At 44.3% G+C, this 71246-nt stretch overlaps 5 protein-coding genes across 6 annotated transcripts; 2 read left to right on the top strand and 3 right to left on the bottom strand.

The window, feature by feature from the left end:
* Positions 1-13148: 13148 nt before the first annotated feature.
* Positions 13149-19324, bottom strand: LOC130198613 (gastrotropin-like). 2 transcript variants are annotated; one of them, XM_056421844.1, is made up of 5 exons: positions 14291-19324; positions 14006-14181; positions 13833-13922; positions 13382-13429; positions 13149-13251 (listed from the first exon to the last, which is right to left on the bottom strand). In XM_056421844.1, exons 1-5 carry the CDS (start codon positions 14355-14357, stop codon positions 13249-13251), a joined length of 384 nt encoding a protein of 127 aa, XP_056277819.1. In that variant the 5' UTR covers positions 14358-19324; the 3' UTR covers positions 13149-13248. The 2 variants fall into 2 exon arrangements, with proteins under 2 accessions (XP_056277819.1, XP_056277818.1); XM_056421843.1 differs by having other exon boundaries at positions 13149-13429.
* Positions 19325-34185: 14861 nt separating this feature from the next.
* On the bottom strand, positions 34186-38900 carry selenop2 (selenoprotein P2). Its single transcript, XM_056421112.1, is given in 7 exon segments — positions 34186-34890; positions 34892-34989; positions 34992-35148; positions 35535-35643; positions 36483-36695; positions 37647-37902; positions 38648-38900. Coding segments are annotated over 7 exon segments (966 nt in total). The 5' UTR covers positions 38679-38900; the 3' UTR covers positions 34186-34788.
* A 942-nt stretch (positions 38901-39842) lies between these two features.
* On the bottom strand, positions 39843-42869 carry si:ch73-382f3.1 (uncharacterized protein LOC100151273 homolog). The gene is made up of 4 exons (XM_056421422.1): positions 42244-42869; positions 41870-42029; positions 41581-41759; positions 39843-41363 (listed from the first exon to the last, which is right to left on the bottom strand). The coding sequence occupies exons 1-4, from the start codon at positions 42391-42393 to the stop codon at positions 40965-40967; spliced, it is 888 nt and encodes a 295-aa protein (XP_056277397.1). The 5' UTR covers positions 42394-42869; the 3' UTR covers positions 39843-40964.
* Positions 42870-43007: 138 nt separating this feature from the next.
* toe1 (target of EGR1, exonuclease) lies at positions 43008-49838 on the top strand. Its single transcript, XM_056421421.1, has 8 exons — positions 43008-43278; positions 45190-45230; positions 45323-45419; positions 45561-45719; positions 46491-46604; positions 47105-47253; positions 48255-48417; positions 48532-49838. The coding sequence occupies exons 1-8, from the start codon at positions 43165-43167 to the stop codon at positions 49384-49386; spliced, it is 1692 nt and encodes a 563-aa protein (XP_056277396.1). The 5' UTR covers positions 43008-43164; the 3' UTR covers positions 49387-49838.
* Positions 49839-51253: 1415 nt separating this feature from the next.
* Positions 51254-53569, top strand: tmem53 (transmembrane protein 53). Its single transcript, XM_056421134.1, has 3 exons — positions 51254-51409; positions 51538-51641; positions 52165-53569. The coding sequence occupies exons 1-3, from the start codon at positions 51337-51339 to the stop codon at positions 52864-52866; spliced, it is 879 nt and encodes a 292-aa protein (XP_056277109.1). The 5' UTR covers positions 51254-51336; the 3' UTR covers positions 52867-53569.
* Positions 53570-71246: the final 17677 nt, after the last annotated feature.

The raw sequence follows: 71246 nt of genomic DNA, 5'->3' as shown, positions 1-71246 counted from the left end.
AAAAAGTCTAATATTGCCCAAAAGAAATGTTTCCCCAATAACCAAAAAAGCCTTCACAGCCTTGCAAGTGAAGTTTCCATTTGAAATTTTTAGCATATTCAAATAATTTCAGCAACATAAATTGTGAATCTGTATATTTTTCCATCATTTACCATGTGAATATAATTCAAAAAGAAAAATGGGTCCCTTCTGATCCATTTGTACACTGTGAGGTGTTAACCACGACGGTAATGAAGAGGTTGGTGACATACAAGGGCCCCATGTTGCAGTTACATCAAAGACCTTAGTTAAAAGAAAACGGGTGAATGAGATGTAGATGTTAGAGTAATGATATCAAGATATTGTTGTCACCGAAATATTTAGTAATGGAGCCCTTTTTTGATGAGATGCTTGGATTGTTTATTTGTGTGCTTTTGCATATGAAGCAGCTGTAAACACACAGCTAACGATGAGCTTAGTACACAGCTAAGAATGAGCTAGAGTGTGCTGCACTCACACGCAGAAAAACAGAGACACTATAATATTGGTCAAAATGATCTGTTGAGTAGTAGTGGTACTCTTAAAAAACTATTTTTAGAAAGATAACTACCCGTAGAGCCACCATCTTTTCTTCTTGGACTGTTGAGCCAAAAAAGAGACAATGTGAACATAGCCATTCATTGCTTCTTCACATTTCCACCAACGTCTGCCTTTGAGCAAAGAGTTAATGCTTGGAGGTTCCACTCAAATGGTCAAGTATAAACGTACCTACAGACACCATTCCAATACTGTTCCATATAATTTAACCTTGGCTTAGCCCTGGCCCTCTGTCAGAGCTAGCATGGAGCCCACACTGTCAATAACTGCACCCACCCTTGAATCTAAATTATCTAGTTTTTTGGGAAAGCAATTTCAGAGAGAAGCTGATGAAGGATCTACGATATGCGTTTGAAGGATATATATCAAGGATATCAAACTGATTCAGTAGCAAACACAAATTAAAAAGATAAAGATAAAAGCTAATTCCTAGGCCTACACACAGTGTAAAAGTAAACCACCACATCATCTGTGGATCGAGACAGAAGACAATTAAATAAAGGAACAACAGGTAGGTCTTTATTCACTGTTGCTAAGGCAGCATGTTTATACAATTTGTATACCTTTGTTAGCTAGTGCAGCATAAAGGTGCTATTGCTAGTTAATGATGTGCTAACGTTTTCTGACAAAATGTTAGCTCTACAGGTAGTTATCTTTCTAAAAATAGTTTTTTAAGAGTACCACTACTACTCAACAGATCATTTTGACCAATATTATAGTGTCTCTGTTTTTCTGCGTGTGAGTGCAGCACACTCTAGCTCATCCTTAGCTGTGTACTAATCTCATCGTTAGCTGTGTGTTTACAGCTGCTTCATATGCAAAAGCACACAAATAAACAATATCCAATCAGGCCCAGCTGGGAACTTTAGTTTGAGTGTCCCTTTTTATTGTCAACAATAGATGAATGAATGAAATGTGACAGGCAGGGATGGATTTTGTGTGTGTGTGTGTGTATGTGTGTGTGTGGAGACAGGGGTTACAACAGTCGTAATGCTCTGCACTCTCACTAATGACTGATAACATGAAAAGTGCAAGGTGTCAGCTCCAATCGCTCAATGCAATTATCGGATTGGTTCACTAAACGCGCACGCACAGACGTGTGCGCACGTGCATCGACAAGAGAGTATTGACTGAGGATCACATCATTATAGTTTGTACACGTGTAGCATGTTATATATATGTGCACATACTGCTGGTGATACGAACAAGAGTGTGTGTGCGCGTCTTTGTATTTCGGTCACGTTTAGTGCTATTTTTTAAGCCTGAAAGACCCGTCACATCTGTGGAAACCTATGGGAGCAAGCATGTGAATGCACTACGATAAGAAGATTTCAATCTGGTATATCTGTTGTCAAAGCAGTGCCCCTTTCAAAGACCGGATCTGGTGTCTGCTGACCAGTTAGCATATATTTGTTGTTTGTGTTGTTTGTGTTGTTGGGTTTAATTCCTCACATCCCCCGCTCCCCTTCCACTGCACCTTGTTGTAATCTCGTTTTTTGTGTGCTGCTGATAATCTCGGTTTTTGCAATAATTTTATTACGCTACACAGCAGGATTTATTCGGGACCTGTGCAGTTATTTATTATTTGGACAAGTTAACAAGTCAACAAGTCAAGTTCAGACTGCTTTTGACCCATGGCCTTTATGGTAGTGTTCATGTGAGTGCTTTACTGTGACCACCCCAACATGTACAGTACCAGCTATACATCGCTGTAGTACTTTGAGTAGGCTAAACATGTTACGCCTTGCATTAAAACAATATACATTTCACAGAAAGTGTAATTTGAAACAATGAGCTTTGCTAACTAGCTTACACTACCTTTAGTAGCTAGCGTAGCAGTTACTGATGCTGCTAATGTCATTGTCTGGCCATTTTGCAATGAGGGCTTTCACCTTCTCATTGAACATGGCTTGTCCAAGAGATATTTTTGATTCACGTCTGCTACTATTTAACACAATGTTAAGCTCTGGTTCACGTTCAGTTAATTAGATTACATTAAGTTTAGCTGACGCTTTTATCCAAAGTGACTTACAATCATGTTACATTCATACACCATAAACACAGCTACAGGGAGCAATTCAGGGTTACGTCTCTTGCTCAAGGACACATCGACTACTGTAGGGCGGGGTTTGAACCGCCAACCCCCTGATTGAAAGATGGACTAACAACTGACTGACAGTCGCCCACAGTCGGTTAATCCGGACTACGTTGTGAAAGCACCCTTTGGAAAAGCTTTCAACTATTTTAGTTCACATTTCTATGATATCTTTGTGGCTCAGTGGTAGATCCGGGTCATCCTTCAATCAAGGCATTGGCTCCGTTAGTCCATGTCGGTGTGTTCTTGGGCAAGACACTTCACCCCAAATTGCTCCGGTAGCTGTACCTACGGTGTCTAAATGTTAGATAGTCCTGATGGGCAGGTGGCACCTTGCATGGTAGCCACTGCCTTCAGTGTAAGAATGGTTGAATGATGATCCGTAGTGTTGAAGCGCTTGAGTGGTCGGAAGACTAGAACATGCACAATGCAAGTACAGGTCCATTTGACTATTTTCCTATTAGCCCAATGGCAACACCCCAGAGGAATCCTTTACTGTAATACAATTAAAAAAGAATGCATTTACAGTTCATGAGCTGTGCTCTATTGATTATATTTGTCAGCCCACACAAACAACGCTTTTATTTAGAGAAATAACACACACGCACACGCACACGCAGAACATGATCCATGCTTCTGGGTTTTAACCTTGTTTTATTACTCTCTCTATACTTTATTATTCCCTCCTTCCCAACCCCTCTACATTATTAAGTGTGTGGGTGACGGACTAATGTGTGCATTGGACCTATGTTTATCGGCGGAATGCACAGTGTTTACAAGTTCATGTGCTTGTGTATGTGTGCTTACCCACATTTGGAATATATAAAATAGACTTCTGTTTGCATATGTGTGTGTGCGTGTGTATATATATAAGTGTGTGTTTCTGTGCTGTTGTTCTGGGTATTAGAGTGAAATGAAGTGTGAAATAAGCTTTTCTGTCTCTGGAGAGCAGCAGTGGGAAGTCCCCCCTCTCAACACATTGCAAGTGTTTACCACCTATCCCTCCATCCATATACCCTCCCACATTGCCCTTTAGGCCTGCGCTAAAGCTCACATTTGATAGAAACGAGGTGGGCATATCATGATGGATATACTGGTCGGCACTCTGAGGAGAACGTGGGGGTTTAATGGAGCGCATACACCCTCTTATTTGTTTGACGTCAATCTGCTTATAAGACAAAATACAGTAGATATCGAGAACTCGATATGTGAAATGACAAGACATATACTTAGGGTGTGTGTGTGGGTACTCAAAGAAATATTCTTGTGTAGAATACACTGTCAATAAAAAACAACAACTGTGTGCATGTGGGGAGCTGCAGTGCCGATGAGAGAATGAGATGCAGGTGAGGGGACGGACGGGGAAGGGCCAGGTTGGAGCAGTTGGGGAGGGTATTGTGAGAAAACTATGCTTAGTGATAGATATTGTGTATTATGATATGATTACATGCTGAAGGGTTGAGTCAAATGAAATATAGTGAATGTGTAATGCAAATGTGTGCCAATTTGAGAAAATATAGTCTTGTTTTTATTGTTTTGCCTTTAATGTGTGTGTAAGTGTGTGTGTGTGTGTGTTTGGGGATTTTTATGTAGAATCTACACGCAACTGAGAAAAACTGTATCACGGTATCATATCACGTAAAACCAACAATGTGATGCTCAACGGCGCCTGTGGACTTGCATATACGGGCCAAACTACCAGACCCCTGTGGCCGACCGCTTCAATCTAATGAACCAGTTCAGTCAAACACGTCCAACTCCCAATGAGGGGGGCCAGGGGGTTATTAACACTCCTCTCTTCAAACGTGAACTATGTACTCTAGAGACTCAGAAGACAAATGGACACTCGGCCCACTGCTCCTCAGTCCTATCTTGTGTCTTTAGTGTTGCTTCCTAGCTGATAGTATGTTTCCTGTACTTGATGGCAAACTTCTCTGCTCACATTTTGGATTCAATCTATTGTCATTACACAGAGTACAGGTACACATGCAACGAAATGTGTTCTCTGCATTTAACCCATCCTTAGTTATTAAGGAGCAGTGGGCTGCAGCGATGCGCCCGGGAAGCAACTGGGGGTTGAGTGCCTTGCTCAAGGACACTTCGACTTGCAACTAATGGGGAGAGCCGGGATCGAACCGACAACCTTGGGTTTGCTGGACGACCCCCTCACCCCACTGAGCTACAGCCGCCCCCATATAGACACATGATACACTTGTGAGTATCTGAAATGGCTTATGATACTGAGATGTTTAGGGACATAGAAATCTACTTGCCACTCACATGAAAATGATGAGATAAGCAGAGGATAAGACCCGACTCTGACATTATTAATACCAGGGTGATTTTTATTTGGCTTTACTTACTCAAGATATTTACGGATGGCTGCATTGTTAAAAAAAAAATGAAATGAAGAGCTCCATTAATCAGCGAAGTATGACCCCATCTTTTCTCCGGGGCAATGGAACATCATATCTGGGAGAATATTCCACTAACAACATTGAGGAGGATGCCAAAATGAAGAGGTCGTAAAAAAAAAAATCGTGGCCACTTGCACCCCAGATTGCAATTTCCAGCGTGTACGTGTTACTGTGTGCAGTGGATTACATTTTTAATCCCCAACTGTGGCCCCCGGCAGGGAGGGGGTGCAGGATGGGTTCCCCCAACCCAACAGTGGTTCTCCATTAGTTGAATTCTAGAGGAACATGCGGCCTCACCTTGCCCCAAGGCTGTGCTCCAGTTTTCATTTATCGGTAGAGGCCAGACAAAGACACTTGTCAGCATCCACACACATTAAACACTAAGCAATTCCAAACACACACACACACACACACACACACACACACACACACGCACAGGCACACACACATACGGCCTCACAAGTGGGTGGAAGGTATTGGATTTTTTAAATCTTGAAACTGAAAGAAAGAAAAGAAAACGCCACTGCCTCTCTCTTCTTAATCCCTGCAGTTTTTTAAAATGAAAAATATATAATACCCATAATGCTGCAGGGAAAATGGTGCCTGCCAACAACTCGGATCCTAAGGAACACAGGTGGGAGGTGACAGGTCTGCAAATCATTCACTTGCACTCTGATGCACAATATCGAGAAAGATCAGATCAGTCCGCCGCTAACATGTTTATCAACGTCAGACACAGCAAATTTCAAATCCCGGTGACTAACACTTTTTTCTCTTCCTGCCTTTGTTTCCTCTTCTCTATTGGACCCCCCCCCCCCCCACACACACACACACACCACCATCCACCTCCTCTCCAGCTGTTAAACCAATTAAATGTTCACAGAGGGTAGACTGCCCACTCTCCCGTTGAGAAAAATACATGCAATAAAAAGCCTTCTCTGTGCAGAGCCATTGTGTGGCGGCAGGGACGCCATCTTTAATTATGGCCTCCGCCCCCACCCTTCTCCTGGCTGAATAGAAGTGGGTTGTAGGTACAGACAGAGGCTGGCGCTGGATCAGTTTTGTTGTTGTTGTGCGTTTCGCGTTGAGCGAACGGCTCAAAGGCGAGTGAGGCGGCGGCTGGTGCTGAGGCTGCGTTACCGACCGGTTTGGACAGCTGACTACAGGTGGAATGTTTCCGGGCAAAAAGAAAACGTTGAAAAAGGGGGTCAGTGAGAGTAAGCAGTGGGAATATGTTACCGTATAGGCATCATGAAGACACTCTATACCAAACGGAAATTAATTATAGAAGAGAGGATTTCGAGAACAGCGATACAGTGTGGGAGTGGAGGAGAATGAATGCAAGAGATTGAGAGAGGAGAGACAAGGGGCATATAGGCTTCGGGCTGGGGAGAGAAAACCTTGAGTAAAAGAAAAAGAGAAATGGTGGTGGTGGGGGTCTAAAAGAGCGATAATATCCGAGAGAGAAAGGGAAACGGGGGCGAAGAGAGGCCCATGCCCCTCCCACTGCCCTGTGCCTTGAGGGGGGACCCAGGGTACGTCTGGGGAATGTGAGGGGGGGGGGGGAGTGACAATGCCAACTACTGTCCCCCAGAGAGAGGCCTTGTTCTGGGCCAGGGCGTACAAGAAGTCAGCCTCTCCGCTGTATGAATGGATGGATGGATGGCTGACCGGCTGGGCGCTGAATCCCCGGCTGGCAGGCTGGCTGGCTGGCTGCTACTGCTTGCCCACAGAGCAGGCATGTAAGGGAACCGGGGCAGGTCTGGGGAATGCGAGGCATGGTAGGGGAACAAAGCCGGCTACTGTCCCCCGGTGAGAGGCCCTGTCCCGGGCCACAGGGTACGAGGAGTCAGCCTCCCGAGATGGATGGATAAATGGATGAATGGAGGACTGCCAGTGAGCCGGCTGACAAGAAAGGAGACCGATGGTTTGAGTGAATACTATATCACACCCCAGGGTCTCTTCGACTCAAATCTTGCACAATCCTATCTGTAAATGAATCTGTCATGTCCACAGAAGGATAAATCAGATACATGGTTTGATCCCGAACAGTCTCAAACTCCAGGCACCCGAATGTCCCAATAACTTCATGGGAGTTTTAAATGTAATCTGTATCGTTCTGATATGAGAAGATATTGGTGATGTATTAGTTTATAGTTACTCTACCCCCCCCCCCCCCCCCACTGTTTGTGACGGACTGAATGCAGGACTGTCATGCGGTGCTGTGCTGTAGGACTGTAGTAGAGTGAATGCAGAGCTCTTTGCAGGACGGAGAGCCTCAGTGAATGTATAACTCAATGTATGGTTGAATAATGTAGTGAATGAAAGGCTGAATTGTGCCAGCAAAGAACAGCCATCTTGACAGTACACTCCTTTATTCTCGAGGTCTACTGCCAGCCCACTGACCGCTGCATTTAAGGACTGAAAAAGTATTTGGAATATTATTATTATCATGAAATTACAAAAATCTTATGGATGAAAAATAGGGTTAGAAAGTAAAATCGACACCCCTTTGTTTCACTATAGGTCTTATTCATTCCATTCATTCACTAAAATGCTTATCCTTCAGGTTTGCAGTGGGCCGGCTGGATCTCATCCAATGCACTGGGTTCAAGTCGGACCACAGTCTGCACAGGTCATCAATCCATCATTGGGCTCAAGCCATTTTATTTATAAAGCCAATTTAAAAGCAACAAGAGCTGACCAAAGTGAAAGGCTAGAATACCAGCGGAGCAAGAGCACCAACATAGAAGATGTGGAGAGCTCCAAAAGCTAAAATAAATAATATAAAGTTGCCTTTGAATGAACAATTGGGGGGGCTACTCTATTATTTAGGAAAAAGGTTTTTATTCACAGTCCAGGAGCCAAGATGATGAAGGTTCCACACTGCCAACATCTTGGGGTCAGACGTGGAGGAGGCCTTGGGGTTAAAAGCTTTGGTGCAGATGTCGGGTTGTTATGTTGGGCGACTTGTACTGACCTGAATTCAGAATTATGTGGGTAAACTTTTTTTTTTAAAGCACATTTGGCCTTAAGTCTACACCATCTTTTCACACAAAAAAACAGACATGTGTTTATGTGTTGAAAGAGCTTTCCAGAAAAAGACATACGGTACTATTCTCCTGTGGTAAACAGGCCCACAAACCAACATCGTGTTGTCAAGAGTTGTGTCGTCAGCGTATGGTCGGAGGCTCTCAGACAATCTGCACTTCAATGTGTGCGTTGCTCAGGTAAAGCCCCCTTTGAACATGGATATTCACATTTCGTGGTGGATTTCATTGTGATGGAACCGCCACAATGAAGTAATAGCAGCGCGGTGAGAGGAACGCGGGGGGTTCTTTGTCACAGGTTGCGGCTGTAGGCTGATAATGCACGCAATTAACAGTAAATCAAGCGGGCGCGCACACACAACTTCACCTTCTCCATCCAGTCGCACCAACCACCTGTCACCGAGACGGGTGAAGTTCGAGCAAATTGCCAGTGTTACCATGGTTATCACCGGTAATTCCAGGTTATTAATGCCTAATGTGCTGTTGCCCCCCCCCCCCCCCTCTTCATTATCCTACCCAGAGTATTTTCTCTCTCCAGCTCTTTCCAGTTTATATTATGGCCTCAATCTCTCGCTCATCCCTGCCGGATGACGAAGGGGAAGAGAAGCTCAGAGCACAGTTTACATGTTGTGAAAGAGTAAGAGTGGCCGAAGGGACTCAAAGACATTTTCAAGATGTTCTTGCTTAGCATTACAAGCTAATTATGCTGAATTCCCACTGCATGGCTTGACTCAACTCGCTCTTGGTATCAGATCCCCTATTTTTTAACTTTTGATCACCTTTTCCACTGCAGGTATTGCCATCGCCAAGGTGACGGCATGTGAAACCGCCGCGAGATCATCTTCAATGCCACACAATGCCGCTGGATCCTTACATTGCAACAAAACAAAGGGATGACAGTACTTTCTCCATTGACCTTGGCATGGCTTTTGTTGGCTGACATTTAGTTTTTTTCTTCTGGGGGAGTATACATGAAAATAATTGAGATCCATTAATAGTAACTTGGGGATTCCAAAAAATGACGGCTATGAGTACGATGTCCCGTGAAGCGCATGTGGATTTTAACAATGGTTCTTTTTAACCAATCAGTGGTCTGTGGTGTTATGAAGAGCATCTTGGAACCTCAATTCGAGGTGAGGCAGAAAAAAAATACTATGATGTACCTTTGCTAATGGACTACCAAAAAACAATCGTTCCAAGCGAGTCGAGGCCTCCCATGATGCATCAGTTAACCGCGCATTGGTGCCATGTACAGGCCGAAAACACCAAATATCAGAGACTTTCCCCTCCAAAATCGGAAAGCATTGCTCCTCTGTTGAAGCAGCTTGAAAGGACACATCAGGAAGTGACGGCAGTGAGAAGTTAAGGGGGACGGCTGTGCACACAACAATTACTTAACCACGGGCTGCAGATCAGAAAACGCTTGTATGAGTCATTTTGGAAGGCAATTACGGATTACCTATTTTGGCATTCCGCTACTTATGATTTGTTAGGGTGGGGGGTGGGAGGGGGGGTTTAATGTGCTGGTGAATCAAAGGGAAAAAACAGGACTCAATAGCACAACCAAGACACAGGATAAGGTGCAGGTAAAACAGTGTTTACTTGTCAGCAGAGGTTTTGGGAAAAGGTGGTGGAGGAAAAACAGTTAGAGATCAATGACACCAGGACCTAAACCAGGACATGACATTAGGATGATGGAGGACAAACACGACCTGGCACAGAGGTCGGAGGAAACACAGGGTTTAAATACACCGGGGAAGTGGAGGGGGATTAGACACAGGTGGGACGGGTGGGAAAACACAGAAAAGGGCAGGTAAGTGTGAGTGACACCGAGTAACAACAAGGAAATAATGATAACTGATCAAATAAGGAAAACAAAACGGAAGAGACCGGAAGAGAGATGACAAAGAGACCTTGAAGAGGGTAATGGGGAGTGCTGGGAAACACTGATGGGTCATTTAGTTTGACAGCTGGGAGAACTGCTTCATGCGCTCTTGCAGGAACAAGACACACTTACACTATACATGTCAAAAAGAAATATCATACTTTTGTTCTTCCTTTTTACTTTGCAGGTTGATGTTACATAAAACACACATATGATCTTCTTTTTTCATTGTCAAGTACACTTTTCTGATAACTTGTAGGTAGCCACTTGTAATTAAGTGTTTTAAATTCTCATCACTTGACCGTAAGACAGATATATTTGGTCTTTTCATCATTTCATCATTTCACCATGCACTGCAACACAAACTGTCACCACCAAAGTCTCCTGGTGTCGCGTTTGACTATGATTCTATCCAAACCTCCAATTAAACTGAGTTGTTGTTGCAGTTAACCAAGTAAAACATGAACCCATCCATTATCCTGTGCCCTCTGGAGGCTAGAGGCTATAGGCTGGGGGCTGGAGGATGAGGGTGGAGGCTGGAGACTGGAGACTGTATGCTGGAGGATGGAGGCTGGAGGCTAGAGGCTGGAGGGTGGAGACTGGAGGGTGGAGGCTAGAGGCTGGTGTCTAGAGGCTGGAGGTTAGAGGCTGAAGGCTAAAGGCTGGAGGCGAGAGGATGGAGGTTAGAGGCTGGAGGTTAGAGGCTAGAGGCTGGAGAGTGGAGGCTGGAGACTGGAAGCTGGTGTCTAGAGGCTAGAGGATGGAGCTTAGAGGCTGAAAGCTGGAGGCTGGAGGTTAGAGGCTGGAGGCTGGAGGCAAAAGGCTGGAGGTGAGAGGCTGGAGGCTAAAGGCTGGAGGCTAGAGGATGGAGGTTAGAGGCTGGAGGCTAAAGGCTAGAGGCTACAGACTGGAGGCCGGAGGCTATAGGTTAGAGGCTGGAGGATGGAGAGTGGAGGCTGGAGACTGGAGGCTGGCGTCTAGAGGCTGGAGGTTAGAGGCTGGAGACTAGAGGATGGAGCTTAGAGGCTGAAAGCTGGAGGGTTGAGGCTGGAGACTTTAGGCTAGAGCTCACACCTGTGGGCCATTCAGAGGATCAACCTGAGCTGCTGGACATCCTGAAGAAAGCCAGCATGCAGAGACACTAGTGCTGGTGAGCATATCGTGGCTCCAAGGAGAGAGAGAGAGAGAGAGAGAGAGCACCATGGAGATGCTAACAAGCCATTCTGCCTCCACTTGTGGTTGCCGAGAGGGAGACCAATCAGAAGGAGGCAGAATGGCCAATCAGAACCAGTAGCCTTGGAGGTAGCCAATTAGGCCTGTTTGTCTGTGAGGACAAAGGAAGTGATGTTGCAGAGTGATTGCGCCACGCCGGAGCTACACAAACATGCTCAAATGACACCTTGCTTGTTGCCTTCCAACCCTAATTTTCCAGGAGTGTAACATCGTGATTGCATCGGTGGCGGCAAGAGATGACGTCTCCTTATTACGCCAAAACAATCGGCACCTCAGAGGCAAAAAAAAATACAGACATTCTGTTTTCATTAGGGAGCTATTGAGTCACCATGGCTCTCAAGTCAAGGCCAGCCCCCCCCCCCCCCCCTCCACACACACACATGAACACACACACACGTAAGCGAGACTCTAGTCTGGCAATTTTCTTCAAAAGATTTGTACCTTGCTCCAGTCCACTTAATGAAGCTGTAAATTTAGAGGCGCGAGAGCCTCCACAGTGCTCCTCTGAGAGCTGCTACAATGATCCTGGGACTGAGCTGGTTAATTAACTGATTATTTGCTTGGCTGGAAGCCACATGAGAAATAGGGTAGATGTGGAGAGAGAGACAAGAAGGAAGGGGGGACACGAGGGGGGGAGGACGCGAGAGAATAAGGAGTCCAGAAGTGGGAGAGGAAGAGACGAGGAACATTTGGCAGGCAGAGAGGAAAGGTCAGAGGAAACCAGAGTGAAAGGAAATGAGCAGAGAGGGAGAGAGAAGGAAGCGGATTGTCAAGAGGAGGTTAGTTAACAAACACTGACTTCTCAGTAAAGCTAAACATCGGTAATAAAGAATCTGTTATCTGTGGTAAAGCTACAATGGAGCTTCATCCAGGAGAGGCAGCACTGATGTCCCTACAGCAGAGCAGCACTATGAAGAAGACATCCAGTGTCGTATTTTACTTTTTTACATAGTTTGTATTGACTTAAATTATAGGGTTTCACTTTGTGCCTTTCAAAAAAATAGACTTAATATGATCCCTTTAGTAAACATTGTAAGCAGGAATTTATGGTCTCAATCTCTAGTTTCAAATCTTCTTTAATGATGTTCATAAATGATGCTCTATTTGGACTGCCTGTAATGCTTCCTGCTAAGTTATCTGTCTCACAGCATGTCAGAGCTTTTCAATGGCAGGGGTACATTGAGGTGTCACGGTAAGTGTAAAGCCTTCTCAAATGCATATATACAAAAAAAACAAGGTCCAAACGGGGCAGGCAGAGAATCCAGGTTCGGGGCAGGCAGGGTCAACAGTCGGAACCAGGAACATGGACAGGACAACGGGAAAAGGACACGGAACTGGAGACGACAATCCAACAGGAGACAAGGGAAAGACTGACACAATATAATAGGGGGGGAAACAGGTGTACGACATCAGACAGTAACGAGACAAGAGTGGCTGAGGGCAGATGCAGGGAATTAATCAATTAAGACAGAGAAGACACAGAGGAGACACAGGAGACACGGAACACAGGAGAAAAAGAACTGGGAGTTACACCGACAGATGAGAGTAACTTGAATAAATGTTGAATTCTGATTGTTGTATATTTTGCTGATCGAAATAAACTAAACTCAAACTCAATGTGGAAATGAAATCTCAAAATATTAAATGAAAGTGGTTGTGACACCAAAAAAAAAGTGACACTAAAATGTTTTGACAACCTCCAAAATATGGTTGTGAAAATGGTGTTTGACAAATTCAACTCCAGGCGACAACTCTTGCTGGCTCATGATTATAAATGATGCGAGTATCCAATCATTCAGAGGTGGCCATTGCTCACTAATTTGTAATCCAAGGAACATATATCCTTAAAAGTATGTAACGTCAACAGGCTGCACACAGACGGAGACACCGGCTCATGTTTGTATCAAATTCTTGCATTTATTGTTTGTTCGTTGCAGTAGTAGCTGAGCTCTCCATTGTAACTGTTCAAGAGGTCAAAGGTCAGTTAGCCAGCTAACTGACCTTTTTGTGTTTTTTATTTTATTTTTATTTTTATTTTTTATTCTTGTGTTGCTGCTACTGGCTCGACAAATTTCCCCTTGGGGATTAATAAAGTATATTTCTATTCTATTCTATTCTTCTTCTAGATCTTCTTGCTTGTCCTCGTCAGCACTACGGAGCCGGCTTTGGATATCTAGAGAGAGAGAGAGACAGAAGAAGAAGTGGCACATTATTATAACAAGGAGTAGGTTATTGTCTTCTTGTGCTTCAAATTGATATAAAGAGACGGTTGTAAATGGCGTCTAACGTCTCCCGGAAGATTCTCACTGGTAATGTGTATGTTTTAGCTTCTGAGTTCCTTACTTTCCAAGAATTTAATAAAAGGAATTCTAGAAAAAAACAACTCTGGAAACTGGGATGGAAACATGGAAAGATGGTCGGGTGGATGCGTTTCCAGTTTTAAAGGTTGATGTGTGAGCTTGTTGAGATGCACGACGTCCGCGTTCCAAGCGTTTTATTTTTCTCCCTTCATTCCTGAGTCTAACGACGCCTGTGGGGTGTTGAGTGTAACAGCTTGTCCAAGTGGCTGCGTTTACCTCGATGAGCTTGCCTCCGCTGACCTCCGAGGTGTGTTCGTATTTGGGGAAGGCCACGCTCAGCTTGCCTCCCTCCATGTGCACGGTGGCCTGAAAACACACAGCGGTTACATAACCAGAACCAGGGCTTCAAATTCATGATGAAGTCAGGTTAGAAGCGGACGCTCCTCTACCTTGAACTTCTTTCCTCCGACGGTCTCCATGTCACACTCCTTGTCGATGGTGAACTCGTTGGAGACCTTGGTGTTGGCGGGGTAGGTCTGGGTCCAGGAGAAGTTATTCCCGTCCTGGGTGACCTCCGTGATCAGCTTGTAGTCGCGGCCCTTCTCGATGACGTCATCGGGGATACCTAGAGCGGAGGAGGGGGGAAACAACAGCCGTGAGTTTGCAAAAAAAAAGACGAAGAAAGAAGTGATATAGAAGAAGTAGAAGGCACAAGCTCCAAATCCCCGTCTCACCCAGCAGCTTGCAGAAAGCGTCGTAACCCTCCTGGGTCTCGGTTTCCCATTTTCCGGCGAAGGCCATGCTGACGGCGTTGGAGAGATGCTGAGGCAAGCTGAGGAGGGGAAAAGCGAGGTGCGTGGGACCGAGGCTCTTCCCTGTTTATATACCCCACCTCGTCTCTCGCCACCGCCCTCCTGTGATGACACAAGAGGGCAATAGCCTGAATATGAGGACTACAATGGGCTGCGAGGGAGAGAGCAATAACCGGCGTTAACGGCCGTTTATGGAGCTCCCCGAGCAGCGAGTAAAGCGCTGACTGCTCACCAGCAGCTCACCTCCCGGTCAATGAACTCCCCACCTCTGGCTTTATGGTTGCGGCCTCCGCTTTTACTGCCAGGAGACCGAAATGAAATACATATATAAAAAAGGCTTTGTTCGAAAATGTAATCTCTTTCTTTGAAGTAGTTTATAAACCGACATTGTGAACGATGTGTTCAAAGTCTTCATTCAGAGGCATTTAAAAGACCTGATGGACCGGTTCCACTGGTATCTGGAGTCATGTCAGCACTTTAGAATGTGTACGTTGGTGTAAGGAGATACAGACATGGCTTGAAAATATAAACTTGACCCATACCCAATCTTATATATTTTTATTCGATCAATTGTAAAAAAAAAAAATTGGGAAAATTTGCATCCGTATAAAAGTAAAACTGGGTCCTGCATTATTAAGGAATCCTGTAGCCCCGTGTTTCAAAACCTTTATTATTCAAGTGTATGTGGCTAAATATAGTGTTTGAAAGATATCGCCGGAATTACATTCTGTTTGTTTTAATCGTTGTTGACCAAAAAAAACCTTGAAAAGGCCGAAACACTAAAGTCTGCTCCGTCTGTGGCACTCGGGCCCATTTGTTCCTTCCAAAGACATGAATCTTTTAATACACACTGTTATTTTCTTGAAGTGGAATTTCCCAAAAACAGGTGGGCAATATAGCTCTCAGCCAACGTCACTCGAGACGGAGCATCTGTTGAGGACCGTGTGTGGCGGATTCAGTTATTTTGGATAAAAACTTGAGTAAACTGCAGCGTTCATGGCGAGAAAGGAAAATGTCGCCAAATGTAGGGATATTTGTTTTATATCTCTCTGGCACAGGGGATGAATCAGGCTTCGGCTATACAGGTGATATGTATTCCATGTAATCTTTTTGATATTTTTTTTTTATGTGATATTTTTGATGTGATTTATTGCACTGCAACTGACACAGAGAAGATATATTATTCCTGACAAGAATAATTTCTACTGGCCTGATCAACACGTATACTGCACTGTGTACTCTGCAGAGGGAGGGACGCACATACTACCACTTCTAATCACACATCCATGATCTTTATTATATTTTTTCCTCTTCTGTATTTTCTCCTAATGCGTCACCCCGAAAAAACAAGACGATATTTGTTTTCCCGGAAATAAAATTTAAAAATTAAAACATTTGACTCACAACGTCAGATATTTTTTCTTGAACGGAGAGTGTTGCATTATGGGTTGTCTGTAGCCTTTAGACCAACAAGTGTCTTCGAGTCTTCGCAGGCGAGTAAATCGTTATGAATTGTTATACAGTTACATTGAGACTTTTAAAACCCGGTGAGATAAACAATATTCCACGTTTCGAAGAGAATGAAGACGTTGGGGATGTTTTATCAGAATCAGAAACACTTATTTGCTATGTGTGTTAGACATAACATTTACAATGTTATAAGATAAAATAAAGTGCACAAACAGATAACAGTGCTGTAAACAGGGTACTGTAAGTGTGTGTGTTCAAGTGTAATGTGTGTGTTTTATCAGATTAAACTATATGTATACATTTTTTACTTTGAGTTGTAGTCTCGTAGTGTTTTGCATGGACATGTAATTCGGGTGTATGAATTCGTGACGATGTAATAAAACCGATGGAGCAGAAAAAGGGTGTCAGACGTCATTCAAGCTCGAGTATTTTTTTATACATAATTAGCTGAAACCCATCCCAGAATTACTGGAATGATACTACTCGCTCCTCATAACAAGTGAGACAGTAGATGCAGCAGCACTGGCGTTCCTTAAATCGTTCCTTTAAAGGGGGAAGAAAAAACCCCTGGCGCACGGCGGGGTGTGAAAGTGGCGGCCATTGTGTGGTGGATCGAAGTTAAGTGCCGCATCGAAGAGCTTTTTTTCTTTTTTTTGCCCATTCGCACTTTGTTGGAATTGAAAGCCCGAGGTGCTCCGGTCGTGTCGTCGCCTTAATGGACGTTTCCCGGCCGCAGCGACATTTATCCTGTAATTCTGTTAACGGTGTTTTCTAAAGCGTGAAAAGCCAACATGGCCTTGGAGCCCCACATTGATCCATAAAAACATCTTATTGGCCAACATCCTATAAAAGACAACACACTATCTCTCTCTCTCTTTTGTTTACTGTCTCTCGCTCTCTCTCTCAAGAGAGGTCAGTGTGCTTGAAGTGCAGTAATGCAGTGAGAACAATGTAAAACACCTTTAGCATGTTTAACGTGCCATCCTTACCACTTCTGTACTTCTTTTTTTTACAGCTGGGGTAATATTGTTGTGCAACACTGGGCTCAGTTTGACCTCCTTCATTTGACCTTTCAGAATGTTCTCCACCATGCGGCCTTTTCCGCCCCACATACACACTCTTGTCTGAACTTGTTATGCACATTTCTTCTACTTCAAGCTTGTGTTTTTCTTTTTTCATTATTTCCTTTCTCTCGTATCTTGTTGTTGTAAACAAAATAAACTTCCATAAAGATGACGCCTTTAGAGAGCAGAATCATTATGGATGAACCTCATAAATGACACATGACACCAGCAGCTTGTGCAATTAAGACACATGCATCAAAAGTGACTGAAACCACATGAAAATGTATTTATATATATATATATATTTCTTTTAAAGCATAGCAATTGAATACATGCATAATATTAGTTCAGACTTTTAATGGGCTGTGTTTAGCTTCATATTTTTCTTTTTTTCCCTGTTGTTGTTTTTTTACTTTTCTGAACTTGCAAATCACTATCATCATTATATCGTATTAATTGATGCCATTGTTTGATGTTAGAGAGACTTTAAGTTTTATGCAGCCTCAAATATCACCCGCATTGCTGAGAAGTGGCCGAGAGCTCCGGCTGAGAGGAAAAATTGCACACAGAACAATAATGGATCTTAAATGGTTCTTTAAAAGGCTTTGTGGAACCATCACCTTCTGAAGAACCATTTTGTGAGGCACCATTATAGGTTATTGGAAGAACTCTTTAAGGAAATGGTTCTTTAAAGAACCCTGGTTTTAAAGGTTCTTTGTGGAACCAGAAATGGTGCCTTCAAGAAGCATTTTTTTAAGGTTCTTTGAGGTACCTTTATAGGTTATTGGAAGAACTATTTAATGAAATGGTTCTTTAAAGAACCATAGTTTTAAAGGTTTTTGTGGAACCAGAAATGGTTCTTCTATGGCATCACTCTGAAGAACCATTTTCGGTTCCAGATGGCACCTTCATTTTTCCGTCCGTGCGTGGTTTGAGTTTTTAATTCAACTGCCCAAATCGGCCCCATAGAAAACTCCATGAAATATATTAATGCACTAATGCGCAACTGACTTTTCCAGTATAAGACGGTCACCAGCTGGGGTTACAACCTTTTCCTTTAATACAGAGCAGCAGCAGCACATGTACATTCTTATCTATATCGTCTGTATCGTGATGAATTGAGGGACTCCATTCTCCCGAAAACCATGCATATGAAAAAAAAAATTACAATCACCCACTGAATGGTGGGCAAAGTGCAGCGGTTGAGGTTTATTGTCGCTGCTGTAAACTGGTGGTTACTCTTTAATAGTGGGCTGTCATTGAAATCCCACATGACAATAAGTAACCAGGACGGCCTCACACCCCGTCTGGATGAAGTCATGCTTCACTCTCGCCACTCTCTCTCCCATATAGACATCTTTTGATGTATGTGTGAAGACGAGGGGGGGGGGGGGGGGGGGGGAGAATGGCGACAACCGATCACTGCGGAAAAAAACAAACACATAAAAAACAAGAATGTGGACAAATGAACAAGTGAACAAGGAGTAAATGAAGAACAAAAGAGAGGGGGAGGAAGAAAAGATTCTAAAGAAAGATACATATAGATAGATTCCTTTTATCTATGGCTATAGAGAAGGGATTTGATTTGCAATGGAGGAATTAAAGGCGGGGAGGCCTTGATATGCAAATGAAGCTGCTGCTAATCAAAGCAATAAGATTAGCCTTCCAAATTGAGATGAAGAAAGGCTCCATTATCTGGGCCGAGTGTCATGTTTAATAACGCGGAACGGCATGATAATTCACCAGTGATGCAACTGTAGCCCATGTGGGTGTGTTTGTGTGTATGTGTGTGTGGGGGTGTGTGTGTGTGTGTGTGTGTGTGCGAAGAAAGGTTGAAAGAGAGCAAAATTATATATAGCAAATTAAACATGTGAGGGACAAATTGTGACCTTCTGTGTGTGTGTGTGTGTGTGTGTAGATAGTGGAAGGCGCACAATTTGGTTCCCATGGGAAAGTGTGTGTGTGTATGTGTGTGCCTTTGATGCTAAAGTTGTGTGCCATGCAAGAGAGAAGAACACTTGGTAAATGGTGTGGAAGAATGCTTTAGACGTTTTCTCTTCACACAGACAGTGCAGCCTCACCTGGGTTGAGCAGGTGTATTAAAGCTTGCACAAGGGCGCCCCCGCTGACTTACTTACTCCTGACTTAACTTGCTCAAGTAATGCAATTTTAGAACCACAAAACTTCCCACACTCAGAACATTACTATTTGTATTACAAGTTCTCTGAAATTGTATGTCTAGATGTGAACATTGGGAGTGTGCTAATTTTGATAAAGTCCAGTTCAAAATACTTTTGGGGGATATTTGTTGTTTTCAGATTAAAAACATACTTTCAGCAGCCATAAAAAAGAGAGAAACAATACAGAATACCTTCAGTTGCATGGAGGACGTAACTGAATGGAATATATCTATCGATACATATCTCTCTCTCTCTCTCTCTCTCTCTATATATATATATATATATACACAAGGAAAATGAGGCATTCTCTAATGCTAACTTTTGGAAAAATTATAGCTAATATGAATTAAAATCCATTTTCAACATAGTTTGGTAAAATAAACACCTGAATGTATATTTTGTATGTTTTCCCTCCTCTTGTCTGAAAGTAGATGTGTTAGTAATATTACATAATTGTATTATTGTTCCAGGAGCATACATGTAAAAAGGAAAATGTTCCCATGATACTGACTTTTCATTCTGTTGGCTGGTGACAAAAGGTCACATTTCATAAAATAGCTATATGTTGTGTACGTAAAATGTCTATATGCTCAGTAACAACATGTCAAACGCACTGCTTCCCTCTCAAAGGTTAAGAGGTAAGTACATTGAAATAATTCAAAGTAATCCGAAATAATTGAAAACTTAAGGAACAAGTAGAAACATTGTCTTGAAGCAGCAAAGAGCTTTATGGTAAATACGAGATCACAGGACTCAATGATGACTACAGGCCCATCGCCCTGACCTCTGTGGTCATGAAGTCCTTTGAACGCTTGGTCCTGTCACACCTCAAGACCATCACCGACCCACTCCTGGACCCCCTGCAGTTCGCCTACAGAGCCAACAGGTCTGTAGACGATGCAGTCAACATGGCCCTTCACTACATCCTCCAGCATCTGGACTCCCGAGGAACCTACGCCAGGATCCTGTTTGTGGACTTCAGCTCTGCTTTCAATACAATCATCCCGTCCCTGCTGCAGGACAAGCTCTCCCAGCTGCACGTGCCCGACTCCACCTGCAGGTGGATCACAGACTTCCTGACCGACAGGAAGCAGCACGTGAGGCTGGGGAAACACGTCTCAGGCTCCCGGACCACCAGCACGGGTTCCCCAAGGCTGTGTTCTCTCCCCTCTGCTGTTCTCCTGTACACCAACAGCTGCACCTCCAGTCACCAGTCCGTCAAGCTCCTAAAGTTCAAGAATGACACCACCCTCATTGGACTCATCTCTGGTGGGGACGAGACCGCCTACAGGTGGGAGACTGACCACCTGGTGACCTGGTGCAGCCAGAACAACCTGGAGCTCAACGCTCTAAAGACAGTGGAGATGGTTGTGGATTTCAGGAGGAATGCAGCCCCACCCGCCCTCTCATCCTGTGTGACTCCCCGACGCTGTGGAGTCCTACCGCTTCCTGGGCTCCATCATCTCCCAGGACCTCAAGTGGGAGCTGAACATCCGCTCCATCACCAAGAAGGCCCAGCAGAGGATGTTCTTCCTGAGGCAGCTGAGGAAATTCAACCTGCCAGGGAGAATGATGGTACAATTCTACACGGCCATCGTTGAGTCCATCATCTGCTCCTCCATCACCGTCTGGCACCCTGCAGCCACAGCCAAAGACAAGCGCAGGCTGCAGAGCATCATCCGCTCGGCCGAGAGGGTTATCGGCTGCAATCTGCCTTCCCTCCAGGTCCTGTTCACTTCCAGGTCACTGAAGCGGGCCGAAAAGATTGTCGCTGACCCCTCCCACCCTGGACACTCCCTGTTCGAGTCCCTCCCCGGGGAGGAGGCTGCGGTCCATCATGACCAAGACCACCCGCCACACCAAAAGCTTTTTCCCGACGGCGGTCGGGCTCATCAATGGACCCCGGGACTGACTGACTGTCACCCCCAGGACTACCACCTCTTCTTCCACCTTCCTCTCTCCTCCTTCTTCCCGCTCCTTCCTCTTCCTCCTCCTCACTCCTCCTCCCTCCTCCTTCTTCTTCCCTCCTCCACACACGTCACTTTAACATGCACTTTAACTAAAACACACCACTTGAAGCACACACCCAAACACTTCACATTATTTGTTGTCTTTCTGTCGTGTTGATTGTTGTTTGTTTGTCATGTCCAAATGTTGCACCTTCCACCAAAAAAATTCCTCGTTTGTTTGTGAAAACATTCCTGGCAATAAAACTGTTTCTGATTCTGATTCTGATTCTGGGTAAAAAACAACAACAGCCAAACAAATTAAAAACAGCACAGGTGTGCAACAGAGCCTACGAAATGTTTATGGTTATTATAGCTCATCACCATTAATTTGCGCATGACGGTTGATGGCTAAATAATGCGGCGCATAGCACCTTTAGCCTCAGTCACCCGGCAGCCAGCCAGCGTAACCATTAGACACCCCGACAGAAATAGGCCACGCCAACAGTAAGCATTCTGTTGTTGTTATCTTGACTGTTTCTCAATCCATCCTGACAGCCTCACCATCCTTTGGGGGGAAGGAAGCATAAGAGTCACTGGTGATTATAAGGCCCCCCCCCCCCCCCACACTCCATCCAGAGAGCCAAATTATGCCAACGTTAATATTTCATATTACACGGGACTCACAGAGGAACCACATGTGTACGCAGCCCTTTGTCTTCGTGTCAGATGAAATGTGCTCGGCAATCATCAGAGTGTGAAGAGGGGGCGAGAGGAGGGGCAATTGGCAGGAGGGCCGGAGGAGGAGGAGGAGGAGGAGCAGGGAGATGAGAGGGAAGGATGAAGGAAAGGAGGCAAGGGAGGCAAAAGGACGAGTGAAGCCGAGGAAAAGGGAAGTGATAAGAGATCGGCGGAGTAGAGCATAGGAAAAAAGTACAGGAGTCGAGAAATGCCCCGGTGTGAGTCAAGCGGAGAAGGCTACGGAAATGTTTTACGCTGGCTTTAAGGTATTAGCTCATCTTTGTAATAGTTCATCAAGAGCCAGTAAAGTATTACTGCAGGATAGAATCATAATTTGAGGTAGTATAGATGCCCAGAGGGATGGAGCTGAGGGAAGGAAGGCAGCCGCGAGCTTCATGGAGAAACGTCCTGTGAGGAAACCCGCGAGCTAGCTGGACAGACGTTAGTTCGACAGAGGCTAGATGGACAGACGCTAGCTAGGAGAGCAGGTGGCCGGGCTTTAATTCAATTCAATTAATTTTGTTTGTATAGCCCATTCTCACAAATTACAAATTTGCCTCAGAGTGCTTTACAATCTGTACACATAGACATCCCTGTCCCACAACCTCACATCGGATCATGAAAAACTCCCAAATAACCCTTCAGTGGAAAAAAGGGAAGAAACCTTCAGGAGAGCAAGAGGAGGATCCCTCTCCAGGATGGACAGGTGCAATATATGTCATGTGTACAGAAGGAATCATTACACACACATTAAAACACAGTAACAACACAATCAATGAGTATGACAGAGTGTATGAATAGTTGGTAGTCGGCATGGACCACGATCCATCAGGCAGATGGAGGTAGAGAGGAGGAGTGGGCGGAGCATCAACAGGGCCATGGTATAGTTGGTAGTCGGCATAGTCCACGATCCAGACCTCCATGATCCATCAGGCAGATGGAGGTAGAGAGGAGGAGTGGGCGGAGCATTAGCAGGGCCATGGCATCAGACCCAGCCAGGTCCGATGGACCCTATGAGACGTGAAGTCAAAAGGACTCCGGGGAGGAAGCAGAGTTAGTAATGTGCAATAGAGAGATGACAATTCATCCATAAGGAGCTTATGGATTTAGCTCCAATGAGGTAACAACGTGTGAATTCCAATGTCTCCATTTCTATTTTCACACGTGTAGATGACTCGGTATTACCATGTCAACTTTTAAGTTGTAAAAATAACATTCAGCTTAGCTAGCTGTTTCCCCTGCCACAGGACCTTGAACCTGCATTATTTCTAATGGCCAGCAGGTGTTTTTTCTATATCAAGTAACACAATTGTTACTCAGTACAAATGTTCCCAATGAGCTTATGATTGATAATGTCATGATATTAGAGGAAAACAGTTCAAAGAATAAAGCACGGTATGCTTTCGGGCTACCTTGTGATTAAAAGAGTGGTCCAAAAGTTAGCATCCCAATGATGATTGCAAGATGATTTCTGGATGCATTACCTAGCCTACAGAGACCCTCCGCAACTTCACCCTCTCCAAATAAGGTTTCTTCTCGTTCCAAAAGAACCGAGATGGTGACGGACAAAATGTCAAAATGAAAGCTTTATAACGGTATTCGACAAACCAATTGGTGATGTCGCTGTGGCTGTTTCCACTACATTTATACAGTCTATGCACTGGATGTACCAACTTCAAATCTACTTCTGCACCAACAGTAATTCAATCATGTATTCTTAATTTCTCTCCCTTCGTCTGGAAGTCGTCCTCCTTTTGGGTGCTCCATATTTTCCTTCCTCTTGTGTGACCTTGACGAGTCTAACGTCTCCTCCAGTCTGTCCCGAACAATGTCTGTGTTTTAAACTTTGTCAATGTGACCCACCGAGTCTGAACACGGAGAACAAGAAGGTCCGTGAATAACACTGGCACACCGGAGACCAGAGTGGAAAAGGGGTCATGCAGTTGTCATATTGACCTTTGACCTTATTCCACTGTATACAGATTCCTGATGGAAACAGTCTTTTCTTAGTCTTGTCATTTTATGCAGGGCATCTTATTCAAAACTACAATCCTCATTACGATGCATAAATATAATTAATTGTATCTCAAAGGTCGATCTGTCTAGTCTTCTCTGTCGCTGATGCAGAATTAATTTTATTGACTGGATCAATCTAAATGAAGTCTAATAAAGGTTAGAGGCTTTAGAGCTGTTGCTTTTACCTGGCTATAGATAAGACCATTGCTAAATTGAGTTAGTGAAAGGTTCAAGGCTAGGTTTGCCTATTTGTGGCATATTACGTGTGATACTCGCCGGCTTTATGTGCTGGGAATACACTGACAAAGAAAGTACTAGTAATGACACAAGAAATAGCCCAGGGTTTTTTACATTGTGGCCACTGAGGTCGATGCAAAAACTCGACGTCTTGAACAGTGAAATCACATTTTTAGCACACAGTTACTCTATCAGTGCTCATGGCCGTGCTAGGAGACAATGGGCTCTTGAGTACAGACAACCCACCACCTATTTTAGAAGCAAGACACAAAGATGTTTGAGTTGTTTAGCCTCTTTTTGTCTTGTGTCTTTGGATCTTTTTGTCGTCATTTTGTGTCGCTTTGTGGTTGTTTTGCCCCTTTCCTCTATTGTTGTGCGGCTCTTTGTGTCTTCGTCCAGTTGTTTTCATTGTTTTGCAGGTATTTTGGTTTGTTTTTAGTCCTTTTGCCCCTCTTTGTGATTATACGGAGTCCCTTTCTGGTTGTCTCTTTGACTGACATTATGTGAAGGTGTTATGATTTGGAGTGTTTCCTGTTTTGTTTTGAAGTCCCTGTCTTGTTTCCTGTTTCCCTGTGCTTCGTTCCCTGTGCTTGTCTGTTTCGTTCCTGATTGTTCCCAGCCACGCCCTGATTGTTTCCACCTGTGTCTCGTTTCCCCAGTGTATTTAGCCTGTGTCCTTCTGCTTGTTCTGTGTCTGTTCGTTTTTGTTCCTGTCCGGTTCTTGTCCCTGTTCCTGTCCCTGTTGTTTCTCTCCTGTTGCCAGACTGTGGTTCTGCTCAGTGAACAATTAAAGAAACCTTTTTATTTTGAATCTCTGCCTGCTGAGTTTGGGTCCAAACCTCGCCCCACACAACAGAAGGTCAGCAGAAGCCCTAACATTTTCCTCTAGGCACACAGCCTGAGGGGCCCAAAATGTTATCCTTCACTTCACTAAAAGGAATCGTTTCTTTAGTTATTTTAGTCTGGACCAAAGTGGTTGACCAACACACCGACCGGCATTGCCACCCCCGGAGACACGCCGCCAGCTCGGCTAACACGTGCCGGCCTTATCACAAAACAATTTGGGCCCATTTACCCGAATCGGGTTCATGCAAATATAAATCAAATCAAGTAATACCCTGCGGGCCAGAGCCCCGCTGGAACACGTCTCCGTCTATCTCTCGCTGAGATTGTCTGACCCATAACGAACAATAAAAGCCATAAATCATAGCTGTCAAGACAAATGGCACATCCCCCATAGAACTTTGATAACATAGATACAGGTGGCACTGAGTTCATCCCATTGTCAATAGAGGGGGACGATGTCCCCGACAGATGGGGCTCCTCCTGGTTGAAAACAAAGAAACGCATGGATGCGCACACATGCACGGACACAATGTGGTTACTGAGTGACTGATAGATGTTTTCCAACTAATGCGATTTACACTCGAGGTACTAAAATGGAGAGGGACATGGAATGAGTCTGTGTTGGTCCCTACTTGGCGTTCCACGCTTGTTAATTACGCAGACATGCACGCACTTGACAGAGAGCTCCTTGCTGGTTGGCTGGCTGATTAAGACTAGCTCGCCTGCTGGTTGAGTGCGCTCCCATCACGGAGAGATTGCCACAGCCTCTTGTTAACCCTCATTGTATGACACAACCCAGTGGCTCACCTTCAAGCACACTCGGCAGCCTCTTATTCCCAAACCATTCTCACTATCGACAATTACGCCTGTGTGTGTGTGTGTGTCTGTGTGCGCAAGTGTGTATTCCTGTCCCTCTTACGAGCCAGGAGGTTTAGCAGCAGCGCTCCCATATCCTTTCCCTCTAACCTGATTATTAATTACAGTGTGCCTCGGGCTAACCCAAACACCGTCTAGCACTGTTACCAAGGAGATAGACCAAAAAAAGAATAAGAATAAAAATAAGAATTCAGGAAGCAGATTTAAGCCCGTTCACAGCCCGATGGATTTTCTTTGCGCTCGAAGTATTGTAATTAACACGGATGACGATCAAACGTTATTCCCGTCAGATGTAAGTGAAAAGCGTTAATGTCTCGGAAGCTTGGCATTTTAAAAAGCGCCGCAGCTCACTCGACACTCAAGACGAAACCCATCATCTGGTTGCATAATCATAAGTTGATCTGCGTGCTATAGAGTCAGTCATGCCTGAGCTGTACGGCACTTAGCAGTAATCAACCTGGAGCTGTGCCCGCCGGGAGGCCGAGGGACATCACTCTTTAAATGGGCTTCTGGCAATCAGCTGCCGGTGTGTGTGTGTGTGTGTGTGTGTAGGTGTGTGTGTGTGTGTGTGTGTGTGTGTGTGTGCTTCTACACACTATACTTGTGTTCGAAATGGAGAGCAGATTAAGTACTTGGCGAGCAGCAAAATATGGCTTATAATGCTACACAAGTGTGTTATTTTAGTCCTGGCCATACACTGATGCATTGCACTCGGTGACACGCGCACAGTGACTCTGCAAAAGCGCTTTTTCAAAGGAGCTTCTCATCCGTCTCTCAGACCAGAGTTAGAGGGTCTTGTGTGTTTGTGTGAGGCCTCACGAATGAGTTGAACCGGTTATTTCAAAGGTGACGCACTGGAGGCGCTGGTTAGCACTGCGTAGTGCTGCATAGCGCTGACTACCGCTGCACAGTAGGGCCTACTGCCTAGCGCTGCCTAGCACTGCATAGCACAGCCTAGCGCTGACTAGCACTGCATAGCGCTGCACTGTAGCCTACTGCCTAGCGCTGGCTAGCGCTGCTCAGTGGTGCTTAGCGCTGCCTAGCGCTGCCTAGCGCTGCTAGTGCTGCCCACACAGGATGGCTTCTGAACCTGCTCCAAGTCTGCTTGTTCCACAAGTTGGCTCTCTCTAAGCTTGTCTGATCATGGTGAGGAGGGAAAATGCTTCAACAAATACATTTGTAATGCTCACAATGGAATGGTCTCAAAAAAGAAAAGCACAAGTGTCACAAGTGCCGCACTTTGAATTGCCGCCCACTGAAGCACATTAATAACACGCTGTCAATGTCCGTGTTATTAGCTACACCTGTGCTTATTCTGCTGTAACTTTTTTAAATGCCCACTGTGAAAACGATCCATGTCAGGTGTCAGAGAGCCTGTGATTTAATTATGCGGTCGGCTTTGAATGCCCCATTGTCCGGACTGACATGCAACTGTGCCTTCCACACACTTTTTTTTGCTAAGTGATAAAATATTCTCTCTTTTTTCTTCTTTTTGAGAGCACTTGTCTCTCTTGTTGTATTTCACGAGTTGATTTTGAAAACTCAAGTTGCCCCATCATGCTGGTATAGCAATGACTCCACCGAGGGGCCTGATTTAGTCACTCAAGAGTGCTTATTCATGGTTTTCTGTAGAGTTTGAAGCAGAGCACAGTCAAAATGCTGGAAATGGAAAAGTATAGATATGTAGATGGTGAAACAGATTGTGAATATAGTGCAAGGGAAGCATACATTATTTCAGCCCACAAGGGGGAGTGGATGAGATCACTGGCTGACAATTATCCTTCTACATTATGACAGATGGAACCAGGGGGGTTGCAGGTTGGTAAGTAGGATTAAATGCTAGTAGCTAAGGGGAGGGGGTGGGTGGGGGACCCTGATCTAAAAAAGGAGGGATATGGGGGGTAGATGGATACAGAGTTAATGGCAGCCAACAGTTGATTGGCTGCCACTGCCATCCATGGGTGCGGGAGAAGAATAAAGCAACGTCTCATCCATTAGCAGCTGGGGGAGCGGTGAGACGGGGTTAATGTGTGTTGAGTGGGTTTTGTGGTCTTGGTACTGGATGAATGAACAGAGGCAACGCATGTCTGTGAAATGGAAGACCCTCATACGTAACAAACGGTTGTTTGTGTGTGTGTGTGTGTGTGTTTAGGGCACAAATATCATTCGTAACTCATAGAAAATGTTTTCATGTATTTATATTTTGCACATATAATGAATTGACATTGCCACATTCAGCCATTCACAAAACAAACAAGCAGGAATAGCTTTTTAGAGCCCTCCTCCCCCAACACCCTCTTTTCTGTACTTCCTGTTTCTAACTGTTTTATATACTACCGACAGACAGACAAACAGAGAGATAAGACAGACAGACAGACAGAGACTGCAGAGAGTGAGAGAGAGACAGAGAGAGAGAGAGAGACAGACAGACAGACAGAAGGACAGAGAGACAGACAGAGCGAGAGAGAGAGAGATACAGAGATACAGAGATAGATAAGATAAGAGAGTGAGACACTATCAGTTTCACTAAATTGCTAAATTATGGTCATGACATTTAAGAAAAGTAGACTTTGAGTTAGAGAGAAAGAACCTTTTGTTATATTATAGGTTAATGGTCTTGTGGAAGACGGAGGCTTCAGTTTTTGGTTTTGCATTGTCGGTGGATGTTACTTGTCCCACCAAAGCCACACGGCGCTTGTACTTTGAGACGCATCCATTCGTGCTGTTACGGTACCCGCAGAAGAAGAAATAATTCTATAATTATAAACGGAATAACGCTGACCGCAAAGAAGACCTGATGAAGTTAAGATAATTGGTTTGCTCAGAAGTCCTTTTAGCCCACAATGTTCCTGACTATAGCCAGTTACATTACTGCACCGGGAGAGCTAGCCAATCAGGAAATAAGTGATCAAACATTGTGCTCAATGTCATTCTGAAGCCGCAGTGTCACGACATTGACTAATCTATGTTTGTTTCATAGAGCCAGTATAGTAATCAAGGCCCATATGCAGTAATTAGATATAGGAGAGAACATTATGGATGTTGTGTCTCCATCCACTACACACACACACACACACACACACAAACACACAGAAATACAATCTCCCCAATCAACTGAACTGTCTCAGTTTCAGGGCTCCACATTGGTAAGCCAACCGTTAATGATGGCTTGGGGGTCACATCTAAGGTCAGAACAATTAATGTTACATAATGGCGTTCAGCCACCACACTGACCTTTATATGCTGCAGCTGTATAGAAAGAAGAAGACAAAAAAACCTACAGGATGCATTGTCTCTTCATCAACGCCATAAAACAGATGGTCCAGGAGTTAGTTAATCTGCCTAGTTATGCCAACGGCCAATCAGAAGACAAACAACCGGAGCAGGAGGCCTCGTGTTGGAGCTCTGGAACGTTCTTACAGTAGACAGCTCTTAAAGACATGGACCTGCACAGCAGGGCCTCAATACAGACCGAGTACATAGACAGCTTGTGTTCAAAGAAGATCTCATAGATATTTAAAATTGTGTCTTTGTATTGCCCAAAAAAACACAATTGTTCAAGTAAACTTTAACCCTCCTGTTACCTTTGGGGTCAATTTGACCCCATTCAATGTTTAATGTCAGTGTTCTTTGGGGTCAATTTGACCCCAGGCTGTTTTTCACTGTGTCAAACATATAAGAAATATCAACTTTTTTATTTATTTAAAGGGCTATTTAGGTAGTCAACAAACAAACATAAAGTACCTCACACTTAAACTTGGGAAGCAATATTAATTCTAATAATTTTCTGGAGGTTTTAATTGCTGGGGTCAAATTGACCCCGAGGGTAAAATATGTTAGTAAATGTAAAGGTAACAGGAGGGTTAAAACATAACTTATATATGATATTAATAATCTCTAAAGAAAACTTAATTCAACTGAATCCTTTTAAATGATGTTTTTTTGTTTTACGGATAATGCGATAATGGTTGCTGGGTCATATGTTAGTACTGTCCAATGTCAAGCCTCCATTTGATCATGTGACGAGACAATCCTGATAACTACCACTTTGACCACTCTACATTAATGTAATGTCAGTAAAGTACATACGCACACACGCACGCACACACACACATACACACACCTACACACAGCCAACAGGTGTTTTTAATACATTCAGCCTAGAAACACGCGTACAGGTTGGCATGCACAAAATAACAAATGGTGGTCTTAAAAATCACGATAACTTCTTTTCACTCTTTTCGTACTCATGGTGTCACTCAGTTCGATCACTTTGGAGAAGTGGAGCCACCAGCACACGCTGTGTGCGTTGTCTTTTAGGGTGCACGTTGTGAGGTGCTCTTACATATCATTTCCCTCAGAGTGGAGCTTCTTGTAGAACATTTTGGCACAGCAGACTGTGTCTGGCCGACCAGGAGGAGGCTGTGAACTGGGAAGACAAAAGCTGCTTTTTCGTCTGTGTTTTCTCTAAACCATCCCATAGTCACACACACCTGCTGTGAGGAAGTGAAACCACTTCCTGTTTCACTGACGACGAGGCACATACACACTTTGGTGTCCTACATCAGCTAAGAAGGATGGTTGTCCTTTTAAACATGCATGTTGTTGGGTTTGTTTGCCACTTGGAGGCCTTGAATTATTGCTTTTTATGTTGATATTGTTAAAAGGTTGTCTGTATACACATCCAGTCGATATGGCGCAATATTGAAGAACAAAAATTGGTTTACTATTGCCAAAAAACAGCTTGTCAATCACAAGGTAGCCCCGCCCTAAAGCATACCCTGCTTTATGACTTTTGTTTACCATAATGTACGAAATTAACATCATAATGTATTGAAGGAGACTTGAAACTAGAGATTGAGATCATTAAGGCCATTACAATACTGAGGCATTTTCTCATAGACTTCTATGCAATCGCCCCCTGATGGCCATTAGAGAGAATGCAAGTACTACAGCAAACGGTTCAGTGGTACCTCATAGAACATGTACATGTGGCAAGGTTATAAACTATCAGGACGGATGTAAGATTGATTATCTGCCTCTACTCCATCAGCTTTGGCCCCACCCACGTAATGACCAGGTAGCACAGGAAGATGAAGCTGATTGGCACAGAGCAGCATCCAACCGGCTGTCCTCTTGTCTAGACAGAGAAGCATGGGTCAAGCGCTCACTGTGTCAATGTCTGACATAAACAGCTCACAATATACCACTGAAATATTGAAGAAGTAGAAAACACAAAACTTGCCTCCATTTCTTAAAATCGCTTGATAGAATAATTTCTGCCACATGGTGAGAGCCTAAACCCCCGACACGGACACAAACGAGCAGGAGAAACTTCCATTAGCTAGAAGTACTAAACTAATCTACAACATTGTGTTGACAATTACATTTTGTAATCTCTACGGGCCAGATGCCTTTGACGGGAAAGTTCAAGCACAGTGCGGTTAGAATTGTTAACATAAGGTTGTGTTTTTGTGTTGTTGTTGCATTTGTTCTTCTTTGCAAAGCTCCTTCTTATATCAACTGCCGCTATTATCGTACACGTCCATAGCATCTTAACGTTGTTTAGAAAAGTCTAGTCTTTAAGGGGACATAGCGTGTTCATTTTCTGGTTATGTATTCTGGGTTTCTTCATGAACATGTTGACATTAATTCTAAATAAATAATATATAATAATAAACACATTATTTTGCTCATGGTGTGTTTCTGGATACACCTGTATTCACCCACGCCTGTCTCTTTAAGAAAAAGCTCAGTCTGCTCTGATTGGCTTGCGAGAAAGAATATGGTGCACCCTTAAAAAATGGAGTTCTCAAGGTGTGGATGGAGACACTTAGCTGTGTATTTGTGTGTGTGTGTGTGTGTGTGTGTGTGTGTGTGTGTGTGTTGTGTGTGTGTGAGTATGTGTCAGCACATGCTTGTTGAATCTAGTTTTCTTATCAGCAACAACTGACTGGGTTTTCTTTTGTTCAGTGTGCACTCCAGATTTCCAAATGTATGTGCACAATGACTGAAAAAGTTATGTATTTCATGTATTATGTTCCCTTCAATGTTGTATTCCGGAAAGGTGACCCTCAGAGAAGGATTTGGTGTCACAAGGCCTTCGGTTCTGCAAACTGCACCAGAGCTAGAAGGTAAATTAAGGTAAAACACATTATGTAATCTGGGATAATACAATACAGAAATCTGTATTGTGTGTTTTAAAAGTCTACACTGCAACTGAGTGTGAGCAACACAAAACAACAAACTTCTTATGCTCATCCTCTATCGTCCTAAAGGTCTTATGAAAAGAATAGCACCCCTCTGCAAATTTCATTAAACCACCAAGAGATGATCTGGATTACAATGCGTGGATTACGTGCACTAATCCAAATGTATCTCTTGATAATGGATAATAACTAATAATCCCCTTGATGAATGGCTGCCTCATGGGCACGACGGAGCGATGAACCGCCATGTAGCATTAACCTGCGACCGTGCTGCCATCTAGCGGTGTCAGATGGGAGCTCTGCTCTCCATCTTCCTTTATGTATATAAATATATGGGTTTCAATGACTAGTTTTAAATTGTAAAATGAAATGCGCATTGCTGGGTTTTGAATGCTATTTAGTTGTTTTGATTTTGTTTTACTACATACCTTCTGAGTCGGGGAAATGAAAATGAAATAAAATACGATACAATAAACGGATCATCCAGTATTTCCAGCGCTGAAGACGATTCAGAAAGAAGCATTTAGAGGCCAACAGCTGATACGTTTGAACACTTAAATCAATGAGTGTCAATAATTCAACAGGCTTTCCTGGTGATGATGACATGATGTTGCACTGGGGGACAGTGCATTAAGGTAGACCTCTCCCCCTGAACATCTCACAGTGGACCAAAGACCTTGTAGGAATGGACTCTCACAATGCTCTCATTTTCTTTCTTTTTTTTGGGTTCTTCATTTCTCAGTTTAAAAAAAGCAGTGTGTATGATTTGGCGTTGTCTATAACTTTGGAGTTACAGACTGTAAACCAGCATCAGAGTACTTTATTAACCCCCAGAGGAATATAGTAGACGGCAGTCGCTCTTATATAGAAGCATGAAGACACATGAGGAAAAAAAGTTAAACTTTCAGTCTACTTAAATATTAAGAACTGCAAGTATTGGCACACGCTGGTCCTCGTTCTTACCTTCATGGTGGAGGTGGCTGTTTCCAAATGTTTCCCCTCAGCTCTGCTCTGTCAAAGCATCAACGCATTTCAACAATGTGTGAAGCATCCACCTGCTTTGTGTGTGTGTGTTTTTATGTGTGTGTGTGTGTGTGTGTGCCCAGCATGACATATGGCACTGTGGTCCTATGTGCCATGCGGCTAAAACCCGTTTCCAGTGTTATTCAGAAGGTACGATACATGATTGCAACTAGATTGACTCATTTCAAAAAGAGCAATTTATATACACTACCGTTCAAAAGTTTGGGGTCATCCATACAATTTCGTGTCTTCCATGAAAACTCACTTTTATTTATCAAATGAATTGAAAATTGAATAGAAAATATAGTCAAGACATTGACAAGGTTAGAAATAATGATTAATATTTGAAGTATTAATTTTGTTCTTCAAACTTCAAGCTCAAAGGAAGGCCAGTTGTATAGCTTATATCACCAGCATAACTGTTTTCAGCTGTGCTAACATAATTGCACAAGGGTTTTCTAATCAGATATTAGTCTTCTAAGGCGATTAGCAAACACAATGTACCATTAGAACACTGGAGTGATAGTTGATGGAAATGGGCCTCTATACACCTATGGAGATATTTCATTAGAAACCAGACGTTTCCACCTAGAATAGTCATTTACCACATTAACAATGTATAGTGTGTATTTTTGATTAATGTTATCTTTATTGTAAAAACAGTGCTTTTCTTTGAAAAATAAAGACATTTCTAAGTGACCCCAAACTTTTGAACGGTAGTGTATATATATGGTTTGCTTTCAGATTGTGTAATTGTGCTGTTATTCATTTCCAATGCATCCAGGTATCTTACTTTACGTATTCCTAAAGACAGGAAACGCATCACAACCATCAGCAGCCCACTAATAGACACCTACTTTGATCGGAGACACTGCATTGGGGTTTTAAAATTGACATTTTCGTATTTTATTTTTTCATCTAGTCAAGATTACCAACCCTCATTTTAAAAGTGAGATTACTCTCTTGCCTATGCTTCCTCCTCTCTTCTGCTGTGATGACTTCCTGCCCCCCACCCCCATCCTGCACCTGTTCCCGCTTCCCCACACATTCCTTGCTAGATGGTCAAACGTTGCCAAATTGACTCGTTCCTTGCCCGTTTCCAGCTGTCTGTGTTGGTATCTGATCTGCTACACGCACACACGTCTTATCAGAGGACCCTCTGACCCCTGTGATGCGGAACCACAACTTAACAGAGACGAGACACCGAGAAACGTTTCATCTCATGTCTTTTCCTTTTAATGGAGCACACAGATCTAGAGGGTTCATTCTACGTTCGGGCGTATCATCGGAAGTGGCCACATTTTAAAATCCACAGCAAACATGCAAACAAGTATTACATCCAGTAATATTGCACATAAACACAAGTGCAAAATACAAATTGTGTGCGAAACATGATTCATTGTGACAACACTTTTCAAAACACTTGCACGCGTTGGAAAGGACAGGGTTAGGACGTCGTAGCACGGCACAGAAGCAGAATGTTTGGGTAGTAATCTGACGGAGGTTTTTTCACAACGTCCTCAGTCTGTCCAGGTGACGATAACCATCAGCACACCCCGGCCTCTCCACGCGAGCATCCATCCACGGCCGTCTGCAGGCAGGTTTCACACCGTGGACTTCATTAATGGGAGAGGACCGGGGGTAGCACTGGCTACGCCATCCACACAGAAGGACAGAGGGGTGGATGTGCTCCCGGATATAAACCAATCTGATTACTGCTCAAAGAGATGCCGTGAACTGCTGTGTGTCTGAATGTTCTGTGAAAAGCACCGAAAGCAAAAAAAACACGAGTAAAAAAACACTCCTGGCATCCTAATGATCCACTTCCATCCCATCAGGATGACTGTGGTTGCCAGGCTGCTGATGATGATGCTGATGGTGATGATGATGATGATGAGGTTGGTGGTGACTGAGAGTGTGAAGAGTTGTATTGTGACTTGGATCCTGCTGATGTTGGGACTGATTCTGATGCTGAGGGTGGGGTGGTTGTTGTACGGTGGGAGGATGAGGATGATGATGTTGGTGATGATGATGATGATGATGATGATGATGGTGATGGGGATGAGTCACCTCCGGAGCGTCCGTGTCCGGTTGAACTGTGGGTATTGTAGTCGCCTGACTGGCGTTGAAGTGCGCTGTCTCGTTCTTGCCGCTCGATAAGGAAGAATTAGTCTGCCAACGATCAGATTCACGTTCGTTAGATTGTATTTTTGTATTTTAAAGTGTGTGTCCACTAGGGGGCAGCAGAACAAGCTAAACAAACATTAGGTCGACGAGTTTCTATGACAGATGCCCGTTTACATCCAGCAGACATGACGCAACGTTACCATCCACTTGGAGTTGTGTAGTGTTCTCTGTTACATCAGATGTGGTCATTTATTTTCCTCATGAATACAAAAATATGTAGATATGACTGCAGCTTTAAGTTAAGTGTGGTTTAATGGTTGAAGGGGAGCGAGTTCTAAAGACTGAACATCAGTGAATTACTGTTGCCTTTTGTGTGTGTAGAAAGCATCTGCATGTGTGTGTGTGTGTGTGTGTGTGTTGTGATTACTCACATTGCAATTGCAGATGTCCCTCAGATAAGTGGCTCTGATTGCGGCCTCGACGTAGACGTCGTGCAGGAAACTGTACGGCAGCACGATGTGGAAGGTGAGAAGACCACACCTGGAGGAGAAGGGGGAGGGAACCCAGATGTGGATGGGAAAATGGCCGCGATGCAATTTGTTGCTTCCATATTCTTGGGATACATGAACAACTTCTATATGTTATTCTTTTGTCTCTGAAATGTATTTGAAATACCATTATTTAAAATATATTTAAAAAAACAAGAGTGAACTTTAAACTTTTATCCAGAAAGTGGTGATTGGAAATATGTATTTTTAAAGCAGGGCAGTGTTTAGGCAGCAACTGGTCGGCAAAACAAAGCCAGTGCTTCAAAACCTGCATTATTTTTCCACTGACAACCAGGGGGCGACTCCTCTAGTTGTATAAAAGTCTCGTCATGTGTTAAAGCTGCATTCTCTCTACTGATCACCAGGGGGCGAATCCTCTGGTTGTATAGAAGTCTATGCTTCATGTGTTAAAGCTGCATTCTCTCTCCTGACCACCAGGGGCCGACTCCTCTGGTTGTATAGAAGTATATGCTTCATATGGTAAAGCTGCATTATCTCTCCTGACCACCAGGGGATGCTCCTCTGGCTGTATAGAAGTCTATGCTTCATGCGTTAAAGCTGCATCCTCTCTCCTGACCACCAGGGGCCGACTCTTCGAGTTGTATAGAAGTCTATATAATGACTCTACTTCTCTATAGATTTATTCCCTCAGTAAACATTGTAAACATGAGTTGATGGTCTTAATCTCTAGTTTCAAGTGTTCTTCAATACAGCACGTTATTCATATCGTAGATTATGGTCCATTGAGAGTCAAATAGACCATAAAGCAGAGTTTTCTTTAGGGCATGGCTAAAAAACAAAACATCTTAATTTGACCCAAGTAGGCCTCACCTATCATAGATCAGGAAGTCGTCTTTGTCGCCGTCCAGCGCCTCCCACACGTCGCTCTGAAGCGGCTCCTGCTGGTAGACGGGGACATCAGGGGGCGCTCTCCTCTTCAGCTCCCAGTACAGGGCTCTGGAGTGGGCCTCGCGCTCGTTCACCACCATGAAAGACACTCCTGTCATGTTCATGCGGTGTAGCTTGTCACGCAGGTCTCCGATTCTAGTGAGAGAGAGAGAGAGAGAGAGAGAGAGAGAGAGAGAATTGGATTGCTCGTGGATTGTTAAACTAACCCCCACAATGCAGAGGAGGGATTGTAATCACTTGCCCACTCATATCTCATATCTTATACTCATGGACTACTTTATTGCCTTTTGTACAAGCCCCGTCAAGACAAATATGAAATGCATTGTAAAGCAAACAAAATGTTAAATGTCCTGCAAATAATTTGATTTGACTGCAGAATATTTACTCAAGAAAAGATTTCTAAGACCTCTCAAGATGACGTGGCCTTCTTTTTCACCCCTACGCCTGTAAACAGTGCTTCTGTCAGTGAATTTGTGAACTAGGTGGAAAAGGCGTAGCGTGGCCTGAGGACATAAATGCTCTTACACTAGGACATGAATGCTCTTACACTAGGACATAAATGCTCTTACACTAGGACATAAATGCTCTTAGGACATAAATGCTCTTACACTAGGACATAAATGCTCTTACACTAGGATATAAATGCTCTTACACTAGGATATAAATGCTCTTACACTAGGATATAAATGCTCTTACACTAGGATATAAAGGCTCTTACACTAGGACATAAATGCTCTTACACTAGGATATAAATGCTCTTACACTAGGATATAAAGGCTCTTACACTAGGACATAAATGCTCTTACACTAGGATATAAATGCTCTTACACTAGGATATAAATGCTCTTACACTAGGACATAAATGCTCTTACACTAGGTCCTAGTGTAAGAGCATGTATAACCCTAACCCATAAATGTTCTTACACTCGGACATAAATGCTTTGAAACTTGTGTTTTTCCTACTGGGAGAAGTCGACATGTCTTGTGTGAAAAAGGACAACAATGTTTGAATATGACCTTTGACCTTTCTCGTTGTCAAGCGGACCCTTCTGACCCCTGTGGGTCGGGGAGTGGGCGTCCTCTTACTTGGAGGCCTGCGTGAGGCAGAAGTGTCAGCTGGCCTTCAGCAGCGCCACCACCGCCACGCTGCCCTGCAGCTCCTGCATGGGCGCGCGGCCCTTTATCGTCCAATGGGGGGCGGGCTTGCAGATCCTGGAGGCGTTGTTGTCCCCCTCCACCAGCAGGCTGACGTGCGAGGCCCACAGCAGAGCCGGCAGGGCGGCGTACAGCCACGGCAACAAGAGGCGGCTCATTGTCGCTCTCCCACCCCGCTGGCTGGAATCTACCGGACGAAAGGAAGACGTGGCCCGTGTCACTTTAACCGACGCCGTCCCGCGGTGGACCCCCCACATACACACACACACACCCCCACACTAGGCACTTTAGTTTACTCAGCACTTTACTTTATTTCTCCCCTGTATATTTAGTATGAGTATTAGTATTTAGTTTTTAGTTTTGTGTTTGGCGTTTTTTTTTTTTTTTCATTGATGCTCTAAAGTGCACCGCTGCTGTGATTTTTGAAATTTCCCCACTGTGGGACAAATAAAGGAATATCATATCATATCATATCACACACACACACACATTTTGCCCTGACCCAAACGTCCAGGCAGTGTCTGATCCCCCAAATAATTCAAAGAGTGAAAACCCTCATAATAATTGGCAAAAATAGTTTATTATGGGGTATGCTGCCAGAATGGATGGAAGAATGTTGGGGGGGGGGGGTCAAAGACAAGGCTGGGACAGAGATATTCACATTTTTCAATATTCAACACATGAGCACTTTTAGTTGTTGATTTAAAAGCACTTGTAGGTTCAATAATAAAATTGCAGTCACAACCTGCTGACGTCGGATTATTATTTTGAGGACTAACCCGCAAACGAATGAACTATCTTGAGTCGTTTTTCCTTTTTCAGAGAAGAACAACTTGCCCCTCAAACAGAATAAAGATCGGTGAGCACATTTCATAAAAGGCCGTGAATAACTAAATGGAGCCCCCGAAAAGAGAAACGCTGTCCCAACTCACCTCTGTCCACTCGCTGTCCCGATACCCTCATAAACAAAGCCCCGGGGTTTATGAAGGCTGATGAGCACTTCCCCTAAACCCAACAGGCGGAGAGAGAGAGAGAGACTCTATCTCGCCCTTAGCGCGGCATCAGAAGCACAGAATATGGTTAAGGCCCTCGCTGTGACCGGTCTCTCATTGACCTGTAGACTCTGGAGCCTTGTTTACCGACTCCGAGAAGCCCTCGCATATCGATCCAATCGGCTCTGATCTGAGTGTGTTTACTCTACTACGCAGAGGTGAAAGGTCACGTGACAAACAAAAACAACCGCGGCTGAGCTCTCGGGGCCCACGAGAGGCTCCCCTCGTCGGTCTGAGACAAAAACCCAGGGCAATGTTGATCTCTGCTCGGGTCACAAGCTGATATCTAATCTCTCATGCGGGGGATTTGCTCAAAGTCCGACCTGAGGCCAAAGTAAGTGCCCATATTGATATCCAGCCCCCCACCCATGAGGCCTCAAACCCTGAACCCTCAGTGACTCACTGATGCCCCCTGGTAAATGGTTGAGTGAGAGGGTTCAACGTTACTTTATTTACTCCCGACCATCTCCCAGGTCCTTTTCCTCACGAGATGAGCTCATTTCACATAATCCATTTAAAATGTGATAAATATCCACTGATTGTGTTTTTATGTCCTTATCTTTAATCCTTGCTGTTTCTGAGTACATGCAGTTCCCCAGGCTGGACTCCCATGTGTCGTCCTCTTTGTTTGTATGCATCCACTGGATTGGTTAGCCTGTGTGCGTTACATGGCTATGAATTGTGGGTAAAGGTTCATAAAAGGCTCAAAACTTCGGCTTCAGAGCCCACGAAACACTCCGTACACAATTTGACGCCTCAAAGTCTGTGAGGGTGGAGAGTGACTTATCGTTCAGAAGCTACACCTCTGATGAACCAGTGAGGGGCGTATTTAGTTACTTCAGCTGAATTAAAGGAGACTTGTGGTGAAGGTTTTGTTTCTCATAGAGTTCATGACAGTTATGTAACCAGTGTAGTGATGTCTCACACATGATGGGAAAAGATGGTCGGTAAGTCTTTACAAATAACTTTATTTTGCTAAGTGCCAGTGTGTGTGTTGTCACGTCACGGGCTGTCCCTCGTGCCGGCTAGGGTGGGGCAGTGCAAGGGAGGAGTAAAAACAGGCAAAATTGCAAGGTTTAAAATGAACGGGAAGGTTTATTCATAAAAATAAAATAAATCAAGAAATAGTCCATGTCTCAACAAAAAGCACCCAGGGGGAGAAAAAGGTTCCTCAAACAAAAAACTTATCTTAAGCAAAGTCCGCTTAACAAAGTCCTCCTCTGGTTCTTCCTCTTGGGCTTGTCTTCGTCCTGGAGGCCCTTCCACTCCTGGCTTGTCCAGCTCCTTCCCTCCTCTGCTCTCCCCTCTGTCTCCTCTGAAGCTTCCCAGCCCTGCCTCAATTAGCTGTCCTAAGCACCTGCAGCTGGGTGAGTGGTGAGGCAGTCTGGGAGCTGTAGTTTCCATTTGCCATTTTGTCAGGTGGCCGCTGTACTCGAGTGGGAACATAGCGTCCCTCCACTACCTGTCCCCTTGTGATCACACACACACACACACACACACACACACACACACACACACACACACACACACACACACACACACACACACACACACACACACACACACACACACACACACACACACACACACACACACACACACACACACACACCTCAGTACCCCGAATACTATCAGTTTTATTGTGCATGTAAACACCGTCACTTTAAAACACGTTTAATGAGCTAGAGACAAGTCAACCGGCGTTGTGTAAACGATGTCCTCCTCGCTTCATGGCGGCCTTCTTGGTCACAACCCTCGTCTCACTGTAGCTCAGCAGCTTTGTCCCGGTGACACCGCGACCACGCTGCCTGGCTGACATGCAGAGGGGCCCGGCACCTCGGACAAGTTGAGCGAAGCCATGTAAATGGACCTGTACTTAAAGCGCTTCTCTCGTCTTCAGCACTTTAACACTACATGACATCATTCACCCGTTCACACACTGATGGGAGGGGCATACCATGCAAGGTGCCACCTGCCCATCAGGAGTAACTAACATTCAAACACCGTAGCTACTTTGCAGTTTTGGGGTTAAGCGTCTTGCCCGAGGACACATCCACATGGACTAGCGGAGCCGGGGATCGAACCGCCGATCCTCTGATTGAAGGACGACCCTGCCCGACCACTGAGCCACAGTCACCTGTGTCTGAAGTGGCACAGATCACGGGATCAAATGAGTTAAAGTCAGCAAGTGGAAGGCTCAGGACAACACTCCTCTGAGTTCCTTCTCCTCTTCCTCTTCCTCTTCGTCCAATACGGCGACGTCAGCGGGGCTGTTACAGGTGGCCATGAGGCCCAGGCTCAGCTCGGCCAGCTCCTCGCAGCTCATGTCAGTCGTCACCATGATCTTTGTCTCCAGCCGGTTGCACAGGGTCCTGTAGGAGGGCAGCGGGTACCCCAGCTCCCTCAGGTACTCGTAGCCTTTGGTGCCGACCGCGCAGCGGATCTTCCGGGCCTTCAGGATCGTCTCCGGAGACCAGACGGCACGCCGGGAGCGTTTGGTGAGGGACAAGGCGCGAATCTGGTCCTCGTACAGAAAGTTCTGGAGACCCTTCTCGATCCGGTCCAGCCGGTACAGGCGCTTCTTCATCTCCTCGGCCTGACGGAGGAGGAAAAGAAAAGAGTTCATTCAGGGCCAACGTATTGAACATGGAACATGTGGAATAACTAACGCGAGGCCAACAAGAAGCAGAGCCAGCGTGATCATTTGGGAGTTTATCATTTATTGGCGTTAAAATTACAGCACGTGGGCCACACTAAAGAAAGAAGAACAACAACAACAACAACACAAATACAGAGACTGGAAGTCATCCTACCTCCTTCTGCAGCCTCGCCGTGTGCTGCATCTCCTGCTCCAGCTGCTTCTTGAGGAGATGACACTGTGTGCAGTGCTGCTGGTCCTCCGCGGTCCCGTCGGCATCCTCCTCCTCCTCCAGGCCGGGCAGAGGGGTGCGTCTGGCATAGCCATGGTCCCCGAAGTTCAGCTCCTTCTCCACTGTCGGCGCAAAAAAAGCAACGTCTGACTATTGTTGCATTTCCTGTCTTGATTTGTCGACCACCTACTACAACATTGCCATCCCCCTTTTGTTTCCGTTGGACATTTACCTGGTTCGGGTTTCATGGGCAGCAGGATGTACGGGATGGTGACCGCCGGGTAAGGAGGGTCTCCGATGGTGAACAGAGTGGGGATGGCGTTGGGCTTTAACTTCTTTCCCCCAGCCGGAGACCTCGCTATCTCCTCAAACTGGCTCTGCTCGAAATGGTCCTATGGGGAACAAAAACAGGGATACATAGATGATAAACACACAGACAGACACACTAAAACCAACAGCAAGATCATGTGTACAAGTGAGTGCAAAGTTCAGCAGAAGGAAAGTAGTGGAACAGTTTCTGGTGACATCAGCTGAGCCCAGCAGGCTCCCAGCTGTAATAAAGTAGTTATAAGTAGTTCCTTCTGGGTGTAAACTTGGTGACGCTACCTGACACAGTCTGGAGTGAGGAGTCGGCTCAAAGTCACGGCGACAGTTCACCACCCATTTCTTCTTGCGCACCGGGTCTTTGGGGAACCTGAACAGCTGTTTTCCGATGCTGGTCGAATTGGAGCAGTTTGGAGCGGAGCAGCCGCCCATCGCGGCGGTTAGGACGAGCAGCGAAATCTAGCTTAACCGTCAAGATAGCTCGGCTGGTAACGCAGCTCAGCTAGGCGTTGTTATTATTTTTATTATTCACAAAACATTTACGTTACTTTTTAAGCTGACAAACGTCTCTTACGCCGCGTGAAAAACAAGTCACATTAGCATTAAAGCTACGTGTTGTCTCGTGGAAACCAGCGCGGTGTCCCGAGAGCGTGCACATTGTATTTTAGGGACACAATTAAAAAGACTTTATCGAAGATACAATGTTTCTGACTTTGTTTGAGCCAAAATGGCGCACTTCACCTCGACCGCGAAGCACAGTGACGCACGGTGGTAGTTTATGCGCCGGTGGTAGACGCCTGCTCGAAATGTTTATATGAAAAGCAAAACCGGTCGAATGGAGAGGTACAATTGAAATGAAAAATACATTATTTACAATATAAATATATAGTGGTTAATTCAGAAAATGTTGTGGGTACAATTAATTGGAAATGAGTTGTATTTGTTCTCCGGCAAAAGCCCATTTACAATTGGATGTATGTTGTCACAGGACCCCGAGAGGCACGTTGAAATCTTTACGGTGCAGCGCGGTTAGCTGTCTGCCGGATACAAGTGTTTATGAACAAACAACTTTGAATTAAAAAAATCAAGTAGGCGACAAGATAATGGAAACGTTTAAGTAAACTAAGGAGGCTAATATTCCAGGAAGCTGTCGGTAACGTTAACCTATTTCAAGCGCTATTAAGAGCAGTGTGCACACACAACATGGTGTCTAAACTGGTCGTTCCGGTCATTGATGTCCATAATGATAACTTCAAAGAGCTTTGGCCCGCTTTGGTACTGGCCATTAAAACGTCTTCCTTCGTTGCGCTGGACACGGTGAGTGCAAGAGTGCGTGTGCAAGTGTGTGCGTGTCATGGATGGATTAAGAAACCACGGGCCCCTGGGCCTGGACGTGTCGGTAATCCATCCCTCAATTGGACTATTGGGGCCTTGTTACTGACATGAATGACTTAAGCCTAGCATATACCGGCTACGGCTACGGCGCATCGTGTCATATCATCATATTCATATCAATACAATGTTAATACAGAGCTACCAACTCTCACGGTTTCGCCGTGTGACACACGCTTTTGCATGTTTTCACACGCTCTCACGCCACACAACCAATTTCTCACGGCAAAAGAAATTCTGATTTGGGCCGAAGCGCGTTGGTTCCTTTTCAAACTCCCCGACGATAGATGGCGCTAAGGAGCGCATCTGTAAACCTATTCGCTGCATATACATCCTATTTACCCCAAATAGTCCCGAAGTTAGCAACAGAAGAAGATTTTCAAACAGACACAACGAGCAGAGACTAGCCTACGGTGTGTTAATGCAGGGCTCTCAAGTGTCACGCATTGAGCGTGACAGTCACGCATGTCGGTCTTTAGTCACGCACTCCCGCCACACATCGTATTTATCACGCTGAAAAAAACTCGGCTATTTAATGTTTTAATGTGCCGCAGCACGCAAACATGAGCTGGCCGCGCTGCCCTCACCGTGGAGGAATCAAGCGCTCCCCTGGAGTTCTGCTGTGAGGTGCCACTTATCAGCCAATCAAAAAAAAGAAATGGGCTCCACAACAGCCAATCAGAAAAAGAACGTATCTGTTGTATCTGGATAAAATTGAATCCAGCAACCAATGAAAATAAAGCATCCTGGAATTGCGCGCGACTCTTTTTATTTGCAGGCCTAGGAAAAGGACCCTCTCAAAAATGTTCTCAACAGCACTTTGAACAAGTAAGATGTATTATAAAGAATTTAACATAAGGATAGGACATTTGTGCAATATAATTTGGCATGTTTTTGTAAATGAGAGTAGTTATTAAAAAACATTTTATTTCTTTAAGGTAGCAAAGATGTCTCGTAAAAGACCTTTGCCAGGCCAGAATGCAGGGTACAACATGGGTATAACATGGGTACAACATGGGTACAACGCCACATTAATTAAAATTTGCTGATATTTGAGCCACCAACGTGTGTGGCTGCGTGCACGGCAACATTTTGGTCACCCCCGACAAAATCTCACTCCAAGGTTTTTTTAAAAGTTGGCAGCTCTGGTTAATAACAGCGACGTCACGCGCGGAGGCTCTGGCTTAGGGGCCCCCTGACTTCAATAAGATGCTATTTAAGTAGTGTGAAGCAGGGGCGTCTCTAGGATTTTGATACATCTGGGGCTTAGCCAGTGCAGCTGCTCGCCATGTTGGTGCCCTAAGCATAACTCCTTCATGATGCCCCTCTGAGATAGGAAAGTGACCCACGGCGAGCGTTGTCGACGGGGGGGGGGGGGCTAGTGAGAGTGTGCTCACCTGTGTGCGCGGATGTGTCGGCGCGCATCACGGCAGAGCGATTAAATATATCTCTTGTTCTATTTTGTGGTGCCCCCTCAGGACTTGGTGCCCTGCGCGTTATGGGAGCGGCGGCGCCAAATCTTTTTAAATTTTTTTTTTAATTAACATTCGGGGCTTTAGCGTGTGTTTGTGTAACCCCAACACACGCATTTGTTCAGTCCTCCAAAACGTCTAGTTATCCATTGTTATTAGTAGGGATGATTATTACCTGACAAAACTACTGATGCATATATAACCGATTCATCTGACTGTTGTAATAACCCATCGTTCAACAATACCATTGTAACACCATGAAACTACACATATCAGCCTGGTGGAGAGTCACTTATCCCACTTTGTTAAACAATGTACAATAAATACAAGTAGCAATGGTTCTCTGTGTATTTCTTCCCCGCAGGAGCTGAGCGGTCTCGGAAACAGGAAGTCCTTGCTGGCCGAGTGAGTAAATCCATCAGCCCCCCCCCCCCCCCCCTCCCCCAACCAAGCTTCGGTGTCTAGTTGTCACCTGACGCCTCGCTGTCATGTTTCAGATCGATAGAGGACCGGTACAGAGCCATATGCCAGGCTGCGCGCTCCCGCTCCATCCTCTCCCTGGGAATCGCCTGTTTCAAGAGACTGGACGACAAGGTACAGTCAGACGACAGGCTCTCTACGAGCCGCCTCCCACGCCCTCATGTCATGTACCATGAGCGTGTGAGGTCAGAGAATGTACCACTTCACACATCTGTGTCACGTGATGTTCTAATCATCCCTCCCCCGCCCCCACAGGCTGCAGAAACATACCTGATCCAGGTGTATAACCTCACCCTGCTGTGTTCAGAGGAGTACGTCATCGAGCCCCAGTCAGTCCAGTTCCTGGTGCAGCATGGGTTTGACTTTAACAAGCAGTACGCCAGCGGGATACCTTACCTCAAGGGAAATGGCACGGTGAGGATACCGACGTGCTGTTCTTTCTTTGTGCTGCATCTTCTCCAGTGTCAAGCCATCTGATTGGTTCATGGCCCGTGGTGTAATTACCCACGTACCACTGCACTGATGCCTAAAGCTCAGTTTCTAATCGCTGTAGTGAAGAGAATGACGTAATTGCGGCCTGGGCGTCGGGCACGAAGGCTTTGCAAGTGGTCGGCGCGATTATGTGACTTGGGAATTTCTTTGCACGTTAATGCTGAGTTCACACCAAAAGCGTTGTGAACATCCTGACGATTTGTGGTTTATTCGCTTCATTCGCGCTGAAGAGGGGGCGTGGCTTATCTCTGGCTTTACTCCATGGAAGAACTAACCACTATTTCTGCTTTATACTTGTTGTGGACATCACACAAATATCTAACGCCCTCGTGTTTTGGGTTCATATCATTAATATTATATATATATATATATACACACATATTTTTGCTTCGCTTTATTCGCGCAGCCCAGAGAAAATTCTCGTCATTCGCATCTGTGCATTGACTTTGCATGGGATCTACTCTTCTGGTGTGAAAGCAGCATCAAGACACGCACGTTACGAAGCACACGTTACGATGCACGCGTCACGATGCACGCGTCACGATGCACACGTCAAGATGCACGCGTCAAGATGCACGAGCTGCGATGCACGTTTTGCGATCCACGTTTTGCGATGCACATTATTCCGGACAAGACGCGATCAGACCGCTGTTCCATGGATGATGACGTTTGTTTCTCTCTCTTCTTCGTCAGGGAGCGTCGGACAACCAGGGGGTCCACATCCGGGCTCTGTTCACCGAGCTGCTGCGGGCCAGGAAGCCCGTCGTGTTTCACAACGGCCTCATCGACATAGCCTTCCTGTACCAGGTTAGTAGAGCTAGTGTTCGCTGTTCACTATCATTACTTTTCTCTTGTTCATTTTACAGATTTTCTTTTGAGAAAGAAAATACCAAATATATAAATTATTTTGTTTACATTTTTTTAATTTAACCCTTGTGTTGCCTTCGGGTCAATTTGACCCGATTCAATGTTTCACCCTCCTGTCGCCTTTATATTTACTGACCCTTGAGGTCAATATGACCCCAGCTATTAAAATCTCCAGAAAATTATTAGAATTAATATTGTTTTCCAAGTTTAAGTGTGAGGTACTTTATGTTTGTTTGTTGACTCCCGAAAGAACACCGACATTAAACATTGAATCGGGTCAAATTGACCCGAAGGCGACAGGAGGGTTAAATATTGAATCGGGTCACAATGACCCGAAGGCAACACAAGGGTTAAACAACGGCGTTCGTATTCAAAGCTGTGTTTGAATATATGTGTATATATTTATAAATAAATAAATAACCAATGTATTTTTCTGCCAGAGCTTTTATTCACATCTGCCCGAGCGCTTGGACACCTTCACCGCCAACCTGTCCGAGATGTTTCCTGCCGGCATCTACGACACCAAATACGTCACAGAGTTCGAGCTCCGGCTCACTGCCTCCTACCTGGAGTACGCCTACAAGAAATGGTGAGTTCTGCTTTGTACTCATTCAGACCTACAAATAGTGTGTGATTGAAGTTGCTGATTGAAATTGTGTGAAAATACAGTTTATTAATGTTTCCCCTGTTATTTAATTCTTTATTTGATTGTTTTGTATCCCTTCATCAAAAAGAACAATAGCTGATTATAGTGTTTTTAAGCTCTAAAATGATTACTCACAATACAGAGGACGGCACCATGCAAACTTTTTGCATTTCGATATTGATATATTTTTAAAACTTTTTTCATGTATGTGAGTGAATCGCTTTGTGCATCACAAATTCCCTGGACTGACTTGTTTTCAATTGATTCACATTGAGCTGCATCTACGTCTTATTTCACAATGTCAGAACATGAAGGACGTAGCTGAAGTGAAGAGCCGAGCAGCGCTTCCTATTTTCTCTATGGGAACCACTCGGTGCATTATTGTGATTATTGTGCCGACGTCGTGGCTGTGAAAAGGAGAGTCGGGTCGATCTTTTAAAGCAGGCCATATATGGCTCTTCCGGTGACGGCATATGGCTCCCAGACAAGTTGAAAAAAAAAAAAAATCTCCGCCCGCCCCCCTGTAATTTTCTCTATTGCGCCAGATTACAGCAGAAGTAATTTAAGGTCCTTTTCTTAAAGAAGTTATTGTTCTTTTATTAAACTAAACATCTGTTATTGATCGTTCCTACAGCAGCACGTCACTCTGTCTCTACGTGTCGCGTTAACACTTCTCGGCTCGCCGTCTCGCGCGCCGCAGAGCTCCGATGCCGGCGGGACATCGGGACGGAGCAAAGAGAAAAAGTCCCCCCCCCCGTAGCATCATGCAGCGCCAGAAGTCGCATTAAAAGCAAGACATTTAATTTATTATACGTTAAAAATACTATTTGGCTCTCAATGAAATATATTTAGAAATATTTGGCTTTTACGGCTCTCCCAGTCAAAAAGGTTCCTGACCCCTGTTTTAAAGTGTCCATCTCCCATATCGTCTCCTCCTCTTCTAGTAAGCTGGACAACAGTCGCCATGTGGCCTCCGGAGGGACCGGGCCTCACGTCCACACCGAGTTCTGCCAGTACGCCGGTGCCATGTCCAGCTACGTGGACTACAGAGTGTGTCCAGCTGTGGCCTCCGCTGAGGGGCCGACTAACGTCTGCCAGCGCTTCTCTGTGAGTCTCAAGCTTTTTTACTTCAGTTCAATGACATTCTAAATAAATAAAGTTCTCGAAAATAGGTTTCAGTGCAGTCCAACCTTTGTATTAAATACCCGGTTTGTCTGCCAGGCATTTGGCTGGTGTCCAAACGGCGCCCAGTGCCTGTTGTCCCATGACACGGACCTGATCATCTTCCAGGACGAGAAGGGAGTGGGGGACAAGAGGAAACGGAGAAAGAGGAACCGAAACAAGAAGAGAGGGAGAGGCGAGGTGGAGGATGACCCCTCCATCTTTGGCGGCGCCCCTGAGAAAAAAATCCTCCACATGGAGGCGGACCCCGGAGAAACGCCAACCGACCCGCGCCCAGAAGGAGGGCTTCTGGCGGACGTGGACGGAAACCCCCCGCAGAGCGAATCGGCGGACATGGAGGCGGATGGCGAGCGGAACGGAGACGACCCCAACTGCAGGAACCCGGTGATGGTGGCGCCGGTGGCCGAGGACGACACAAATGTAAAAAACAACACAAACGAGAGCAGAGAGGAAGATGGAGATGGAGGAGGAGGAGGAGGACCGCTGAGCGGCGACCCATCCAAGGCCGAAGCTCCGAAGACCAAGGCCGACCCAGGAACGCACCGGGCTGGGTTCGATGCCTTCATGACGGCATACATTTTTGCCCACTCGTGCAGTCTGATCAAGAAGGAAGGAGTGAGAGCTGTGGAGAAGAAGGAGAAGAAGGAGGAGAAGGAGGAGAAGAAGGAGGAGACTGAGAAGAAGGAGGAGAAGGAGGAGGAGAAGAAGGAGAAGAAGGAGGAGACTGAGAAGAAGGAGGAGGAGAAGGGGGAGCCTTCGTGGCTTCCTTCGTGTCTCAACAAGGTCTACCTCAGTGGCAAGGCCACTCCTCTCAACGTGGTGAAAAGTACCTTCGCCAGGTCGTCCAAAGCACACATACAGAAGATGAAGATGGTGTGGGGGGGGTCAGTGTAGTGTGACACGGCGGCGTCGTTCACCACTTCTATGGATGGAGGCGTCCAGTCATGATCCCCAGAGGATGAATCTCCACAAGGTTTTCATTTTAGTGACAGTTATTGGATAGAAATGTCTGTGATCACATCTTTAGGTCAACGTTTGTATTTCACCATTACAGCTTTTTTTGTTATTGATCATTCCTCTTTACTTTTTTAATTTTTTGGGCAATAACCTTCACTCAGAAATATTGACAGTCCAGGGGAGATATTTAAAAATCTTTTGGGGTTTTATGCTCCTCAGTATTTAGTATTTGTTTATTATTCCTCTAGATTGTTCACCTCCTCATCCTTCAGATACTCGCAGTATAAGTTGCAGATGCATCTTTTTTTTTTTTCTTTTCTCAATTGAGATGGTGATTTACATTTAATCCCTCATTTAAGATTTTGTAAAATAAAGGAATGATTTCATGATTCTTTTGTCTTTATTTTATCTTCTGGAGACCAAAGCAACATGTCCACATCTAGATAATCTTTGTATAACCAGCACAATAATCCAATAACACAGAATGCAAATAATGCTGTGCGGCGTCGTCCTCTTCTCCCTCTACCTGGTCAGCGGGCGATCATCTCCGAGAACACAAAGCGACAATATGTGTACGGACAAAAACAGACTATAGGCCTGTTGAGGTTACATCTCTGCAGATCATTTTATTTTTGTGAACATCTTGTAATATACTATGTTATATGATTGGATTGAATTCAATTTATTGTCATTGTTAGAGTACAGGTACAGAGGCAACGAAATGGCAAGAAAAGATGAAAGATTACAGCATAACATGAGGGGAGAGAGCACAAAGCACATACATTTTAAACATGACTTGTAACATGGAGGGGGAGGGGGGGGGGGGAGGTAAGCCAAAGACTGGGGGATCTAAGCCCAGCCATTGGGGGGCAGAAGGTAACCAGCACAGACAAGCAGCCATTACGGCGCCAGTCACAGACCCCGTCCCGTCACACTGGGGGTACGAAGCAGGCGGAGGCGTGGGATGGGGGTGAGGGTAGTGAATGCATATCACTATCAGTGTGTTGAAAGTTTGTGTATGAGTGGCCTGGTATGTTGTCCTCCCCCAGGCCACAACAGACAGATATGATGAGATATTTATGATGAGATATTAGCCTGATAATCAGACTTCATGACGGTGGTGAAAGAATTATTATCTGTTATTTAAATAAATATAGCAATGCTACAATTTTAAAACTATAATACGGTACTTCGGACTTGAACAGACATAGAAATACCACAACTAAAATGCACAGTGTGATTCTATTAATGTAAATAAATGTAGCAACACCACCATTAAATAACATGATATGAAGCTACTTTTACTGCAGATTTCACTGAATTTAATTTGTGCAATTTTATTCAAGAAATGTACACAGAGGATAAACATACGAATAAACTTATGACAAATAACACGTACAACTAGTTGTAGTATCTTGACCAGTCATGACAATAAAAGATCTAAATAACTGTGTTCAACACGTTCAGCACTGTCCTGTGAAAATATGGACATTTCTACTTTAATATTAATTTCAATGAAATATCCATTTTGAAATGTATCACTTTAGATGATTTATTCTTACATAAACATGTTTTATGGATCTCATAATACATTAATTGTAGTTTTAGAAGATGTCTTCCCAGAACAAGTCTATTGAAGGCCATTTTCACAGCAGCAGTCACTTCCAGCAGACAAGTTCAGCCTCGGGTCACAGGGTGTCCTACCAAATTGACCGTAGGGGGCGATGATGCGACATTAGCTGGATGCTAACTGCTGCTCAACAACACGAAGAAGAAGTAGAAGAAGAAGCGCTCCATTCGGGAAACAGGTCTTCCGTCTGCCTGCTCCTCTCTCCTCTTTTGTTTTTACGACAGCCAAATGAGCCCAACGGCAGCCCGACGCAGTTAATGCTCTCGCGCGCGGAAATGGCCGACGACGAAATGGACTACAACATCGTGTTTCCAGACGCGGGCACGTCAGGTGAGCATCACCCCTCCCCTAACCCCCGTTAGCCTAGCTCACGTGCTAACGCAAACAACAACAAAAACAACAACAACAAACAGACGAAATCCTGCTGCTCAGCTTCGCGAACACGTCTTGTTTTCCAGAGAAACACTGGCAGGGGACAAAGGAGCCCGTTGTGATTCTGCTTGGCTGGGCCGGCTGCAAAGACAAGACCCTCTCCAAGTACAGCGCCATCTACAATGAACAGGTGCACACAATGAAACGATGTATTGATTTATATATATATATATATATGTACATGTATATTCTTATTATATAAATAATATATACATATTATACATATAATTATATTATTTCTGAAATAATATACAATTAATGTTTATATATATATATTTATAAATATGTATATTTATATATATATATAGTATATTCTAATATAAATATATAATCTAAATATATATGTAGATATTATAAATGTACATATAGATATATATAATATAAGTGTATAATAACCCAATGCATTTTGCCTATTGCTTTGTCTATTAGCTTTGTCGATTTAACTCGTGTGTACATATATACATATATATATACATACATGCATGTGTATGTGTTTTATTTATATATATATATATATGTGTGTGTTTGTATATATATATATGTTTGTGTATATGTGTATATATGTTTGTTTATATAAATATATATATATATATATATTGTTGTTATTTTCTAACGATGATGATGTATTACTAACAGTGAAGCTTCACTTCCAGGGCTGCGTCACCATCCGCTACACGGCCCCCCTTAAGACGGTCTTCATCTCGGAGTCCTTCGGCTACAAGGAGCTGAGCAGCACAGCGCTGAAGCTGCTGGAGGTCCTCTACGACTACGAGGTGGAGAACAGCCCCGTCTTCTTTCACGTGTTCAGCAATGGCGGCTTCATGCTATACCGCTACGTCATCGAGCTGCTGGCTAAGGACGAGCAGTTCCGCTCCCTCCGTGTGATCGGGGCCCTGGTGGACAGCGCCCCCGGCAGCGGGAATGTTCGCGGGGCCCTGCGCGCGCTGGCGGCCACCCTGGGCCCTAAAATCACCCCCCCGCTGCGGTATGTCCTCCTGGTCCTCTTCGCCGTGACCGTCTTCATGCTGCGCATCGTGCTGTACCCGCTGACTAAGTACGTGCACAAGAATCACTACGACGCCGTGCAGGAGAGGCCGCCCCATTGGCCCCACCTCTACCTGTACTCCCGGGCCGACCAGGTGATCCGGCACCGGGACGTCGAGCTCTTCGTGGAGGCTGTGAAGCAGCGGGGCGCCCGGGCGGACAGCTTCGACTTCGTCTCCAGTCCCCACGTCGGGCACTTCCGGGACTTCCCCCAGCAGTATGCCCTCAAGTGCCGCGATTTCCTGGCGGCCTGCATGAGGGACGCGGAAGGAGCCGAGGCGAAGAAGAGACGGAAGGTCCAGGATCGGTGAGACCCGGGAGGGACGCTCGCAAGATATTTTGCTGAGCGTCTTGTCAAGAGAAATGGCCGATTTCAACGAGATGGCTACAATATCTCGGTGAATTCTTCCCCGTCCCAGTGCACATAATAATGATAATAATAATAATAATAAGGTTCCATAGACGTGGTCTAGGAGCCTAATCCACGTTCGGAAAGAAACAACCAGACGTGTGTGGCCCAAAACCCTGCCGACGTGTTATCATCACATCATGATGTTTAAAAAAACAACAACAACAATGATACAAACAATTGCTCTACACTGGAAAAATAACACTTCCTCTCGGATAATTTCAATGGTATTTAATATTGCTGTGAAATGTGATCGTACATTAGTGGTAGTGATTTCTAAATCGGAGGCTGGGTGTCGAATGGCGAATTTTTTATCTCCTATTTATAATACATACAATGTATTTATTATTTTTAAACATTGCAAATTGACCTAAAAATGTAGTCGCGATAGCGCTTACAATGAAGGCAACTGTCAAGACGGTATTAAATGCAAATTCCCACACTTTTTTTTTCTTCTTTCAAGGGAAATGTAGAAAATGTACTAAACTTGATTTAGTTGAAGTAAAATGTCATTTAATTGACGATGAATGTACGTGTCCAGCACAACTCTTGTTTTCTTTCTAACTCATGTGCCTTCAATAAATTAAAAGTGCTCATAGAAAATGCTTGTCGGCCTTCTTATTATCGCCGGTCCCCCGAATGATTTTGATTTGTCTCATCAATTATATCCAACAGGTTATTTTTTTACGAATACAAATAAAACTAGAACGGGCACTCGGTAGAGCGCATACCTTCGCATATCACAAGATTGGGCATTGAATTATGAACATTTTGGCATTAGTTGCATGCTAATTGGATAAAAATGTACCGTGCTATGTTAAAAAGAAGATTTTGACCTATCCATGACCTTGACCTTTGATCCCAAAATCTAATCAAATGGTCCCCGGATAATAACCAATCATCCCACCAAATTTCATGCGATTCGGTTTAAGACTTTTTTTGTTATGCGAATAACACGCATACAAATAAATAAATACACGGCGATCAAAACATAACCTTCCGCATTTTCAATGCGAAGGTAATCAAGTCTCTAGATGCAGTCGGAGGGGGGGGGGAACAGCCCTCTTTGTTTTATATACAATACTGCTTTCATAAACTGTATCATGTCGAGGTCATTATTCCTGGTGTCTTATGAACCGCTGACCTCCTCTGTCATGTTCCATTATGATCTGTAGGTGTCAACGCCGTGTGGCCAGACTGTTCACTCTTCAGGAGGGTTGCGGACACTGCACGTCCTTTTTCGAAGCAATGCTGCGAATTAAAAAATCTAATTTCACCTTTTTATTGTCCAGTTTTCACCTTTTGCTTGACTACAAAGTGAATGTTAGTGGTCCCGGTGGATTTAAAACTACGGCTTTTCTAACCTTTGGTTTCCGGGGGAAATGTGTACTTGTATTTTGTTCACGAGGCCTGTTCTATTTGACCTCTAGTTGACCTCTCGACCGCTCCTTCGGCGATGACCTCACCCAAACACCGCACCCAGAGGCCGATCAAATCCAGCCCCCTTCCCTCTCCTCTCATCACGAGACATTAGGGACCCTTTGAAGAGCGGGGCTTATATATATATCGAAATGTCCACAACTCGGAGGGTTTGACATTTGGAAGAGCGAGCGGCTGGCATTTGTACGTTTAGACGTATCGGCGGCACTGGGTGGACATCGCTCACTGGAGTGCACGGGGAGGCCCTGATCCCACCATTGGTCTCCTGCACCTGGCCTCAAACTTGAATCCTGAAACCACTTCTGCAGATTCAGAGTAATAATGAATATGATGAACAAAAACACTGATGTATGATTACTGGTTATGATTGAATAATACTTTAGTGATTCTTGGGGGATACAAACTACCAATCAAGTGATAAACAGTCAAACACACGCACACACACACACACTGACACGCACACATACACGCACACACACGCACATACACGCCAATTGAAATATCCCTGAACGGCGCAGTGACATCGAACGTCCGGAAGGGGGCAGCATTGACTCACAGTTCCAATGGTGCATACCGAGGCCTCGACTGAGCACCAGGGAGACCGGGGTGAGGTTCAGCGGTGTTTGTTTTTATTCTTGGTCTCCTAAAGAGACGCGAGGATGGGGAGACGCCCCCCCCGCGCCCCCTCCTCCCTCCCTCTCCCCTGCAGGCTGTGAACTGCTGAAAGGAATTATTCAAGTTGCAAAATAACGTTGTCACATAATCCGAGTGTTGACCGTCCATGCAGGCAGCAACATTTCCGAAAGTACAACCTTCCACATTTCTATGAAATCAAAGGAAAGTTTCCTTAAGGATGGGAGAGATAAAGGAGAAAAAAAAGAACCAGGAAAAAAAAAAATGGAATTGTACAGGAAGAAAACGTCGTAACCCCCCCCCCCCCCCTGAAAACGCACTGAGAGAAGAAAATTACCCCGCGGAAGTTAATGAAGTCTCACAAGTTGATGAGGGGAAAATTGCAGCGGAGAGGGGTCAGCGCTTTCTCTTTAGCCTTTTCCCTCTTCCACGGAAAATGGCCGCGGTCAAGATCCATACTTTTAGAGGACGCCAAGGCACTCCAAAACGCCGAGATGGAGTGAGAGGGATGGGGATGGGGGGGGGGGGGGGGGCACCATAGATTAATGGTATTAAGTGGTGGCACTTGGCAATGCGGTAACATATTGTCCATGTTCTCTATTGCTCGCTGATAGTTTCATAGACCTTGGCTCCACACGTTGACTTTTAGCCGTGATTTACAGTGTTCTAATAATCCAGTTGGCTTTTCATCATCAGGACCCCCCCCCCCCCAGCCTCTTATCAGAAAATACAATCATGGGCCAATGTGTTGTGTTTGTTGTTGTTTTCTTTCTTCGTGCACCCCCCCCCCCCAAATAGACCGATTTCTTCTCAGTTTAATGTCATCCGGGGGAAAAAAAGTTATAGTATTTACGGAGATGTTGACATCTTGGCATTGCATGTCCATGTGCAGTATTTTATCTGATAGGCACACACACACACACACACACACACACACACGTAAATCCCCCTTTACATGTTATATGGTACGTGCAATAATGTTTCTTTCTCTCAATGTAACATTTTGTAAATTGTAAATCCTCCCCTTTTTATCTCTTCATACACACACACACACACACACACACACACACACACACAGGTGTGTTACGTTGTATTTCCCAGGCCACACACTCGACTCTCTCTCTCCACGCGAAGCGGCTTTGTGATCAAGTCGAGCGAGGAGCCGACGAGAAGTCAATCAAGTCGCCCTCTCTTCCCTCTAATGAGCAGTGTCTCTTCGAAGCTGAGTCCCCCCCCCCCCTACACACACACACACACACATACACACACAGGAACCAATACGCACACAAGCACACACACACCTTCAAGGGGATGGAATCCAGAGGATCAGGACCAAAGTCCCATCTGCCTTTGAGTAACTTTAAAAGGTCTCCTGGTGTTTCGGATTGAAGAATGAAGAGAAAACTGATGTGTGTCTTCATGTGTGTATGTGTATGTGTGTGTGTGTGTGTGTGTGTGTGTGTGTGTGTGTAAGCGGTTTGAGAGGGGAATCTGCTTGTTGGACCAGACAGGGAGCCGTCATCAAAATCTCCCCATGTCTATCTCAGCCGCTCAGCCTTCTACTTAAGACCAAAAGAGGCACACACACTCACACACCCCCACACACCAAAGCGATGGAATGCTGGATAAAAGGGAGAAGAGGTGTGTGTGTGTGTGTGTGGTGGGGGGGGCGAGAGACATAGAGGGAGAGGAAGATGGAGAGTGAGAGGACCAGCGGTGTAGGAACCCCTCAGCGTGTGTGCAGCCCCTCTCCCATCGCGCCGTGCAGCAGGCTCATTCAAAAAAGAGTGTCTGTGTTAGCGGAGGAGCTCGCCCGCGCGCATAAGCACGTGCGTGTGCACGTGTGTGTTTTTTCACAGATGCCCTTGAACAGAACCCCCTCGGCTCTGCGGATCCCTGCTGCCACTGGAGAACATTTGACAAGCAGCAGGCTCTTGTTAGAGCGCTGTCAAATTAAAGGTGTGTGTGTGTGTGTGTAGGTCTGAGGAAGTGTGCGTGCGTGCGTGTGTGTGTGTGTGTGTGTGCGTGCGTGCATTTCAGAAGCTCTATTCAGAGCCCTGTCAAATTAAAACTACCAAACAAACTGCGTGACACACAGACAGGCCAAGTCGTGTGTGTGATGGCATTGGTAGGCCTTGGGCTGCTTTGTCTGTGTTTGTTTGTGTGTGTGTCTGTGTGTGTGTGTGTGTGCGCGTGTGTGTGTGTGTGTGTGTGTGAGAGAGCGAGAATGAGAGATATTCAGTCTTTTTTTCATATGCATCTTTTACTCGGTTGAAACAAACACACACACACACACACACACACACACACACACACACACACACATGTTGGTGTGGAGGATGTAATGAGGTGTGTCTAAAGGTAAAACACACAGTGATACACACACAGCCTCAGCATGCTGTAGACTCATATCTCCATTCAGGTGATTTTACATAAACTCTACAGGAGTTTGAAGGTCTAAAAGAAAATTATTTTTGTTCACAATTTAAAATGAATCCTTCTACGATTATTGTTATTCATCCATACCAGTTGGAACTGAAATAAATCCCAAGTGTTGCTCAGGGGTCGAACGCGACATTCATTTCGCTCACAAAAATGCATCAAAGCGACAAAATGACAAAATATACAAATGATATTTCGTTGTGGTGAAACACCGAGGTATCGGAGAGATGATGTAATAAACATCAGATGATAAATGAACATTAAGACACGAGCGGAAGCTGCAGGTCTCCTGCAGGTTCTGTGGACAGACACATATGTAAATACAGGCAACCTTTAAGTCAGCGCTGAATCATCTACAGGATATCCAGCTGTGTGAGTGTGTGTGTGATTGTGTGTGTGTGTGTGTGTGTGTGTGTGTGTGGGGGGGGGTGGCTCTTATACTATTTGTACACTTACAAGGACTACTCTTACTGAGATTATTTGCAGTATATTCGTTATTTTTATTCTCATTCCTTGAAATGTTGGGTGTGGGGGGGGCATTGGCGTCAAGGTCATCAAGAGATGATGGTGTGTATTTTTTCTGACTTATTTGTACACATTTTTTCATAACTTTGCCTTCTCGATGCCAAAGATAGGCCAAGCGTCCGCTAGCCTGGGCCAAGAAAGAGATCGCACGGCAAAAACAATGTTGGGGAGGGCTGTAGTTTGGGTCGGGACACCTGAATGGACTTCGTCAGAGGTTATTCAATTCAATTCAGTTCATTTTATACAGCCCAATATCACAAATTACGAATTATACTCAGAGGGCTTTACAATATGTACACATACGACATCCCTGACCTTTGACCTCACATGGGATCAGGAAAATCTCCCAAGAAATAGAAAAAAACCTTTACACAGGAGCAACAGAGGAGGATCCCTCTCCAGGATGGACAGAAGAATAGATGTCATGTGACCAGATGAACAGAGTTACATAAACACATTGAATGAATATGACAGAATCTATGAATAATTATTCGTAGGCGTAGAGTTACATGAACACAATCGGCTCCATACGGGGTAGCCGGTCCAGATGGCCCTCACGCGTTCCATCACCGACACGAGCGCCACACACTGACCTCTAGTGGCCGCAGTGAGTAAGTAAAGTTTATGTATAATCCATTTATCACAGACAAAGTGTCACAAAGTGCAGTACAGTAGTCAATTAAAACAATTTGGCAATAACAGGGGCGAAAAACATGTCAACAGCTAAAAGAGCAAAGTACAATACACTGTAAAAGATGATGCAATAAAAACATAAACAAATAAGATAAAAAGCAGGCCATAGAATATTTAAATTAACCGAATGCCGGTGTAAACAGGTGTGTTGAAATGATGCTGTGGAATGTGAAAACCATAGAGGCAGAGCGTTCCACAGCTTTGGTGCTACAGCCTCAAAAGCTCGGTCACCACCAGTTTTAAGTCGAATATGAGGGACCGACAGAAGGTTCTGGAGGTTGGATCTGAGATGGAGCAAAGGAGGAACATCGCTGGGTTTCGGTGTGGTTCGGCACGTTCGGAGCGAGGGTTCAAATCCGCCGTGTTTATGTGCACTGTTTAGTCTCCGTTAGCTAGCGGGGCTGTGGAAGTGTTTTCACTTTGCCTCCATTAGCAACATGTTTTGATTTATGCAGTTGCTGGCAGACTAATATCTTAATATTTTTTTTTTTGTTCCTTTATCTTGTATCCGGGAATCCGATTCATCTTAAAGAGTGATGAGGGGAGGTCGCTCTCTATGCAAAACACATTAGAGCTAAATGAGGAGTCTATTACTCAAATCTGGCTGATAATCCGTTAGCTAAAGACCCCCGGCCGCTAACTAAGCAGATTAAGATATGTCATCGCCACGGCGACCAGGGTGGCAATAGTACACTGCTTATGTTCTCACCACACACACACACAGACACACACACACACACACACACACACACAGATATGCACATACTGTTGGTCAGTTAATCCCATACTTTCTATCACACACACAAACACTAACACACACACACACACACCTACACACACACACACACACACACACACACACACACACACACACACACACACACACACACACAGTTTCACGTATGCACATAATGTTGGTCAATTAATCTCATACTTTCTCACACCCACACACACAAACACACACACACAGTCTTAAACATGCACATAACGTTAGTCAGTTAATCCCCTACATTCTCTCATACACACACACACACACACACACACACACACAAACACACACACACACACACACATACCACTTATCTACGTACGGTTTCTCCTTGCCAACTCACTTCATAGAATTAATTCTCTCATCTCCGCCCACTCTGTTTTGCTGTGTGTGTGTGTGTGTGTGTGTGTGAAAGCAATGCACAGGGGACGCATGAAGAGGCCGTGTTTGCATGAACATGGACAATTCATCATGGCTTGATTAACATACACAATTTTTATCTCCGCCTCGCTCTCTTTCTCTCTCTCCCTCTAACTCGCTCTGTGCTTTGCTCCTGTGGTGATAATTACAAATAATTTATTCCTACTGGTTAATTAACTGATATCCTTTTGCAAAGAGTCTTGAAAATACAGGAAACGCGTTGAGCATGTAGCTCGGAGGAAAGCCGAGTCAGGGTACCTTGCTGCGATTCCTCCAAACAAAACGACATTTAAAAAAGTGACACGTGTGATGACATCATGCTTTTTTTTTTGAAGCTCCAGAAATTCCGATGCTAACACAGATATTAACAGTTAAAATAATGTATTACCTTTTAGTTAGTACCTCTACTATATATTATCAACGTGTCCTTATAGTATTACCTTTTGGTTAGTACCTCTACTATATATTATCAATGTGTCCTACATAGTATTACCTTTTAGTTAGTACCTCTACTATATATTATCAACGTGTCCTTATAGTATTACCTTTTGGTTAGTACCTCTACTATATATTATCAATGTGTCCTACATAGTATTACCTTTTAGTTAGTACCTCTACTGTATATTATCAATGTGTCCTACATAGTATTCCCTTTTAGTTAGTGCCTCTACTATATATTATCAATGTGTCCTTCATAGTATTACCTGTAGTTAGTACCTCTACTATATATTATTAATGTGTCTTTACTAACATGTACCACAGTCCTTCATGGTATTACCATGTCGTTAGTACCTATTATTAATGCGTCCTTCATAGTATTACCTTTAGTTAGTACCTATACTAGATATTATTAATGTGTCTTTACTAACCTGTACCACAGTCCTTCAGATTATTACCTGTAGTAAGTACCTCTACTATATATTATCAATGTGTACTTCAGAGTACTACCTTTATTTAGTACCTGTTATTGCATTGTCCTGAAAATGGCGGATTCCTCCACTACCAATAGGAACCGTCTCCGAGGGTAACCACCCAACGTAAACATACTAAATGACGAGTTCTCTTAAACCTCAGGCCTGAGGATGCTGCCCATGTCATTGTGGCACGTTCCAACTAAAAGTACACGTGAACCTTTGTGTACACTCGCCCCCTTTTTATCAATCGTTGTCACCCTTTTTCTGTCCGTGCCCCCTCGTGTGGGCCTGTGCCTGCAGACTGCCGGTGGCCCGGGGCAGACATCAGTGTCCACATCGCTCCAGACCTCGGGGCCGGGTTGACCTGTGCCGGGCCCGGCTTGTTTCCAACGACCGTTTGTTACTAATTAATGGACTGGAGCCCATTCTCCCCGGCTCTGAGTGCAACACAAACCGCATGCATTAAACATGACCGCGCCTCCCTCGTGCTGCCGGAGCCGGAGGAAGACGGACAGATGGAGAGAGAGGGAGAGAGAGAGAGAGAGAGAGGTCAACACGTACCTGTATACACTTCAGATGACAGAATACACAAATGAGAACGAGCACTCAGCGACCATTTCACTCCAAAGTGACACAAATGCATTTCCTGTGCTGTCTCGGGGACACGTTGTCATGAGTTTGAAGTGAAAACCTCCGGAAGAGGTTACAGGATACTACCTTTTGATTATTTGCCCGACGAAGACGTCCTCTCACCTTTATCGTCACTGCAGTATCCAGATGCAGATGTGAGCGGTGGCACGAAAACACCCGGGGAGGCGGGCGGGGCCTCCTCAAGAGGTTGTACTTGCCCTTTAAGACTGAAAAGCGTCCTCGACGGCCATCATCTCACACACACACACACACACACACACACACACGGTAACACACGCTAATGCATAAATTGCCATTATCTGAGCTGCCGCCGGTGACAGAAGTGCCCCCACCAAGATCACCTCAGCTGACAAAAGTTAATTTGCACTAATGATGTTTTACTCCTCTCATTACCTTAAATCATCTCCTTCCCCTCATCCTCCCCCCCCCCCCCCTCCCACGAAGAGGGATGCAAATGGGAATGGTGTGCTGAGAGAGAGAGAGAGAGTGTAATAAGTGAGACACAGTGAGATAGGCAGTGGTTGGAGGGAGCGTAACTGTTATGGTTCCTGGATGAAGTTGATGCTCTAAACAGCTCTTTCCTTTGCGCCTCGCCGTTGAATATTTTACGCCGTCGTATAATTACCAAAAGCTAGTCCAGTTAATTTTTGATGGAAGGCATGTGTGCTCTCCAGTGTTTTTTTACTGTACACACTCGGCGTTTGTATTTATGTTGCAGGCTTAAGTGGTGGACTTTGTAACCATAACGGAGTCTCGGCGTAACGAGCGGAGAGTGTTTAATGTGCAAATTAGTTGTTCTTGTTTTGTTTCTTTTTTTCTATTTTTTTACTAATGCAAGTTTGAGTATTATAGTTTTATGACTTGGGGTGATGAGCATTGGGCTGTGTTTTGCCCAAACGGGGGGGGGGGGGGGGTCTACGGGCTGCTTTTTTCGTCCAACTTCGATATTTTGTGTCGTCGTTTCTTCTTGTTCTTTCAAGCTGCAATATTAACGTCGTACTGTGGTGCATGAGCCGGATAGAGGATTCTCACGGCAGACATTATGCTGCCCTGTCACGGCAGAAAAAGCACATCATTCATATCCCACAATGCAACAGAAAAGCTAAACCTCAGTGCGATTTCACCTACTCTCTCAACATAGCACTGTTTTGAGCACCTTCTTTAAAAAAAAGAAAAAAGAAGGTGAAATCACGTCTCCAGCACCTCAAACGATGCTCCGTGGCTCTCTCAGACGATATCCATGACGGCTTCCCGGGTCACGGGAACCACATGTTTGGAGTTCACCTTTACGGTGAAGCATCGCTCCCCAGAGTTGTTCTCCAGACAAAGTCATGTGCCAGCGACCCTTCGCTCACATCGGCGCGGTCATATGCGGCCGATTGATGAGGGCCATGGTATTAGTCTGAAAACATTTGCAGCTCATTCAGAGAGAGGAGACATTTTTACAATTGGTTTAGAGGGGGAGGAGGGAGGAGGGGGGTGGGATATGAATGTGCCCATGTTCCGTTTGAAATGGGCAATGTTCATTTTGTATCTGTAATTGTTTCTGGAGGAGGCTTTTAGGGAGAGATGAGTTGAGATCCTATTAGAATCCACCGCTCGCTCGCTTCCTTTCGTTCATGAAGCGTAAAGTGAAAGTTTGGAGGTGACTTTTGAATCGAGAATGTCTCTTTTACAGCCACAAGTGTGGTCGTCGCCTTTGGTAATTATTATTAATATTAATATTATTAATATTATTATTATTATTATTATTATTATTATTATTATTATTATTATTATTCCACGCATTGAGTTCTGGAAAAGGCAAACGTTTTTGGTTGTTGTATTGCTGGAAGTAAAAGGGATCTTTCACATCTGGGCCACACCGAAATCTGTTCCGACAAAATGTCGTATTGCTGATCTATAAAGCCTTAATGAATGATTCAGCAACCATTAAAAAACAAAAAGGCCATTAGTTACCACTCCTAATCCCCATTAAAAGTGTGCCCGGTCAAAATGTGTGCAGACAGAACGTGAAGCGAATCGCAGATGTGTCTCCATCGCATATAAAATCAACGAAAAGGGCACTTCCAACATATCCGGGCGCGTCGCAAACATTTACAAAGTTCAACAGGAAAAAATTTAACATGCACTAAAAATCAAAGGATTTAATGTTTGAGACTAAATGCTGCGACGCACGGCTGGAAGAGTCACACAAGTCGTACACTCTCACCTAATATAAACTTCTGCCCTGTCAGGTTTTGCTCCCCTCTTCCTGATAATATTGGAACAAAAAGGCGCGCATGATTAATCGGAGAGAGGAAGAGAGAAAGAGAGAGAGAGAGAGAAAGAGAGCAACGGGACACGCAACACAAAGCAAGAGGTGAAAGAAAGCTCACCGGTGTTGCGTGATGTTACACAAATGCAGAACACAAATGTAACATCATGCAACACCTCGCTGACGTGAAGGCTTCTTTTCCTTTCTTCTTTTTTCGTGGTGCTCCTGATGAAAAAGCGCAGCCCATCTCCATGTATCACCTCGTCCAGAACCCCTGCGGCCGTCGGGAGGGTATATAGAATCACACGGGCCAAACATAATAAAGGTAATTTACTGCCAGGGCAAATTCCATAGCTCTGGGCCTCCGCCCCATGTTAAGCAGCCCGCTGACCTTTAGCGTCTGATTTCATAAAGAGGGACACAATCCGATTAGGTCCGGACGGGAAAGGTCAAACGCACACTGGCAGTTGTGGATCGGGCAACGTCGCCGCTAGCTGGCCGAGGGACGCACGGGTTGACCGCGGACGTGTGGACGGCAGCCACCCAACCCCCCGCCCCCACCCCCCCTCCCCCGTGCACGTGAGCGGAGGGTGGAGGCTGTCTGATGGTGGGTGGTTAGAGGTGGGGGGCAGCGACAGCAGTTAGCCTCTGTGGCCTCTGGAGCCGTTAGCAGAAAGGGCAGCATATCGGACATGGGTGGCGTGCTTCTTCTTTATGTCCTAGTGACCACACACACACACACACACACACACCAAGAGCTTTACCTGATAGCATCTCGCACCACTGGTACGTGTGTGTTGCTTCTCTGTCATTGTGCAGGCGAAGTCTTCTCTGATTGCTTGGACCTCTTTTTGACAAGCTTCGTTGCTTATCCCTGATCAGTTGTCCATTTTCCTGAAATGTTGAATGAACGTCGTAATTTTGAATTGAAAATTGAAAATTCAGCTTAAAGGATTATACCCCCTTTATTACAATTTACGCTTTACTTTTTTTGTATTGGTGGTCGTCTTGACAACGCTGTGCACCAGAGTGTCGAGAAGCGAGCAGCCGAGCGATCAGACGGGTTTTGTGAACCGCTTCAGTTCAAGGTGAAACCTGAAATAAGCGCACCTGAATTATATCGATAATAATCCCTCATGGGGACATTAACAAAACCACGAGCAAGCAAAACGACGAGTAGAAAACATCAAGGCTAAACCAAGAAGATGACATGTAATCTATGTCCTTGTTGATGTTGTTGCGCTTGTTTTGTAACATCGTTCTGCTTGTTTTGTAACGTTGTTGCACTTGTTTTGTAATGTTGTTAAACTTGTTGTGTAACATTGTTAAACTTGTTTTATAACATTGTTACACTTGTTGTGTAACATTGTTAAATTTGTTGCGTAACATTGTTACGCTTGTTGTGTAACATTGTTCCACTTGTTGTGTAACATTGTTAAACTTGTTGTGTAACATTATTACGATTGTTGTGTATTGTCGTTACGCTTTTTGCGTAATGTTGTTACACTTGTGTAACATTGTTCCACTTGTTGTGTAACATTGTTAAACTTGTTGTGTAACATTGTTACGCTTGTTGTGTAACATTGTTCCACTTGTTGTTTAACATTGTTAAACTTGTTGTGTAACATTGTTACGCTTGTTGTGTAACATTGTTCCACTAGTTGTGTAACATTGTTACGCCTTGTTGTGTAACATTGTTACGCTTGTTGTGTAACATTGTTCCACTAGTTGTGTAACATTGTTACGCCTTGTTGTGTAACATTGTTACGCTTGTTGTGTAACATTGTTCCCCTTGTTGTGTAACATTGTTACGCTTGTTGTGTAACATTGTTCCCCTTGTTGTGTAACATTGTTACGCCTTGTTGTGTAACATTGTTACGCTTGTTGTGTAACATTGTTCCCCTTGTTGTGTAACATTGTTCCCCATGTTGTGTAACATTGTTCCCCTTGTTGTGTGACATTGTTCCCCTTGTTGTGTAACATTGTTCCCATTGTTTTGTAACAATTGTTACGCTTGTTGTGTAACTTTATTAAACTTCTTTACTCCACCGTCTTGTTTTTCTATCTCCTATGTTAAACGCAGACGATGTGGTGGTTTGTCGTTGGTGTGGAGGGTTTGTATTATGTTTGAATAAAATGTATAATGCAACAGAATTCTCCTTTAAAGTACAACAGTCTTCGACACTTTCCGGTCGGTTTCATTTATCCGAAAAATGGGGTCTTTGTCAAATTAACTCGCGAAAAAAGGACCATAGAGACTTGTCATTATTTTAACTCATGCAGGGGGGAGAAACATAAAATATTGCAACTGAACTAGATATCAATTTCATACTTGTTCATGTGCAAGCTGTGTTTTCATTGATGATACTGCGAGTACGTCCCTCTGTGTGTGGCGCCAGCACAGGTAGTTTGTCTCTCCTGTGGATGGTCTTGGTAGCAGAGCTGTCGTCTGTTTTACGAGGTGCCCATTAAGGAGCTCACATGGATAATGCTGATTGCATGGGGCGCTGCCAGGATGTGTAATAGTGTCCGTGTGTGTGTGTGTTGGCGTGTGCGTGCGTGTATTCTTTTTGTGTGCGGTAGGCAGAGGTTAAATGTGTGTGTCTGTGCATGCATTCACGATACACATTTGTATGTGTGTGTGTGTTTGCATATTTGCGTACACATTTATTGCAGGATAGGAGAACAAATTTGCTTGTGTAAAGTTCTGGATAAATGTACATCGTGGCGTGTGTGTGTGTGCAGGTGTGTGTGTGTGTGTGTCATGGTTAATGTTGATTGTGTCGGGGCACAGCGAGGTGCTGACAGTGCCGCGTCTGCTGAATGACGGAGATGATGTTAACAAGCACAGGGAGGCGGTCACCACCCCCCTGTTTACAATATGGGGGTGCTAAAGCTGTCGAGACCATAACTACCGCGCGCTGCTGCTGTCTGTGTGTGTGTGTGTGTGTGAGAGAGAGATTGTGTGTATGTGCACTAATACCTCTATGTCCTCCACCTCTTTGTTGTCACACTCCTCATCTCCAGATCGCTGCAGAGCCGCTTCCCTGGCACTCCAGCTGAGAGAGACGGAGAATGAGAAATCCCTTTCAGCGAAGAAGCATATAAACCTCCATGCTGGAGGAATATAGCAGTAACAAGACACAGATGAGCACATGTACACAGCAGCCATGATAATTAGGCCTACAGCGAAGGACGTTTGTGTGTCTGTGTGTGCGTGTGTGTCTGGGTGTGTCTCAGCTATATAATGATCATTTTCGGCATTGAATAATCTGCAGATACTATTTTTCATTTTATCAGTAATCTTTAAAAAATAAAATCCGGAATAATGCGAATACACATTCCCAGAAATCCATGTTGATGTCCTTAAATTGTTTCATTAGAATTTATGAATATACCATTTTAATATTTTCTGACAAAGGCTAAACCGGTGGAGGCAACATGTTTACCACTTCAGCAACAATCAGTTGTCAGCGTGTGTGCTTAGGATGATTACATAATTTTCCATACCACATTGGCTTCTGGTTGTGATACAAATCCTCCATCCACATACAGTATGTGCATTGAATTGTTATTTAAGGTTCAAAGTTCAGAGACACTTCTCCCCTCCGGGCAGACGAGAGTGAAAACAACCATTTAGTGTTAAGCTGTGGACACAAACTGCACGTAAATAAGCTCCATCCATATCCATCCATCCATCTATCCATCCATCCATCCATCTATCCATATCCATCCATCCATCTATCCATAGCCATCCATCCATCTATCCATCCATCCATCCATCCATCTATCCATCTATCCATATCCATCCATCCATCAGTCTAAGCATCCATCAATATATCCATCCATCTAAGCATCCATCTATCCATCTATCCATCTCTCCATTCAGTTTTGATTCAGTTTATGTGTAAAGCCCATTTTCACAAATTACAAATTTGCCTCAGAGTGCTTTACAATCTGTACACATAGACATCCCTGTCCCAGGACCTCACATCGGATCAGGAAAAACTCCCAAACAACCCTTCACGGGGGAAAAAGGGAAGAAATCTTCAGGAGAGCAACAGAGGAGGATCCCTCTCCATCCATCCGTCCATCCAACCCACTATGTCTGTTTAGTCCCTCCCCGAAACAACAGTGACAAATCTACGGGGACAGATGTTTATCTTGATTTTGTTATGCCGACCCACACGGTCAGAATCATTGGAGCCCTGATCCAAAGAAATATGCAGATGTGTATATCATATACCTTTCAAAAAACACGTCTCTCACATTCCATCATGGCATAAAATACATGTCATGTTTACTTCAGTGTTCAAAAAATGATGGGTGGGAACAAATATTTGTCGACTTACACAGAAACCTTTTGCCATCTGTCAATAAATCCACACATCCAGCAGCCACACGGCATTACTTTAATATGGAGGGTGTCGAGACTTCTGCGACCGAGGTTTCATTGCTTACATTTTAAAATCCCGTTACACACAATAACGTCACGAGATTAAAGAGAGGAGACTCTCCAATGTGTTGCTGAATCCACGGACATATCTGATTTCACTTTATCATGAAAGTCCAGGTTACACGACCCCACTTCCATTCATCAAAATATTAGCATAATGGCGTGCTTTTCCAGTCACTCTATTCTGGCTCATCTCACAGCTTTTTGGAATTCAATAGATGTTACTTGGAGCGAAACAGCGAGATACAAGGCCCTTAATGGGTCCAAGTTAAAAGCTTGGCTCATGTAGAGCACCAGAAGTGAAAAGCTTACACAGAGTTATCATAATAGGCCACCCTCAACGTCAGCCAAGTTGTCTTTTTGAAGCGGGCCTAATTTCCCATGATGATGATGATGATCGGCCGGACAACATGCTCAGAAACAATTAGCGCTGGTCGCTGAAGTGGACACTTTCCCCCAGTCAGGCATCGAGGGCCAGGGCATAAATAAGTCCCCTTGTCAGCCATTGCCAAGCGACAGCTAATGACTCTCATTAATATGCAAAATAGCAGCGCCATTTTTTCTCCTTCTGCGGGTGTGTGTGTGTGTGTGTGTGGTTCCTCATTGTGTGCACTTGCTCCATCCAGTGCAAAGTGACCAGCTCAAGAAAATTTCTAATTGCAAGTCAATTATGTCATAGAGCCCATTTAGATGTTCATTTGTATGCAAATGTGGGGGCTGCTGGAAGAGGAGAGGGGAGCTGGCATCAGACAACACGGAGGGCAGCAGGTCTCGCTGAACGATGACCCGCACACACGAGGACAGGCACCACATGATTCATCATTATTTTCGGGTGTGCAAACACTGAACACTTGAGGGCCCCTCGGTCATGTGGCGGTAGTCTAAGAAGATGTTAAACGTTGGAGTTAGAAGATGTTAAAAGTCAATGTTCATTCAGAAATGACCACGGCAGGTTGGAAGATTTTGGGAAAATTTGTCGTCAACATTATGCGACTTTTGTTTGGTGACATTTGGACCCGTCAAAGTAAGAAAAGATACATTATTATTGTATAGCTTCTAGGATGTTTTAATTTGTGATGTAAAGCGTCTTTGAGTAATTTGAAAAGCGCAATAAAAATGTAATACATTATTATTATTATTATTATACATATATAGATCCCAATTTAGCTGCCTCAATATCAGAATCTTGGTATTGTCCACACTAACTCTGCCTCGGCTAAATATCTTGTAAACAAGCTCAGTAATAGTGTTTAATGAAAATTCAAACCAGGTTGCCTTTTTATTTTACAGGGTATAATCTAAATTTCTTTCATATTTATTCTTGTCATTCCTGAGATCTTCCTCAGCGCCATGTGTTTGGGTACATTTTGTAAAGGAAAAACAAAAGATGTTTAATTAAATCTTAAGTCATTTTCAAAGTGCCTTCATCATTTCAAGTGTTGATTGTAAAAAGACATGTTATATATATATATATATATATATATATATATATATATATATACACTACCGTTCAAAAGTTTGGGGTCATCCAGACAATTTCATGTCTTCCATGAAAACTCACTTTTATTTATCAAATGAATTGAAAATTGAATAGAAAATATAGTCAAGACATTGACAAGGTTAGAAATAATGATTAATATTTGAAGTATTAATTTTGTTCTTCAAACTTCAAGCTCAAAGGAAGGCCAGTTGTATAGCTTATATCACCAGCATAACTGTTTTCAGCTGTGCTAACATAATTGCACAAGGGTTTTCTAATCAGACATTAGTCTTCTTAGGCGATTAGCAAACACAATGTACCATTAGAACACTGGAGTGATAGTTGATGGAAATGGGCCTCTATACACCTCTGGAGATATTTCATTAGAAACCAGACGTTTCCACCTAGAATAGTCATTTACCACATTAACAATGTATAGTGTGTATTTTTGATTAATGTTATCTTTATTGAAAAAACAGTGCTTTTCTTTGAAAAATAAAGACATTTCTAAGTGACCCCAAACTTTTGAATGGTAGTGTATATATATAAATAAAATGTCTGCGATGACGCCTGTAATTGGGCCGATGAGATTGATTTGTTCCTTGTTGAGAGTCGTCTGCCGGTCCAATAGAGAGAGCTGGTGCGGATCATTGCCTTTGGAAAGTGGCCGTGCATTCCAGTTGGACTAAACACTGACAGTCCATTAGGTTTGGATTAAGTTAAGTTTTTTTATGGTGAGCTCATTTGTGCTCCCGCCTACACCCTGCAGTTATGATTTGAATGTTTCCTTTAAATGTACAGTATATCGGGTGTCACCGCTGGAGAGACAAGTTGTGTGTCAGTGATCTTTTCTCGGTAACTCCTGAGCATCACATCCTAGACGATTTATTTTGTTCTGCGATGCAGTTGTATATCTGAATTGGTGCTATACTATTAGGTCACTGTGGGTTAACGTTTGTCACCATTTTTGACACTCACTCATAGTTAAAAATGTCTCTCTTTGCCCTCGTACTCGTCTTCCCAGGGTCTTATAATATCTTTATATATAGTTCATAATCTCGGGCCAGTTCACACTGGAATCTCCTATTGGAACTTAAAAAATACAGACCGTTATGTGGCACTTCATATCGAGTTGGGACCTTATCATAATGAGATTAGGAACGTTGAACTCAATTGGAGGTTAAGAATAATACACTTTTGTCAAGCAATAAATCCCCCAAAAAGTGGGGGTCGAATTCCCAATCCTGAAGTTTCTCCAGCTCTTACACTTTGCACGGTGGACCCACGGTGTGGAACGGAGAGCTCATCATTTCATCGGGCCATCATCCTGAGGGTACCTAGCCGTGGTGTAGCAGAGCCGGCCGGTCCCAGTAAATGATTCCCAGATCCATCATCCTGCTGTGATCTGATCTGATCCCCTCTGCTGTTGATTAGATGCTTATTGGAGCGAGGAGCGAAGACATCAATAAGGAAGAGGGGGAGTGGAGGGTGAGAGGAAGAAAGAAGGGAGGACGAGTGGAGAGGGGGGAGGGAGGAGAAAAAGGAAAAGTAGGAGGAGAGGAAAAGATGACACCCTCTAGTGGACGAGGCGGACATCTAGAT

This window comes from Pseudoliparis swirei, chromosome 8 (genome assembly GCF_029220125.1).
Source record: "Pseudoliparis swirei isolate HS2019 ecotype Mariana Trench chromosome 8, NWPU_hadal_v1, whole genome shotgun sequence".
Taxonomy (NCBI): Eukaryota; Metazoa; Chordata; class Actinopteri; order Perciformes; family Liparidae; genus Pseudoliparis; species Pseudoliparis swirei.
This window is presented reverse-complemented; position numbering and strand designations above follow the sequence as displayed.

Coding starts and splice junctions, on each gene's coding strand:
- LOC130198613 (XM_056421843.1), bottom strand. CDS start 14,357: ATGGCCTTCGCCGGAAAATGGGAAACCGAGACCCAGGAGGGTTACGAC. Junction 14,182..14,290: donor CGCTTTCTGCAAGCTGCTGG/GTGAGACGGGGA, acceptor CCTCCGCTCTAG/GTATCCCCGATGACGTCATC. Junction 13,923..14,005: donor TCGGAGGAAAGAAGTTCAAG/GTAGAGGAGCGT, acceptor GTGTGTTTTCAG/GCCACCGTGCACATGGAGGG.
- toe1 (XM_056421421.1), top strand. CDS start 43,165: ATGGTGTCTAAACTGGTCGTTCCGGTCATTGATGTCCATAATGATAAC. Junction 45,231..45,322: donor AGGAAGTCCTTGCTGGCCGA/GTGAGTAAATCC, acceptor GTCATGTTTCAG/ATCGATAGAGGACCGGTACA. Junction 48,418..48,531: donor ACGTCTGCCAGCGCTTCTCT/GTGAGTCTCAAG, acceptor TTTGTCTGCCAG/GCATTTGGCTGGTGTCCAAA.
- si:ch73-382f3.1 (XM_056421422.1), bottom strand. CDS start 42,393: ATGGGCGGCTGCTCCGCTCCAAACTGCTCCAATTCGACCAGCATCGGA. Junction 42,030..42,243: donor CTCACTCCAGACTGTGTCAG/GTAGCGTCACCA, acceptor TGTTCCCCATAG/GACCATTTCGAGCAGAGCCA. Junction 41,760..41,869: donor GCCCATGAAACCCGAACCAG/GTAAATGTCCAA, acceptor TTGCGCCGACAG/TGGAGAAGGAGCTGAACTTC.
- tmem53 (XM_056421134.1), top strand. CDS start 51,337: ATGCTCTCGCGCGCGGAAATGGCCGACGACGAAATGGACTACAACATC. Junction 51,410..51,537: donor TCCAGACGCGGGCACGTCAG/GTGAGCATCACC, acceptor CTTGTTTTCCAG/AGAAACACTGGCAGGGGACA. Junction 51,642..52,164: donor GCGCCATCTACAATGAACAG/GTGCACACAATG, acceptor CTTCACTTCCAG/GGCTGCGTCACCATCCGCTA.